Raw genomic sequence first — 70710 nt, 5'->3', positions numbered from 1 at the left:
GTTGGTGTATTTTGCTTAGACACAAAATGCATAAAGCGAGGTTCCAGAAGAGTGGTTCCCAAAAAACAATCCAAGACTAACATTATACCCATTTCCAAGGTATATACATCCATCAATAATTGACATTCCACCATAAACAGTAGCACCAGTCTCAAAGGACCAAACAATTTCACCACTCTTTGCATTAATTGCATAAATAGAACCCTTCCAATCTGGGGAGCCTGCAAAGACAATGTCATTAGCCACACTAACAGGTCCACTGGCAGTGGCATTGCTAGGGTTTCCAACTGACCATAGTATTGTGCCACTACTAGCATCCATTGCCACCCAACCCCCACTGGTTGTGGTCTTGTTCGAGGGTTTAAGAGTGAAATTTTTGGCATCAGAGTTTGCAATGTTGGTGTATACCATCTTTGTGTCGGTTGCTGCCCCCCAGTATCCGCCTCCTGCAATCCCACCTGGCCCAGCTTCCTACACAAATATACATACAAAATTACAAAATCAAATTAAAGGACGAATTTATTTATCACTCCACCTATATTATCATAATTAGTATACTCTCTAAAACATATTAGTACTAACAAAGGTGTTTGGTTTATATTTCATTATGTTCAATATCTTTTTTTAAAATATTATTTATAAAAAAAATTCTTTTTACATTTTTTATCATATAATCCTAAAAAAAAATTCAAAATAAAAATACAAACCAAATAAGCCTATAATGTGTGCTTACTTGCTATTTAGCTAATGATTTGGTGATGGATGAAGTTAATCGTTGGTTGATCTCTCTCACTTAAAAATTGATCGTAGCTTAATTAAAAATACGAGAATCTTAAAATTTGTTACCGTTGACCAAACAATGTTGCCGTTGTCCCGGTGCAAAGCCCAAGCAAAACCACTCTTTTGCACAGCAACAATAATATCTTCCTTTCTTCCCTTCACATCAATTGTTATCATCATCGGTGCTTCAGAAAAATCAGCATCTGGATTAGGACCTGGAGGACAATCAGGAGATGAAGATACATTGTTGCACGCCAAGAACCATACATCATACCCTCCCAATTGATGATACCACTTGATATCACCATTGTCCAAACCCAAAGCAAGAATCGAATTCGAGTGATTCTCCTCTTCAACGCACTCGTCCGGGTGCGTTGGCCGCGTTGTTAGGTTGTTCTGTTTCTCTTGACACCGGCGAACGCGCAAAGGCGCCGAGTACAAGTTCCCGGTGGCAATGTACACATGGTTCCTTGCCTCATCAATGGAAGGGCTGCTTCCCCACACGGCGGCTCCGGCGTACTCTCCTAGTTTTCCATGGTTATCCGGCAGCATGTAGGTTTGCCACAAGATGGCACCGGTGTGAATATCTAATTTTGAAAAGCTTCCCCGGAAAGTGCAACATTGTTCAGGACTTAATCCTTCTTCTAATGATGATGTACCTACATAAAAAGCCCTAGATGGAGACGCAAAGGTAAAAACTCGAGTGAAGCGTAAGTTGATAATGGAAAATCGGGGTAAAAAACTCAAATGAGCCAAGGAGAGCTCAAAATTACCTAATTAAGCCAAATGAAAAATCAATACGTGAATCAACCAGGACGAATTATTATATAATTCGAATCAATATGATTCGAATTTGATTTGCATGTAATTCGAATTGATATGATTCGAATTACTAGGAAGCCAACAACTGAATGAAGTTCGAAACAACTTGTTTCGAATTACACCAAGATAATTCGAATTAAGTTAATTCGAATTACTAGGAGAAGTGGCTATTAGAGGGGTTCGAATCAAGTTGATTCGAATTAGGTGAAATTGGAGTTGCATAGTAATTCGAATCAAGTTGATTCAAATTACAAGGGATTCGGCTATAAAAGGAGTTCGAGCCAACTTCATTCGAATCACTTTCTCATTCTCCAACCCCACCAAATCCCAGAGAAAAAGACCAACGTTCAGTACGAGTGCGACCAGAGCGGCTGTTTCTGTCGATGGGGGACGATCCGGGAAGGCTTTATCGTTTGGATGGAGTAGCTCATATCGCCGGTGTGATCAACGACGAGGTTAGTGGTTTATGTAAGCGGCTTATGATAACGGTATTTGTTAATGGTTTTTTATAATGGTTTATGTTACTGTTAGTGGTTTAGGATAGTGGTTTAGGAAAGTAGTGTAGGGTAGTGGTTTTTGTTGATGGTTTTTGTTAATGGTTTTGTTTTAGCGGTTTATTGTTAATGGTTTTTGTTAATGGTTTAGGAAAATAGTGTAGGCTAGTGGTTTTTGTTGATGGTTTTTGTTAATGGTTTTTGTTAATGGTTTTGTTTTAGCGGTTTATTGTTAGTGATTTTTGTTAATTGTTTAGAAAAATAGTGTAGGCTAGTGGTTTTTGTTGATGGTTTTTGTTAATGGTTTTTGTTAATGGTTTTGTTTTAGCGGTTTATTGTTAATGGTTTTTGTTAATGGTTTTTGTTAATGGTTTATTGTTGATGGTTTTTGTTAATGGTTTTTGTTAATGGTTTTGTTTTAGCGGTTTATTGTTAATGGTTTTTGTTAATGGTTTTTGTTAATTTAGTGGTTTGTGCATCTGTTCTAATTATGCGGTTTATGTACTGGCCAGCCTCGTCGTTGCATATCCAGTGTTAGGCGGCAACAGGGGATGCGTCTTGATGAGAGGTATGTCCCGTACTTGCAGATGGCGGGACTTTACTATCTTGCGAGACTGAACGACAGATGGTTCCGACTAGACGAGCCCCTAGTCAGCGCATTCGTGGAGAGGTGGCGGCCTGAGACGCACACCTTCCACATGCCGTTCGGAGAGTGCACTATCACGCTTCAGGACGTCGCATACCAGCTGGGGTTGCCAGTCGACGGAGACTATGTTAGTGGTTGCCTTACGGACTTCCACCTTTACATTGAGGGTGGGAGACCTGCTTGGCAGTGGTTCCATGAGTTGCTCGGTGTTTTACCTCCGGAGAACCAGGTGCAGAAATTCGCAGTCAACTGCACCTGGTTTCAGGAGACATTCGCAGAGTGTCCAGATGGGGCAGATGAAGAGACAGTTAGGCGATTTGCCCGGGCCTACATCATGATGTTATTGGGTACGCAGCTGTTTGCCGACAAGTCCGGCAATCGTATACACATCAGATGGCTACCGTATGTTGCTCGGCTTGAGGAGATGGGTCGCTACAGTTGGGCGTCGGCGGCACTAGCATGGCTGTACAGGTGCATGTGCCGAGTCGCCAACAGACATGTTGTGAAGTTAGCTGGACCATTACAGTTATTACAGTCGTGGATCTTCTGGAGGTTTCCCACACTCAGACCATCTGGGTATGATGAGATCAGCTGGCCCCTTGCCTCGAGGTACCGTTATTGTTTTGTACTAGATATTCTTCTTGTTATTATTTTGTAATTATGCCCTATATTCTTCTGTTTTCTTGTACGCAGATGGTCTGGTTACAACCCTGGGATTAGCAACAAGGGACCTCAGGTACAGATGGCTCGCATGAAGATCGACTTGTTACAGCCTCGGCAGGTAAGTAAGCAGAACTTTTGTGTATCTCAAGTCAGTGTTTCAGTTTATATCACTTAACTGAAAGTACAAACGATTTGATTTTGATTTTTTCAGTTCATATGGATGCCCTATAGCGCAGTCGACGTCATCCAGGTTGTCCATCCTGAGGTGTTGGAGCCTCGGCATACGATGTTGTGGCGATGCAGGACGTCCCTGATTTATTTTGCGGTTGTCGAGTGGCATCAGGTTGATAGAGTTTTACCTCAGTTTGGCGGCGTTCAGCCCATACCGTCTCCCGCCCTGAACATCGACTTCCTGATGTCGAAGGACGGGAGAGGAGGTGACCGTTGGTTCCCGGCACAGTACCCTGAGTGGCATCTTTACTGGCAGGAGCGTGCTGATTATATTCTACAGTTTGACATCGTGCCCGACCCTGGACCGTCACATGAGTTCTTGACATGGTGGTATCAGCACGGGAAGAGGTTTTTATCGCCGGAGATGTTATTGGGGGATCCGAGAGGTGTTCCTATTCCAGATGAGGCGACACAGAGGGGTGCAGGCCGACTTCCAGACATGGACCGGGTAGAGGATGTTCCTGACAGACGTCGCATTGAGAGGAGAGCACGAGTTGGGACACGTCGTAGCCAGCGTGAGTGGAACTGGGTAGATCAGGCTATGGATGCCGGAGACGACCCAGTTAGGGGTGGGGGGAGAGTTCGTGGTCGTGGAGGCAGGAGGAGGGTGGGTGCTGCTAGACAGGGTGCCCAGATGCCTGGGGGAGGTGATGTTGCGGGGGTTGATAGGGCGCATCAGGGCGGACATGATGGTGGGTCCCCTGGATCTGGTATGGGAGATCCCACGAGTCACACTGATGCTGGGCTTGGTGGTGGAGGTCTTGGAGATTACTTCATTAGTGTGACTCGTGGGATCTCCCATACCAGATCCAGGGGACCCACCATCATGTCCGCCCTGATGCGCCCTATCAACCCCCGCAACATCACCTCCCCCAGGCATCTGGGCACCCTGTCTAGCAGCACCCACCCTCCTCCTGCCTCCACGACCACGAACTCTCCCCCCACCCCTAACTGGGTCGTCTCCGGCATCCATAGCCTGATCTACCCAGTTCCACTCACGCTGGCTACGACGTGTCCCAACTCGTGCTCTCCTCTCAATGCGACGTCTGTCAGGAACATCCTCTACCCGGTCCATGTCTGGAAGTCGGCCTGCACCCCTCTGTGTCGCCTCATCTGGAATAGGAACACCTCTCGGATCCCCCAATAACATCTCCGGCGATAAAAACTTCTTCCCGTGCTGATACCACCATGTCAAGAACTCATGTGACGGTCCAGGGTCGGGCACGATGTCAAACTGTAGAATATAATCAGCACGCTCCTGCCAGTAAAGATGCCACTCAGGGTACTGTGCCGGGAACCAACGGTCACCTCCTCTCCCGTCCTTCGACATCAGGAAGTCGATGTTCAGGGTGGGAGACGGTATGGGCTGAACGCCGCCAAACTGAGGTAAAACTTTATCAACCTGATGCCACTCGACAACCGCAAAATAAATCAGGGACGTCCTGCATCGCCACAACATCGTATGCCGAGGCTCCAACACCTCAGGATGGACAACCTGGATGACGTCGACTGCGCTATAGGGCATCCATATGAACTGAAAAAATCAAAATCAAATCGTTTGTACTTTCAGTTAAGTGATATAAACTGAAACACTGACTTGAGATACACAAAAGTTCTGCTTACTTACCTGCCGAGGCTGTAACAAGTCGATCTTCATGCGAGCCATCTGTACCCGAGGTCCCTTGTTGCTAATCCCAGGGTTGTAACCAGACCATCTGCGTACAAGAAAACAGAAGAATATAGGGCATAATTACAAAATAATAACAAGAAGAATATCTAGTACAAAACAATAACGGTACCTCGAGGCAAGGGGCCAGCTGATCTCATCATACCCAGATGGTCTGAGTGTGGGAAACCTCCAGAAGATCCACGACTGTAATAACTGTAATGGGCCAGCTAACTTCACAACATGTCTGTTGGCGACTCGGCACATGCACCTGTACAGCCATGCTAGTGCCGCCGACGCCCAACTGTAGCGACCCATCTCCTCAAGCCGAGCAACATACGGTAGCCATCTGATGTGTATACGATTGCCGGACTTGTCGGCAAACAGCTGCGTACCCAATAACATCATGATGTAGGCCCGGGCAAATCGCCTAACTGTCTCTTCATCTGCCCCATCTGGACACTCTGCGAATGTCTCCTGAAACCAGGTGCAGTTGACTGCGAATTTCTGCACCTGGTTCTCCGGAGGTAAAACACCGAGCAACTCATGGAACCACTGCCAAGCAGGTCTCCCACCCTCAATGTAAAGGTGGAAGTCCGTAAGGCAACCACTAACATAGTCTCCGTCGACTGGCAACCCCAGCTGGTATGCGACGTCCTGAAGCGTGATAGTGCACTCTCCGAACGGCATGTGGAAGGTGTGCGTCTCAGGCCGCCACCTCTCCACGAATGCGCTGACTAGGGGCTCGTCTAGTCGGAACCATCTGTCGTTCAGTCTCGCAAGATGGTAAAGTCCCGCCATCTGCAAGTACGGGACATACCTCTCATCAAGACGCATCCCCTGTTGCCGCCTAACACTGGATATGCAACGACGAGGCTGGCCAGTACATAAACCACATAATTAGAACAGATGCACAAACCACTAAATTAACAAAAACCATTAACAAAAACCATTAACAATAAACCGCTAAAACAAAACCATTAACAAAAACCATTAACAAAAACCATCAACAATAAACCATTAACAAAAACCATTAACAAAAACCATTAACAATAAACTGCTAAAACAAAACCATTAACAAAAACCATTAACAAAAACCATCAACAAAAACCACTAGCCTACACTATTTTCCTAAACAATTAACAAAAACCACTAACAATAAACCGCTAAAACAAAACCATTAACAAAAACCATTAACAAAAACCATCAACAAAAACCACTAGCCTACACTATTTTCCTAAACCATTAACAAAAACCATTAACAATAAACCGCTAAAACAAAACCATTAACAAAAACCATTAACAAAAACCATCAACAAAAACCACTACCCTACACTACTTTCCTAAACCACTATCCTAAACCACTAACAGTAACATAAACCATTATAAAAAACCATTAACAAATACCGTTATCATAAGCCGCTTACATAAACCACTAACCTCGTCGTTGATCACACCGGCGATATGAGCTACTCCATCCAAACGATAAAGCCTTCTCGGATCGTCCCCCATCGACAGAAACAGCCGCTCTGGTCGCACTCGTACTGAACGTTGGTCTTTTTCTCTGGGATTTGGTGGGGTTGGAGAATGAGAAAGTGATTCGAATGAAGTTGGCTCGAACTCCTTTTATAGCCGAATCCCTTGTAATTCGAATCAACTTGATTCGAATTACTATGCAACTCCAATTTCACCTAATTCGAATCAACTTGATTCGAACCCCTCTAATAGCCACTTCTCCTAGTAATTCGAATTAACTTAATTCGAATTATCTTGGTGTAATTCGAAACAAGTTGTTTCGAACTTCATTCAGTTGTTGGCTTCCTAGTAATTCGAATCATATCAATTCGAATTACATGCAAATCAAATTCGAATCATATTGATTCGAATTATATAATAATTCGTCCTGGTTGATTCACGTATTGATTTTTCATTTGGCTTAATTAGGTAATTTTGAGCTCTCCTTGGCTCATTTGAGTTTTTTACCCTGGAAAATCGTTAGACAAAAAATTTAGTTAAATTAATTAAATTAATTGAAGATATAAAAATAATTTATATATTAAGTTTTTATGTATAATGGTAATTTAGTTAAGTTCTAAGAATTTAAAATTTTTAATTTAAAAAATAATAAAATAACATTTTAATTTTTTCAATCATAAAAATTTTGTTATTATATTATAAAATTATTTTTTAGAAAAATTTAAATTAATAAAAAATTATGTAAATAATTATATCCCTATAATATCATGTAAAGAACTTACGCCATGCTGCCACTTATGATGAAAAACACCTGACCTTTTTTTACACGAATGCATGCATAATAATTATTTGATTATCCATTTTTTTTAGCAGAATAAAAAAATTTAGTGAAAATTAGTTAGAATTTATTTTATTTAATATTTATTATTTCTGTAACAATTAATAAATATTAAATAAAATAAGTTTGGATGATTTTTTTTTGTTTTTCTAACTTTACCTTTTTTTTTATATAAAATCAAGTCAACTTTAATAATAAAACGAACAAAATATTCTGTGATGTAAAAATTAAAAAATGTTTAAAGATTATGAGACTCAATTCAATTGACCAAATAAACCCCTAAATAATTATATAGTGGGCCATTTTCATTGAGTGACATATACATATAGTACACTCAACACTCAACAGTGACGACTGACCACACAAAAATAAAGAATTATTTTCATACTTTTATATTTGTTACTAAATCATTCACGATTTATATATTAATGAATTGTGTAATTTTGCTAGAAAATCGTAACAACAAATAGTACGGTTCATGAATAAAAATAAAACTCATTACTCACAAAAAAAATATTATTTATTACAACTATTCACAAAAAAAAGTGTGGTAGTTTTTAATTTATTATTATTTTTCTTAAATTTTTAATAAAAGAATAAAATATTATTACAATTTATTTATTATTTTTCTTAACAATATGCTTTTAAGTTCTTAACAGTTATTCACACACAAAAAATTGTGGTAGTTTTTAATTTTTCATAAGAATTTTATTAACAGATGTGCTAAATAAGAACAAATAATAAGTATCCCAAGAAATAATAAATATATTGACGGAAAAAAGTAAATTTCTTAAATTTTTAAAGGTGAAAATTCAAGTGCGAAAATGTAAATATTTTTGAATAAATTTGTATTAATTTTTAACTATCAACTTTATATGTAAAATAATAAAAAAGTTGAAAACTTGTTTTGTTATATATGAAATCTTAGTTTTTCAATCAAAGCATCAAAATTGTTAATTATGGTCCAAGAAGGGATATATACAAACCTTTTATAGTAAGTTCCAGACATTGTCAAAACACTTGAGTCATGTCTATCCAACCTTGTTTGCCAAACTAACTCTCCTGTTAATCTCTTAAGAGCAATAACCACAGCAGGACCATAGATTCCAACAATCACAAATTCATCAGCTATGGTTGGTGTTGCCCTAGACACTGTCCAATTAACACCAGCAACCAACCCTGTTGGTTTTAATCCTGTTAGTTCTTGCAAGTTTTGCTTCCAAACAAGGCTTCCATCACATTCCCTTACTGCAAAGATTTCACCTTTCCATGATGGAAAGTAGAGAGTTCCATCAAAAATTGATGGGGTTGCAGTTATGTCTTTTCCTGCATAGAATTTCCATTTTAGTGTCAAGTTTGAAACGGTTTCAAGGTTGATTTTGTGTTCTTTGTTAGCATATCTTCTGTTGTATATGTCTCCACCATGGTTTATCCAATTTTGTTGCTCCTTTGTGGAAAGCTTAAACTGAAATCATTCAACATGGTAAACTCACTTTAATGGAGTAGTAGCTAGTACTATATGTATAAAAAATTAATTTTAAGTAAGTATATAGTATAATTAAGGATAACAAATTAAATTTGTTACATAGTATATATCCTTACATTAAGAGCTTTGGATGAAAATGAACTTGCTAGCAGGCAGAAAACAAACACACAGATTACAGAGCTGGCCATTTGCTTCGACGATACAATTCAATATGCAACTTAGATGTAATGGTGAAACTATTCAAGTGTTTCCACCTTTGCACATGTATCCTTATAGGAGGACCTAGATATATAGTAGCTATATAAACAAACAAAGTATCGTATGCTCTATTTTTCTAATTTGACTTTGGTTTTCGATAAAATTCTGAGAAAATTTGTACTACTCTCATTCTCTCAAGATCAGATTAGCAGGAATATAATAAAACTAGAAGTAATAAAACTAGAAGTGGACCTAGAATTAAAAAACAAAAGAAGCTATAATATATTAGTCACACATCTTCGCTTTTTAATATATATATTTGCTTTCATATATTGTTGTTGGAGCATTTGAAGAGTCATATCATATTATTATCATATATATAAGTATCATTATCACTATTTTAAATTGAAAATTGCATCGCTAATGTGCTATAGCTCAAATGGTATAATTTTCTCATACTCATCTAAGAGATTACAAGTTTGAGTTTTCTTCTGGATGCTGCCAAAATGTTTTCAAATTTTTTCTTTGACCCGTTTTAAAAAATACGTATAGTATATACATTATTAACTAAATAATTAAGTTTGATGAGGCAATTAAGTAATAAGTGGTGGCCAATTTGTGCAATAATTAAAGGCAGAGTACCATAAGATGGTTGCATTTATGTAGGTCAGGGTCTTATTTGGTGGATGTTACAATACTCCCTTAGTGTTTGGAGTTTTAAAATTTCATATAATTTTAACAAAAAAATACTATTAAAATTTAAAATTTAATTTACTTTGCATTGATTTAGGTTAACATTTAATGTATACTGATGAAATCAATAAACAATTAATACTTTTTTTTTGAAAAATTACAAACATATTAATTACAACTTATAAAATATATTTTTAATAAATAATAATTATAATTATTATAAGAAATTTAATATGCTCTATTAGTATATAAGTTATTTAATTAGTTAATAAAATCTAATTAATTAATAATTTTATATTTTATTTATTTTAATTATTTATTTAAAATTATAATTTATTTCATAAAATTTATTTAATATATTATCTGTTTTTGTTCATTGAAAATAATGAATTTGTTCACTGACAAACTTATTTCTATTTCTATATAATTTGAATCGTATTCGTATATTTTTATTTTTTTTTATTAATCTAATTTTATTCGCATATTTTAATTTTAAATTTTTAAAACTTTTTTATTTAAAATTTAGATAGATATAATTTAAATTAATAATTTAATTTAATAAAAATAAATATATTCGTATTATTTTTATTATCTTAACCAAAAAATATCTCTAACTATATTTTCTAGGTAAGATTTATTAATCTTTTCAGATATTATGTATTTATATATACACTTTAATATTATTAATTTGAAAGATTACATATATCTATCTCTTTTGTTGAACTATTTAAAAATCATGTTTAATCGTTTTAAAAATATAATACGAGAATATTTATTTAAAATAAGAGGAATATATTTATTTAAAATTTAAAAATTTTAAATAAATTTATTCATATTAATTTTAAAATAATATGAATATGTTTGTTTAAATAAAAAAAATTTAGAATAATAAGAGTATTATATCTTTTTAATTCTTTTAAATTTTTATTTTTATCATAATTTTATAATAATTTAATATCAATTTAAAAATAAAATAAATTTAAATTAAAACAAAAAATTTAACCCAAATAGAATTTAATGTTAATTCTTTTCTCTTTTCTTAATAATTAAATGATGATTCTTCTCTCTCTTCTTAATTAAAAAGTACTAAACGTTAACTTTTATTTAACTCTTTAAAAAGAGTTTTAATACTCCAAACCTTTTAGAAGTATTGAATCAGGCGCCGTCTTACTTTGCTTCTTCTGAGAACTTCTCTGCATCTTTTTCACTCTGCCTTTTGTGTGTAATGTTTTTGACACCAACTCATTTTCAATTCTCTCACAGAAATGGCGGTTGGATAATTTAGCAAACTTGCTGATTCTTCAAAAAGTTTGACAAAAAGTGTCTGAATAAATAATAAGCTATTTAATTTTTGCAATAAATATCAAAACCTTTGTTTAGGGCGATAACAAAAGGAAAGTATGAGAAGCCAATGAAATATTTATACAATATGTACAATGAAGGTTTATGGAGTATTAGAGATATAATCATTAGTGTTATCTTTTCCCATCAGCCGAAGCATTTGAGATGAGTGGTATTATGACATAGTATTAAAGCGCTAGATCCGAAAGATCAAGAATTTGATCCTTAGTGAACCCGAAAATTAGTTTAAGTTTTTGGGAAGATGTTTATTATCCCTAGTACTCGGATGGTTTTTCTAGATAGTATGGGAGATGTTCATCTTGTAACTCAATAGGCCATTGTACACATTGTACAAATAGTCCATTATCTCCCTAACATATCCATAACAAAATTCACCCCTGAACATTACATAACAGCATAGGCCAAAAAAAATCATAAAGAGAGACAGTTAACTAAGAAAGAACTTTGTTTCACTCTTCCATAAGAAAATCCCCATCTTCCTCCTCACTCAGATCAAGAGCAGCCATCACCTCGTCAAGCGGAACAGAAGGTTAGACTATTATTGCAAATGTGTATTCAAAGAGAGCTTCTTGGGCCAGTCTTCAATTAACGAATAATGCTTAATGGGCTTTGAGACGGGCTAAGTCAGACCCAAATTGTGAGAAATAACTTACCCACAAGATTTACCAAAAAAATTTAATACCAAAAACATGTTGACCAAAATAATTCATTGATCAATATGATTTAGTCACAAGTACACCACAATAAATGTTGGCTCTAGCTCTATATATATTGCACCCAAAGTTGAGTCCATGTTATTAATTAAGAAACACTACATAGTACATACCAAGTCCCCAATATGAGTTATTTTACTTTGACACAAAATGCATAAAGAGAAGTTCCAGAAGTGAAGTTGCCAAGATTCAATCCAATACCAACCTTATACCCATTACCGAAGTATATACATCCATCACTAATTGACATTCCACCAAAAAAGGTGGCACCAGTCTCATAAGACCAAACAATTTCACCCCTCTTTGCATCAATTGCATAAATAGGACCCTTCCTATTCGTGGAACCAGCAAACATAATGCCATTAGCCACACTAACAGGTCCACTAGCAGTGGCATTGCTTGGGTTTTCTACTGACCATAATATTGTGCCACTATTAGCATCCATTGCCACCCAACCACCACTAGTTGTGGTCTTGTTCGAGGGTTTAAGAGTGAAATTTTTGGCATCAGAGTTTGCAATGTTGGTGTACACTATATTTGTGTCGGTTGCTGCCCCCCAGTATCCACCTCCTGCAAGCCCACCTGGCCCAGCTTCCTGCTTACATTTTCCAAAATGCACCACACTCTTATTATTGGAATTTATATAGAAGATACATCAAGTTCACATATAACATAATACATATTTTTTTAACAAAATAATAATAATAATAATAATAAATATTTTTTTAGAATGCCTAATACTTATTAAAATCTTGATTTATCTATCTATTTTTTTTACCTATATATCTAAAATAATGATGGACTTAAAAAATAATTTTCTTATTAATATTAATTAATTTTTTGCAAGACTTAGTTACTTACTAAAGAGTAAAGAAGTGTTGAAGGAGAAAAATAATCAATTAATACCTCTAAAAGAACTAAAACCTTGAAAACAAATTGTTTCATTCAATATTTTTTATCATTATTATTCAAAGGAATATAATATTAGACTTTCCCTTGTTAGCTAATAAGAAGATATAAAATTCTATAAAATTATCATAAAAGGTAATTTAATGTACATCGCACGCAACGCAGGACTTATAAACTTAAAATAAGTCACAAGAAAATAATTCAAAAATTATTTGAAGAAATTTTTTTCTATAAAAATGTTAAATTTAAATTTGTTACCGTTGACCAAATGATGGTGCCGTTGTCCCGGTGCAAAGCCCAAGCAAAACCACTCTTTTGCACAGCAACAACAATATCTTCCTTTCTTCCCTTTACATGAATGGTGATCATCAATGGTGCCTCAGAAAAATCAGCATCTGGATTAGGACCTGGTGGACAATTAGGAGATGAAGATAAATTATTGCACGCAAGGAACCATACATCATACCCTCCCAATTGATGATACCACTTGATATCACCATTGTCCAAACCCAAAGCAAGAATCGAATTCGAGTGATTCTCCTCTTCAACACACTCGTCCGGGTGTGTTGGCCGTGTCGTAGTTAGGTTGTTCTGTTTCTCTTGACACTGTTCAACGCGCAAAGGCGCCGAGTACAAGTTTCCCGTGGCAATGTAAACATGGTTCCTTGCCTCGTCAATGGAAGGACTACTTCCCCACACGGCGGCTCCGGCGTACTCTCCTAGTTTTCCATGGTTATCCGGCAGCATGTAGGTTTGCCACAAGATGGCACCAGTGTGAATATCTAGCTTTGAAAAGCTTCCCCGAAATGTGCAACATTGTTCAATGCTTGTGAGTTCTTCCAGTGAAGATGTACCTACATAAAAAGCCCTATAGATATGAAGGTATAATAGTGTTAGATATACAAGCAGGCACACATTTACCGTTATTTTTATGTGAAGTTAATATTTGATGATGGTTAAATAATTTAGAGTAATAAATTTGACTAAATTGAAAATACCAAATGACACAAACGAAAAAAGATATAGCCCCTCTCTCTCTCTTAAAGGGAGTCACGATGCCTACATGAGGGTTGCCGCTGTCCCAGGGCTGCGGTGACCATCCCCTGCTTCCCTCTTTAACCTTCTTATCTTTTCTTTTCCTTCTCTTTTTCTCTTCCCTTACTATTTATCTATTATCTTCTTTATTTTTATAATTACATTTTTATTTTCCTTCTTCACCGGTCACATCACACCACTGCCACTTTCCCACGTCCAGACTTTCGTCACCATCCCTTCCTCTCTTCTCCCGCGCGCCCCTTCTTTCTGGTTTTGGCTTTTATTTTTGTTTCTGTTTTTTCTTTTAGATATCTGGATCTGATCCAGATTTATATTTCTAATAACTGCGTTATACTTAGTTCTCTCTTCGTTATGATATCTAAGATTCTTTTTATGGTATTTTAAAAAGAAAAACTATAGGTACCAATATATTATTTATTAATTTATTGTAAATAATAATTAATTATTATATTTTAAATTCATGTATAACGAGATACATCTAAAAAATATATATATAAAGATATTTTTATTAGATACAGTCATAAAAATATTTTTAGAGAAAATTTAGGGGCAAGTAGATTTTGTGGTTTTTAGTTATCAATTATGTTTTTAATGGTGTAGATTATATTTAATGGTGTAGAATCATTCAATTTCTTTTTAATGGTTAAGTGCTAGTCCTTATAATTCCTCATATTTTTATTAGACACATATATAAAGATAATCTATGAAATACAATCATAAATAAAAATTGGCAAAAATTAACAGAAATATTGTTGATAATGTAACAAAATTATTTTAAAAATGATATTATAAGTATGGGATAAAAATATAATAAAAGAAACTTTTTTTCCATGAATATTTTTAAATTTAAGAAACTTTTGGATCTATTCCAAAAAGAAAAAAAATATTTGTCTATGTTGTAAGTTTGCAACACTTTCTATGTAGTTTTAAAAATAATAGAGATTATAATTTATCATTTTTTTGTTTTTAACATTTTTTGTAATCAAATTATGTATTTACTCTCGTATCATAATTTAACATAAAACTTATTTTTTTTGTTTTTGTTTTAAATCTTATGTATTTTCTGCGATTTATAAGTACTATTCGGCTATTTTTTTTAATGAAAGATTTTTTTCTGTTAATTTTTTTTTTATTAAATTATCATCCAACTGTTTTTATTTATCAATAATTTTATACAAAAATAACTGTATATGTATACTAAAAAGAAAATTCAGTAAAATTTGAAAGAAGTTAAAGTTAACTAATGACAACTTTGTCTTAAACTCTTCCGTACGTAAAATCTATGACCTATGACGATAAAGGTGACGCACAAAACAAACAGCTCCCAAATACAAAATAGTGTTGGTCTCTAACCTTGTTATTTTTTAATGAATAATGCTACATAGTCAAAATATTATAAATAATAAATAAAGATATATAATTAATAATATTTGTATTTATAAGAGAGTATAAATTATTCTTTTAATTTAATTAACATAATTAATTTTTTAATAATTAATTATTTTTTTCATTTAATTATACTATAAAAGTTAATTTTAAATTTAATGTGAATCAAATTCTAAAAATTTCTCTCTTATTATTACTATATACATTTATAATTCTATAATTTTTTTCTCCCAAATAAAAATCTCAAATTCTTATATTTTTTATTTTTAAAAAATCTCAAATCACCTCAACACATTTAAAAAAAAAATAAAAACATCTTAAATTTGATCGATTTCTATTTATTGAAAATTATAAACATCCAAAATTATTAGTTTATGACTTGTAAAATAAAATAATAAATAAATTTATTGATTATAGATACCATGTATATAAAATATAAATATTATATGTATAAAAATATGGATATTAAATTAGAGAATTTAACAACTTCTGATATACAACTTATATTTTACATATAGACTAATATAAAATATAAACAAAAATTAAGAAATAAAATCTTAAAAATAATTATTAACTCGTCATATTAAAATCAATAAATAAAAATACATATAAATAGTAAATAAAAAATATTAAAATTATGACTCTTTGGTATACATATAAAATAATTTGAAATATATAACAAGACACATAGTTTAAAATTTAGTAATATATATGAAATTATGAATGTTATGAGTATGAAATTATGGATGTTATTAATATGAAATTTTGGATGTTATGTGTATCTTACCTAACTATGAATGTTATGTGTATGAACTTATAGATGTTATGAATAAATTTGCTAATTGAATAAATTAATTTAATTATTTGATATTTTTTTTAAATTTAATTATAGTAAAATTTGAAAATATATGTAAATCAAAATAAATTATTTCACTTTGAAAAATATGAAACAAATTTTTAAATTATCAATCATTTAAAACATTATACGTTAATTTAAATGTATAATATCTTCAAAAAAAAATTAAAACATTTTGAATCATAATTTATTAGTGGATATATGAAATAATTTAAAATATATAATTAAATATAGTTTAAAATTGAATAATATTAATTGTAAAAATATATTAATTATAAAAATTATGTATATAAATATATAAATGTTACATAATAAATAAAAAATATGCTTTTGTTATTATAATATAAATTAAAAATTATAAATATAAATTATGTATATTCATTTAATAAGAATATAAATTGATAAAGTATATATTTATAATATACTATTTAATATATACAATAAATATTGCAATAATTAAAAATAGTAGGCACGTGAAAGCATAATAATTAAATTTTATTCATCTAATTAAATAAAGTCAAAAATAAAAAGTTTTGGCTTATTTTAGTTCCTAACTTTTGTTACCAAATTTTTTCCTTTCTTAATATGCACATGCATATCAAATTTAAAGTCAACTTTAATAATGGAAGTATAAAATAATTTATGATGAAAATAAATAAAAAGATTGGTTGCGTAAAGTCCACGACGACACATTCAATTGACGAAAAACCCCTAAGCAATTATACAAGATTAATTGGCCATATTGATTGAGGGTGGCATATACAGAAATATTTAATAATTAAAAATTAATAAAAAAATCAAAAATTTTTATTTAATATTTATTAATTATTAATAAATATTAAATAAAATAAATTTGATCTATTTTTTTATCTCTTTAATATTATCGATAATATTATTATAGAATACTCAACAATGAAACAAAAATAAAGAATTTATTTCTTAATTTTGAAAAGTGCAAGAGAGCCTCACTAATTCACTATTCATTAGCTTAAAATGCTACAATTTCTTTAATTTCATCTTATTTTATTAAAAGTTTTTTATGTCTTTCTTATTTATCTAAAATTAGAACTGAGACTCGAATTCACAATTTTTAAGTGAATATAAAAAAATTATGTCATTTGAACTATAACTCATTAATAAAAGTCTTATGTGTCTTCTTTTTATTTTATTTAAAATTAGAAGTAAATTTTGAATCGACAACTTCTAAATAAATATTAAAAGACTATATCATTTGATTTATAGTTCGTGACAAAGTCTTATGTCTCTTATAGATATCTTCTTTAGATAATTTATAAATATATAAAATATTTCTCATTTCATAAACTAACTTTTAAAATTAAGTTAGACTTATTCTTAATTTTAATATGAAAGTAGCTCTAATTAACGATTTTTCTTTTCACACGTTACACCTTTTTATTTCAATACATTTGTCAACTTTTAAACAAATTTAACATTTTAAAATAAGTTTTCATTTCTAATATATTGAAATAAAATAACTAATTTTCTTAATAACATTCTTATTTTAATTATGATAATTAATAAGTAAATATATTCTTAGTTATTTATTTAGTGATAATTTTGTTTATTGATATAATATAACGTTATATATTATTAAATTAAACTATATTTGTTATTTTTCTTAATAAGAATGGAGTAGTTTTAAATTTTACAATAATCTTATTGATATTAGGAGTCCAATTTTTTTTTTTAAAAAGTTTCCCAAAAATATATAAATATTCATAGATAAAAAAAAACTTTTCAAACTTCTAATACATCTTATACGAATAAAACTCTTTTAAAGTGATTAAACTTTAATTTTCTTTTTACCTTACCCTCATCGTATATTTTGTTATATTTTACTAAATTGTTTAACGTAACACATGTTAACTATTATTTTTATAAGAAGATATATTTAGGTAAGTAATAATTATCTTTTTCTATATGATGTAATAAAAAGTTAAAATCCTATTATAAAAAAAAATAAAGATAAGAAAAAAATTCAGGTGCAACTATATATGAAATTAATAGTTAAAAATCGTTAGATGAGAATTTAATTAAATCTATCAAATCATTTAACGATTCTCAACAATTAATTTTGCATGAAGTTAGTTGCACTGAGTTTTCACCCAAAAAAAAAGTTTATATAAAAAATTTATACAAATTCTAAAAAGACTCTTGAAATTAAGAAGAGATATATATGTATACCAACCCTTTATAGTAAGTTCCGGACATGGTCAAAGTACTTGAATTATGACTATCCAACCTTGTCTGCCAAACTAACTCTCCAGTTAATCTCTTGAGAGCAATAACCACAGCAGGACCATAGATTCCAACAATCACAAATTCATCGGCTATAGTTGGTGTTGCTCTAGACACTGTCCAATTAACACCAGCAACCAACCCTGTTGGTGTTAACCCTGTCAGTTCTTGCAAGTTTTGCTTCCAAACAAGGCTTCCATCACTTGCTCTTACTGCAAAGATTTCACCATTCCATGATGGGAAATAGAGAATTCCATCAAAGATTGATGGGGTTGCAGTTATGTCTTTTCCTGCGTAGAATTTCCATTTTAGGCTTAAGCTTGAAACGGTTTCACGGCTGATTTTGTGTTCTTTGTCGGCATATCTTCTATTGTATATGTCTCCACCATGGTTTATCCAATTTTGTTGCTCCTTTGTGGAATAAAGCTTAAACTGAAATCACTCAACACTTGCAAACTCAGTTTAATAGAGTAGTAACTAGTAAGCATGAATACTCATAAAATTATATTCAATTCATAGAGAAGAATAAGTATAGAAAATTAGTTTTTAATTAGTTAATATTAATTAATTTTTTTAAAATTACAAAAATTTTCAAGTATTTAAAACTTAAGAATTATAATTTAAAATTTGATATTTAGGACTTAAAATTTGTCATTTAAATTTTTTTAAAAAAGTTAATTAATATTGACATAAAAGTTTGACTTTTTAGTTGAATTTTTATCTAATGGATAAGAACAAAAAATTTTCATAAATCGATGAGAATGAAAATTAATTTGAAGCAATTAAGTATATAGTACAGGGAAACAAATTAAAATTGTTACATAGTATATATCCTTACATTAAGAGCTTCGGATAATGAAGTTGCTAATAGGCAGAAAACAAACACGGAGATTACAAAGTTGGCCATTTGCTTCGATGATACCATTCAATATGCAAATAATGATGCAACTCAGATGTAACTGTGAAAGTATTCAAAGTGTTTTCCACCCTCTAATTTCCTCATATATCGTTATAGGACCTAGACATTCCTTCAATTGATACATCTAACTCATGCACCAAAGGCCTCCTTTTATAGGCTCCAAAAACAAGCACTATAGTGTAAGCTATCACCACCTATTGGAAGTGCCAAATTTCTTCCAAGTACGGTGCCTAATTTTCTTTTACGGTGAAAACTTAAGTGCAGTTAATTTTATATGAAGTTGATAGCTGAAAACCGTTAAATAATTTGACTAAATTTTTATTTAACAGTTCTCAATTATCAATTTTACGTGAAGTTGACTCCACCTGAATTTCAACTTTCTTTTATTTGATTAGTGTAATATTATAAAGAGGGTATGATATAAGAGTGTTGCGAGGAATAAATAGTTAAATAATAATTTTAATTAGATAGACCCTTTAGTACTCATTAGTTTTATATAGAATGATAAATTCGGTTAAGTTCTAAGAATTTAAAATTTTCAATGTATCGAAGGAATTAAAGTTAATAATTAATGACGTCTTTATCATAATATATGTAATAAAATCACTTTTTATTTAAATTTAAATTAATAAAATAAGACACATAAATAATTATATATTTAACATATCTCCTTCAAATATTTTTTTATATTTTGCTTGAATATTTATATAGATATTTTTTTCTTTTTATTTGGTATATACTATTTTTTTCTTTAAAAGATAATAAAAATAAAATTCTAATTTTTTAATCATATAAATTTTATTATTATATCATAAAATTATTTTTTTAAAAATTAAATTAATAAAAAATTATATAAATAATTATATCCCTATCAATATAATGTAAAGAATTTACGCCTTGCTGCCAATGATGAAAAATACATCACCTTTTTTTTACACGGATGCATGCATAATAATTATTTGATCATCCATATCTCTTTGTATATAAAATCAAAAGTCAACTTTAATAATAAAATGAGCAAAATATTCTGTGATATAAAAATTAAAGAATATGTTTGAAGATTATGAGACTCAATTTAATTGACCAAAATAGTGGGCCATTTTCATTCAGTGACATATATACATATAGAACACTCAACAGTGACAACTGACGACACAAAAATAAAGAATTCTTTTCGTACTTTTATAAGATACAAGAGTCTCATTAGTTTAAACTTTAAAGTGCTGCAATTTCTTTCATAGCATTTTATTACTCTTTTTATTTCAATATATTATTTATCATGTTTTAAACAAATTTAAATTTTAAAATAAATTTTCGTTTCTAATTACATATTGATTATTTTCAAAACACTCTTAATTTAGTTATGATAACTAAGTAACTATTAATCATATATTTATTTTTATTTTATTTTACAAGTATGATCGTATATATATATATATATATATATATATATATATATTTGAGAAATCAATTAGATAAGGATAATATTTTTCAACTTTTAGATTGCGAAAAATATAATAATTTTTTCTATTAATTCTGTCTAGAAATGCAACACATTATTAGGTAGGTGTCGAAATTTTTATATAGTTTTTACTTCTTTTGCATAAAATAAATCATGATTTTTTTTATTCGGATATTTTTACTTTATTAATTTAAACTTATTATTATTGTTTGATTTTTCATTATTATAAATTTATAAATATTATTTTTTATAGGAATATCATATATAACTTAAAATTTTATGATTCATTTTATTTTTATCAGATAATATTTGATGTGTTCGTTAATAAGTATGAAGTTATTTGTACATAAATAGTAATAGAGTATTGGATAATGCTTGCCTCTATTTATAAATCATGTTAGATTAGTGGATTTTATTTACAACTTTGATGAGTTTTCATGAGTTTGGAAACTCTAAATTAATATTAGTGATGATTAAATATTATTAATATGATTATCTGCATAATTATCAATTTGATATAGATTTATATGTGTTAATTTTTGCTGTACAGATTTTGATGTTGGGCCGAATAGAAAAGAAAATTGTTACAAGCTTAATCGTGTTAAAAATACATTCAACATTGATACAAAATTATTTTAATCCTTATGGCTGAATTGTTGTTATGTTATTTGGGTCAAAATTTGTGATACAAGCCTAATTGAAAATTCATGTCTCAAGACCAAAGTATTTGGTCCGAAACCAATATTAAAAGAAAGCAAGGAATGCTTCTAACGGATCCCATTTTTAATTTGGGATGGATTTCAAATTCAATTAACTTGCATTAGAAACATGAGAGAGATTTAACACTTGATTTGATGGACATCATCAATGCTACACGCTACCTAAAGCAAGAGAAGTGGGAAACTTAATTCACTTTATCACATTCATTAATTATTGTTCAATTTTCTCTTTCTTCACTCTCATCTCTCTTCTCCTACTTCGGTCACTTCACAGATAAAGCATGAAAGCTATGGTTAGCTACCGAAAGGAAGGAGAAACAAGCAACAAGACCATCGCAATGATGGCAAGAAAAAGAAAACAAAAAGTATGTTGTGACTGAGATCTTCACCAAAAAAGGTAAGATTTGGTGAAGTAAGCTCAAGCTCTCCATACCAAAAATAGAAAAGAAGATTTTGGTCAGAAGAAGAAGATCCTTGAGGGATGGCTTGTCTCAACTTTTGATCAACTACCACAGGAGGTAGCTACTGTAGTTACGTGGAGAATTTGCAGAAGTTTGAGCAGAAAAAACTGTCATGCATCAAGAAGCATCAAGGGGTAGGAGTCCTTCTTCGAGTGCAAGCAAGGAGGGATGGCTCGGATTGATGAAGCTTGGTGTAAAAGGAAAATACAGAGGTAATTGCATGTTGGTTAAAGTATTCAGTTTTCTCCCCTCTCTCTCTGGCTGAACCGATTTTTTTTGAAGAAGAAGAAGTTTAGCTTGATCCAAATGGTTTCAACCATGGAGGCTTCCCCCTATATAAATAAGGGAGAACAGTAAGGGCTTGAAGAAAGGAGTGAGAGTGCAAGACACAGTGTTCACATAGCTACCTAAGCTAACAAAAGTTCTTCTCCTTCAATGTATTCTGTTTTGTATTTTTCTATTTAATTTTGTCTGTCTTGAGTCTCATGAAAAAAGGCAAACAGTGAGATTTGTAAGAAAAAGCCATAGAGCGAAAAAAGGCAGAGAGCGCAAAATTAAAAGAAAAAGTCATAGATGTCCTTAGAGGTCCTTTGTACATCTGTGTTATATGTCATGATTCTGTGGGAATCCCCTTGCAAGTTAGGTTAGCACTTAGCAGTTGGAAGCTTGGCAGTGACCAAGTCAAGTTCATTCTTTGGGTTTAGATTCTGGACTTGTCCTGGATAGGAAGGGTAGTTCCTAGGGAGAATTGATGTTTGTAATCAAGGATGATTATAGTGAAATTCCATCATTATTGTGATGGAGACTGGATGTAGGCTGCATTGCACTTTGCAGCTGAACCAGGATATATCTTAGTGTAATTTTCTCTCTCTTCTACTCCATTTCTGATTCCGCTGCACAGGAGACAAAACTGAAAAATATCTCCTGGCTGGTCATAAGACAAAACGAAAAAATCTCGTGGCTGGACACGAGACAAAAATAAGAAATATCTTTTCAAGTGATCTGAAGGACAACAAAGGCTACTAATCCAAAAAGGGGCTAAGATTTAACCCCCTTTCTCTTAGCCACTGATAACCATCACAACTTTAAAAAATTTATTGGCCTAGCATAATTTATATGTATTTATATTTGCTACTGAATCATTCACGATTTATGTGTTTTTTGTAACATACAATATCCTAACTCGATTTATATATTGATGAAGAAAAATATTATTTATTTTTTTAAATTTAGTTTTTGGCATAGTTGTTAGAATTGAATCGATAATTTAACCGATCAGACTACTGGGTTATTGGTTTAATGGACGGGTCACTGGTTGAACCGATTGATCCGGCGGTCCTATATAAATAAAAATAAAAAATAATTAAAAATTAAAAATTAAAATTTAATATACACTACAACAATTTTGATCTATGGCAACATATATTCGAAACAATACTTAAAAAATGTTGTCTAAAATAATAAAAAGCAACTCTTAACATTTGTTGCAAAAAAATAAGACTATTGCAACTCTTTTAAATCAACATGTTATAAATGTTATTTTTTAGTTAATTAAAAAACATAACAAAAATGTTGCTTTAATAAATTAAATAGACAACATTTATTATATTCATATATTACATTTTATAAAAGTTGCTTTAAAATTTTTAATAAACATCAACTTATAAATGTTGTCTAAAATAAATTAATATTTTTTTTAAAATTATAAGCTTCTCTCCAGATATTTTAACAAAATATTTTTTCACTTTAACTAAAAAGAAGAAAAACAAAACCCCTTTTGCTCCACGGGCCTTCAATTCATCATCTTCTTCTCCTTTTACTGAAAGAAAGACTGAGACAAAACCCCAACCCTAACAAGCACAAAATCATCTTCATCTTCCTCTCTTCGATGATGGCAATAGAGGAGACATTGACGTGTGCCCTTCTTTGCTAATTCATCCTCATCTTCATCTTCTTCAGACATTGACGTGCTACTAAATCATCTTCTTCTTCGTCTTCTTCTCTTCGAGGATGGCAATGGAGGTCTTGACACGCGTTTGAGCTTTGATTCTCTCTGCTTGTAGTTCGAGATTCAATCTTCTCTGCTCGCAATCGAGATTCAATCCAATTTGTTCGCGTTTGATCTTCGATTGTCTCTGCTAGCAGTTCGAGCTTCCATCATTTCTGCTCGCTTGTTCATCACCGGGTACCTATGATTCTGCATATTCCTTTTTCTTTTTCATTTTGAATCCTAATTTTAATAATGTTGATGTTGCTATTATAGGGTTTTTGGTAATAATGTTGCTGTTTCGAGCTTGCCGTTCATATTTGTGTATATTTGTGTATTTTGTAACCAGATCTATAAAGTCTTTAGGTTTTGCTTGCCGTTCATCTATGATCTCTTCCAATTTGCCAGCGTTCTTCTGCTAGGGTTCATCACCGCTGATCATTGTTTTACAGGTACTCATGATTTTATCTCTGTTTTTCTTTTCTATTTTTGTGTTTTGAATCCTAATTTTTGGTTATATGAAATTTGTTGCTGTATGTGTGCATTAGTGTTGAAGCAACTCTACTGTCACTGTGTGCGTTTAATGGAATTGCATGTGTATTTTAAATCTTCTGGTTGAACTTAAACTTGTTTTTACATACATAGCTTTGTGCAGTACCATTCTATTTTGGTTCTTTTATTATGATTTTGAATTTTAGCTTATTTTCATTCTATGTACTCTGTAGAAATTGGGAAACAGGGTAAGTAGTGCTGATATTTTGAGATTAGCAATTGGGAAACAGGGAAAGTATTATATGCGAAACTAATTATTGTTTTTGGGTCAAGTGTGTGCATGTGGGTGTGGAGTTTGAGCATAGTTTTGTTTGTATATTTGGAGCTTCGAGTGAAGAGCAGAGAGCTACCAGCTTGCTTCTTCTCATACTGCTCCGTAGATCAAATGGCCTCTTTTTATACAACGGAATGGAATCACTTCCATCTTTTATGTAACTTTTGTATCTGGCTTAAATTCATGCAACATTGCAACATGAACCTGATTTGCCATTTGCTTTTAGGATTCAACTTTTTTTTTCTTACCATGCCCTCTGTAATTTTAGATGCAGCTGTGCTTTACCCTGCTCTCTGGGAATAATTTGAATTTTTCTTTTGCATGTTGACTGTGCTTGCTACCAAGTTGTAATTTGATGCCATAAATATGGACAAATCATTATGCTTATGTCATATGCAGTGTCTTGTTATGTTTTTTTTTATAGTGAAATTATCAAAGGATCCTAGAAACGACAGTCCTAGTTTTTATATATGTAATACAAGTTTCAAGCAAGATAGATACATTGAGACAGCATCTTTAAAGAAAGCAAGTTCTTTATTTGTTGTAACTCCTAACCCAAAGGACTTGGCATGATATTTAGAAATGAGATTTCTAGTAATATGAATTTACTGATATTTTATATAGGGTCTGGCAAAATGAATGTGTTGTTGTGCATCAGTTATTGAACTTGTTTAAATATTCTTGACTAAGCACTGTTGGGGTCATATTTGGTATAGCGTTATCACCACTGCTACTTTAATTTTTGGCATTTGTGTTTTAAGGTTGGTGATCCTGCACAGCTTCCAGCAGCTGTAATTTCAGATGTTGCTAAGAATCATGGGTAAACAATTCTTTTGATGATAAGCATATCTTCTAAGTAAATAAAACTATTCTTCTACTTAATACCCTACTTTTGTGCTATTTTCTGTTTCATGCTTTAAGATATGGCACAAGCTTATTTGAAAGATTGATGCAAGCTGGCTATCCAGTTAAAATGTTGAAGACCCAATACCGAATGCATCCTGAGGTTGGTTCATATTTTACTGGGAAAGTTAGTTTGTTATTTATTTCTGTTCATACTATGGTCATGCTTCAGATTTGGGATTCCTTTATTCCCTAGGCAGCCTCAGATTGAATTGCATAACACAACCAATAATAGTAACTTATCTTAATTAGTATCTTAATTATTCATTCTCTGGTTTTGTATCTTAATTCCTTTCCGGTGACCATGATTTTGTTGAGTCAAAATCAGGCCGGATGGTTAGTTGTATCCATTCTTGGAACTGCTAAGACCAATACTTGCATCATCACATGCTTTGTTTCCTTTTAATAGTAATTTAATTAGAAATTTAATTTATTACTTTCCTGGAAACTGCTAATCTACCTCCTCATCATCACTTTCATCACCCATCACCATCATCATCGCATGAGACCCCCATCTAATTGAACTCCAACTCCATTCATATCATTTTTATATATTTCTAGAATACAATACCCCAACACTAGTGTGAATGCTATAAGCTCTTACTTTTCTTTTCTTTTCATTTTGACTAAATTAAACTAAATAGAAATCTCTAGTCTACTAATTTTGGTCCTTTAATTTATCATGAAATTTATTTGCTACTTTCTTTTTAAGTTCTTTGGACATATTTAGCCCCCCAGTACTGTCTTTTGTCTTCCTTAAACCTGGCGTCACGAAGAAGCTAATTTTGTTAAGAAAGATAAATCAAAACCGAACACGTATACGTATATGCACCTACAAAATTATTTTGATTTTGTTGTGAAATAATATTTTTCTTTAGAATAGAATTCGAATTTTTTATGACAGGTCTCTATTTATTACTCCATAACAGCAACAGCAATGCAGATTTGCTAAAAGCCTGTGATGTTTATTTAGTTGATGATCTGATATATCTGTTTTGATGAGATAATTTAATGTAGATTATTTTGTATGGTTACTATGTGTGCGCACACGTAATGCCCTTACTTAGTCCCCACACTAACCCTATAGACAAATGTCCTCACTTAGCTGCTTTGTCGGCCTGTAGAGGGAATTTCATTCAACACAATTATTTGATGGATCATAACTTCCCAATATATATCTCATTTAATATATATATATATATAATATAATGCTTAGCAAATCGCAAAATATAAACTGAATTAGTACTATTCGTATGTTGGTGGAGTTTTCTTGAATTTGGCCACGATAACTATTACTTGATGCAGTAGAGTGAGTTACTACAAACCAGCTACATTACATGAGATATTAGAGGCATGTGTGATAAACTTTCCCGAAAAGGGAAAATATGTATGATTTAAGTAACGCATAAAATTTACATTAAGGGAAAATAATCAGATTGATTCCTTCACTCATACTTGAATATACGCAGCTGAATACTAAGTGCAAATTATTGCGGCATGACCTCGTAAGTCTATCTTATACTTATTTGCTTTTATATGTTTATGTTATTCTTTTGCACTTTTCTAAAATACTGATTGTTTAATTAAAAAATTAAAATATAAAAGCATTTTTATTTTAAAATATATCTTTTCAAAAGTAATTATTAATATTTCTTTTAGAATAATAAAAGAATTATGATTAGTTTGTATTTGGTTAACTTTTTAGAATAATAAAAGAATTATTAATATTTCTTTTAAAATATAAAAGCATTTTTTAATATTTCTTTTTATATATTTTATATTGAGCAACCGTGTATATATAGCAAGTTTCAGATTCTATTTTGATAAAAGAAAATTGTTTTTAGCTGGTGTTTAAGACCATAATCATTTTTAGTTTAATAGTAATATCACTATGAACAATTAGGTTTTCCCAGGACTCATCCAAGAACTGGATGAGTTTACCAAGACATAGCCAAGAGTTTAGAGATGGCGTCAATAGATTCTTGGACTATGCTTACTACTCCGTTGGAAATCCTCAAGGAGAGGAAATTCTATGTCCTTGTGCAAAATGTTGCAACTTCCTTTGGGGTCAAAGAGAGTCTATTTATAGCCATTTAATATGCTTTGGATTTGTCAAGGGCTATACACGATGGGTTAATCATGGGGAAAGTGTAATTGGTATGGATGTCGATACTGGTGATACCGGTGAGATTTATTCATGCGATGACATTGAAGGCTTGCTAGACGAAAGGTTTAGGAATGTGGCAGATGTTGAGGGAGAAAAAGAAGGTATGAACGAAGATGCAAAGAAGTTCTATAATTTGGTTGACGAGGCTAGCAAGGAACTATATCCTGGTTGCAAGGGATTTTCTACTTTATCTTTCACCATCCGACTATACTTGTTGAAGTGTCTACATGGATGGAGCAATGCCTCGTTCACTTCCCTCCTGGAGTTGTTGAAAGAGGCTATTCCTAACTTGAATCTCCCTTCTTCTTTCAACAAAGCCAAGGCTATGGTGAGAGATTTAGGTCTTGATTATAAAAAGATTGATGCATGCCCAAATGACTGCATGCTATATTGGAAAGAGCACGAAAATGAAACATGTTGCCATGAATGTGGAACTTCTCGTTGGATTGAGCCTGCGGTAGTTGAAGGTGACATATCTTCAAAGAAAGCTCACAACATTCCTGCAAAGACATTACGGCACTTTCCCCTAATTCCCAGGCTTCAAAGGCTATTCATGTGCTCAAAGACCGCTAAGAATATGAGTTGGCATCAGGAAGAGCGTAAAAAGGATGGAAAGCTAAGGCATCCTGCCGATGGTCAATTATGGAAAGATTTTGATAACCGACATTCAGAATTCGCCAAGAAACCTCGTAACTTGAGACTTGGTTTGGCGAGCGATGGATTCAATCCGTTTCGAACCATGAGTACAAATTGATCTAAAACAAAATTGTCTTAATTTACAGTATTATTTTAAGTCAGATTGTCCTGTATAAAACTTAAAAAGTATTGTTATAGTATGTAATATGTATATATCTTGATTTTAGAGCCTTCAAAGTCAATTTCTCCTGGAGGAGGATTCTTCTTGAAAGCTAATATAATTTATAAATAACTAATTAAGTAGATTTAAAACATACATGATCATGTTTTGTGGGGTCCATAATTAAAATATACATGTGAATTGCTTATGCTTTAATTTATTTAGATATAGCAGGCGAGAAGTCAAAGATACAAATGTGTAGGCATTAATTTAAGACAGCTTGCTTTTTTAGGTTTGAAATTAATCAAATCATCCTTTAATTTCTATCATCTATTTATATTTAATGGGTAGCTGATATGGACATGACTGGTAAACAGAGCTCTCAGCCATCAACTTGAATAAAATGTGTGTTTCTAAAATACATATTATTAAGTGAATACAATTTTTGTGAAAAGGACATAAAATCTAAGTTTTAACTTTTAATATGTTCATTATATCATTATTAAAAGTATTAAAAGTTCTCCAATGAAGTTCTCATCTCAGAAACTTTCATTAATGCTGCATCCCTACTCTTATTTGCTTCCATTAACTCCCTCTTGAGTGTCTCAATTGAAACTATTCACATGTCCTTAAGAACTTGAGAAACTTTCTCAGATTCAATTCTGTTTGGGGAACTCATAATCACATTCTTGCTATGCTTCTTCTTGAACCGAGGAAATAGCCATGACATAACACCTTTACTTTTAGGCTGTTTTGGAAAGAAGCATGAGAATCAGTGAGTGGAACAAGCTAAAATTGTTATGTTTTTTTTAATAGGATAAACTTAAGAGCCACCAAGAAGCTGGAGACACTTCCGAGAAAGCATTTACTGCCGTATTTGGCAAAGAACAACCAGGAAGAGTTCGATGTTATGGGAGGACAATCACAAAAACATCTCTGCAGAAAGAACGGGAGATTGCTAAAATTAAGCAACAACATGCAGAGACTATAAGTTCAATGAAAACTGAACTTCATGAGACAAAAGATAGAGTCCAAAGTTTGGAGGATCTTGTGAAGCTTCTCTTGCAACAGAGTTCTCTTGGCACAAATATTGATGAAGCACTATCTTTATTACGAGCCAAGGAATCAACACATGATATAAATAGTAAGCAATGTTCGAATGGCAACGATCGTCCTTCCTCATCAACTCGTGATCCAAAGTGATGACCAGGTATAACAAAAAAATTTGCAGTAATTTTTGTGATTTATCATTTATTGGGAATGGACTATCAACATTTTTGGCCTTTGCTTTCTCTGTCTTCTGCCGTCTTACTTCATGGTGGCTTCTGCAATACACTCTTGCTATTTTTAATCATCTTTTTTTCTTTTTCCTTTTTAATTACTTATTTTTGTAGCGTTGTGCTATTGTGAGGAAGAAAATTTTTTCCTCATTGCTGAAATAATGTGGCTATGTTGGAGAGTGATGCATGTTGTCACTGCAACAGACTCTAGTAACTGCTGTTTCATTCGCAGGAATGACAGAAATTGTCAAGGGAGTTGTTTCATTTCTTTATCTTTTCATTTTCCCCCCTTCAAATTTATGTTTCAGTCATTTTTATCTTTTCATTGCATTTCTCTTTCTCAGTTTACTCAGGTACTTCATCAAACACATACCATGCATCATTTTCCATTATTGCACCTTTTATGTTTCAATTTTTTTTTAAATGCAACGTTAACTAAACCCCAATTCATTTAAATGCAGCAGTTATTGGACTCAGTGGAGGCAAGAGGATTTTGAGTTCATCATACCACACACTATCAGATTGTTCCAACAAAGTCAAGTATAGATATAAAATATGCAAATAGATTGACATTATTTTGATAAATATTAATTACTATTTTGTTATGACAATTATTGTTAGACAAGAATTTTATTATTTTGTTGAGAATTATTGATGAACATATATTAGAAATACTAATTGAACTTTTTAATATCTATTTTAATTAGAATTTTATTTTTAGTTATTTTGTCTCTTTTATAATTATTTTTTATTGTGTACAAATTTATTTATTAATTAAAATAATTACACATGTATGAACAAAAAATTTTATTGTAAATTTTATTTTTTTATATTTTTATTACAAAAATAATTTTTATTTTTATCAAAAAGGCAACCCTTTTATTAGTTGCATATTTTGAATATTAGACAACACTTGTATAGGTTGCATATCCAAAAGAAAAGGCAATATTTTAAAGGGTTGCATATTCAAAACTAATAGGCAACACTTCAAAGGATTGCAAATTCTAACTTATAAGCAACACATAAAAGAGTTGTATTTTATTGCAAATAGACAACACTTCAAAGGATTGCAAATTTCAACTTATAAGCAACACATAAAAGAGTTGCATTTTATTGCAAATAGGCAACACTTTTTAGTAGTGACCAAAATATGAGAGAAGAGACAACACTGCAAAAGTGTTGTCTCAAACACACCTTTGAAGTGTTGTTGTTTTTCAACCAAAGGCAACACTTGGTAAGTGTTGCTCTCAAAAGCGTTGCTTTTGAAACAAAAAAGTGTTGCCTTGATCTAAGGCAACGGCTGCATATGCAACGCCGACAAAAAACGTTGCCTTAGGCCCAAAAGTGTTGCCATTGATCAAAAGCAACTTTTTGTCAGCTTTTAGGCAACACTTTTTAAATGTTGCCTCAACCTGAAAATGTTGTAGTGATACATATTTTCACTAATATTTTAAGAATATCTAGCTATTCTAAAATAATATGAAATAGGAACAATAAGTATTTTGTTAATTTTACTCTATCATAAAAAATTTTATTTTATTTTTATATTAAAATAACTATTATTTTTAAATTTTAATAATTTATTAATTAGTTTATATCTATTATTATACTATTATATACTACAAATATTTATTAAAAAATAATATTAATAGATATTATATAATTATGAAAAAAAAATAAGTGAGTTTATAATTATTGTTAAATAAAAATATAATTAATTTAAGAATGAACGAGTTTATAACTTAAATTAAAATTTATTAAATAAAAATAAACTATTTGATAAAATATCTATATGTATTATAATTTTCATATATATTAAGAAGAAGCATGATAGTGTGGTGATTGTGAAGGAAATGTCTCTTATATTGAGGATGATAGCATGGTGATTGTGAAGGAAATGTCTCTTATTGAAGATGAGTTCAAAGGTTTGAACCTTACCTCAAATATTTTTAAAATATTTTAAATTCTAAATGGTTTGATTGGATCGGTCTTTATTAAATTTGACCAATTTTATCAGTTTACTCCAAATTTGATCGGTTTATTTTGATTTTTTATCTTACGATTCAAATATTAGATCAAACTAATATAAGATTCGATTCTCCAATTTTTCGGTCGAACCAACTAATCCAATTCAATTTTAATAACTATAATTTTTTATAAACTTTTTTAAAAATTTATTATTATTTAATTAATTTAAATACATTTTATAAGTTTGCTAGAAAATCGTAACAACAAATAGTACGATTCCTGAATAAAGAATAAAACTCATTACTCTTGTAGCGCTTTATATAAATTGTGACAAATGACATATATGTAATGAAATTTTTAGTTTGGCACAATCTGATAAATATAAAATTTTTTATTTTATTTAATGAAAATAATCTTATTACAATTTATTTATTATTTTTCTTAATATGCTTTTAAGTTCTTAACAATTATTAACAAAAAAAATACGTGGTAGTACTTAATTTTTCATAAGAATTCTATTAACAAATGTGCTAAATAAGAACAAATAATAAATATCCTACGAAATAATAAATATATTCACAGAAAAAAGTATTTTTTTAAAAAATTTTAATGGTGAAAATTTAAGTGCAAAGATGTAAATATTTTTAAATAAATTTTTATTATATGTAAACGATTACACGTGAATTTTTATCATTTTTAATACAATAAAAAAATTGAAAACTTCTTTTGTTCTATGAAATCTTACCCGGTGTACAGCATTACGCACTAATTACCAAATTTTTTTTTCAATCAAAGCATCAAAATTGTTAATTATGGTCTCAGAAGGAATATATACAAACCTTTTATAGTAAGTTCCAGATATTGTCAAAACACTTGAGTCATGGCTATCCAATCTTGTTTGCCAAACTAACTCTCCCGTTAATCTCTTAAGAGCAATAACCACAGAAGGACCATAGATTCCAACAATCACAAATTCATCAGCTGTGGTTGGTGTTGTCCTAGATACGGTCCAATTAACACCAGCAACCAGCTCTGTTAAATTTTGTTCATATTTTATCCCAAAAATATTAAATTAGACTCAAAAAAATAAAAAGTCATCTAAAAAAGTGGCATCTTTTACTTATTTGAAATATCTTTTCTTTATCTAAAAAAGAGATTTTAATAAATTTTCAAAAATAAGGACACGGTCATCTACCATCAAAGATATAGCTATTTTAAAAAAGCAATTATCTTTCTACTATAAATATACTAACAACTTTAAGTGCTCAATCTACTAAAAATTTGTCTAAAGTATTTGCTAACTTAAGTATCGAAGTCTCTTGCAGGTACCACCCCTCATCTTCTCACGAAAAACTCGGACGGCGACATCTTGACACCAGCACAAGTTGGACGTTGCCTCTGTAGGAGTTTGGACCTCACGTTCAAGCCCAAATCACTATTTCAAGTAACCCCAGAACATTGACGCCGTTGCGGGAGACCTGAAAGACTACACCTACGTATGACGGACAACCAGTATGAAGACGGTCATACGACATTTGAGTCGGAACTAGAGCCCCATAACGACGACCTGATGCTTGCATTACCTCCACTCCGAGAGAGAGAGAGAGAGAGAGAGAGAGAGAGAGAGAGAGAGAGAGAGAGAGAGAGAGAGAGAGAGAGAGAGAGAGAGAGAGAGAGAGAGAGAGAGAGAGAGAGAGAGAGAGAGAGAATGCCCCCATGGAGAGGGAACATCAGGAAACCATCATCCACGACAAATTCATTCGAAAGTTTGCCCACCTGAAGACGAAGAACCTCCCCATCCGATGGAGATATTAGGGCTGGTTTACGGCCATCGTGGCCGATTGGAACAACTTGAACAAGAGGCTGAATGACAACGGAAAACAGAGAGAGAATTATGAAAAGAAGTACGATGACAAAAAGAGCCGGAAGAAAAGCTCTCAAAGTTAGAAGCCAACCTTCGAAGACAGAAAAATCGGGTAGATCGGGAGAAAAGCTCTCTTGAGGAGAAGATCCGTTTGTTGAAGAGATCATGCGAGCCATGGTTTCCAGAAATTTCAAGACCCCTGACATGGATCTCAACTGTTTGTTACAAATGACTTACACACTCAAACTCTAACTCTCACCCCTATATATTTATAGCCATCCACCTCCTTATTGGATGATTATGATTAAATCTAATCAATGGTCCAAATTGATTATTTAGAACCTTTACTACAAATATCTATCCTATCGCATTTCTCTAAATACTTCTAAATTATTTCATACTATTCTTCATGTTTCTGTATACATTCACATATTTTTAGGATACTCTGAGAATCTTTTAGGATATTTCGGGACCTTTTAGGATATTGTAGAACGTTTCGGAACTATCTAGAACATTCTCAAACACTCCAAAAAATTATACAAATAACGTTACATTTAACCTTCTAAAATTTACCGTGACAATCAGACAAATTTTGGCTACTGCTAAAATGTTTTCAAATTTTTTCTTTGACCCGTTTTAAAAAATACGTATAGTATATAAATTATTAACTAAATAATTAAGTTTGATGAGGCAATTAAGTAATAAGTGGTGGCCAATTTGTACAATAATTAAAGGCAGAGTGCCATAAGATGGTTGCATTTATGTAGGTCAGGGTCTTACTTTGCTTCTTGTGAGAACTTCTCTGCATCTTTTTCACTCTGCCTTTTGTGTGTGGTGTTTTTGACCCTAAGTCATTTTTCATATCATTCAGAGAAATGGCGGTTGGATAATTTAGCAAAGTTGCCGATTCTTCTAAAAGTTTGACAAAAAGTGTCTTAATAAAATAATAAGCTATTTCATTTTTGCAATAAATATCAAAACCTTTGTTTTGGGTGATAACAAAATTCACCCTGAAAGTCATAAAGAGAGAAAGTTAACTTAAAAGAAAGAACTTTGTTTCACCCTTCCATAAGAAAATCCCCATCTTCCTCCTCACTCAGATCAAGAGCAGCCATCACCTCATCAAGCGGAACAGAAGGTGCCTCTTCGCCTTCTGTTACTGATAGGTTGAACCACAGTTCAGGATTTTCTTTATAACCCCTTAAGAACTCTTCATAATCCTTGTTCTTCTTGTCGTTTTCAATTTCACCCTTATCATCAACCTCCATGGGAAGTGACTTGAGCTTCCACAACTGAGGCTTCAAGCGCTTCTTCCCACTCTTCTCTTCATAACTCTTATTCACTAAAATTGCTTCAGGAAGGACAAGTCCTTTGGACTTGTACTTGTCCAATTCAATGTCATTAGTGTTAGCAGCATACAGATCATAACCAAGAGCATAATCACCAGGCCTTAAAAGATTTCCCAAATGAGTCTTTATGGAAAATATGGTGTCATTCTTACCAAAATCCGATATGCGAGCAACTTGAGCCTCGGCCAGAACATACTTTCTGCCATCAATAGTTGCTTCAGCCGAATTGATAACATCCAAATCCAGCACAATGTACTTAACCAACTGCCGGCTAGTGAGTAAAGACTTGAAGGATGCTCTCCAGTACTGATCAGCATCCAAGAAACAATGCCTCAATGTATATGGATCAAGCAAAACAATGTTGTTGGTAACCTTGGTGCAAATCGCAAGGGGACCAAAATTTCCCATACCAGCAGCAACTTTCTGAGGAAGACATATCAAATCTTCACGACAAATTGGAGCGATTTCAACAGAGAAAGTGTATTTGTAATTGTAGTTGTTACTCTTAGGATCATGAGACACAAGTTGCTTATCGCCACGGCTGCCCAATCTCACAGGAGAAACTTTCCCCAAAAACTCAACAAACTTAGCACCATGGCTCCAACTAGAGAAAAAGAAATCAATTCCATTATCCACCTCTTTGATCTTTTTAGCCCTACCAGCAGCATCATGCTTCAGAATCACCTGCTCCAAGTAAAAGAAAGTTCGCCTATGCGAAACGTGTTGCCTAAGTTGCACAGCTGCAACCCATTGATCAGGGTTACCCTGCACCCTGGAGCAAGATTCACACATTTGCTCCCTTTGAACATATTCAACAACATAAGATTGCTCAAGTATTACTCCATTGATAATCTCCTTCTGAACCTTTAGCTTGACTTTAATCCTTTTCGAATGAGGCTCGGTCCAGATAAACTCAGCATGCACCATCCTCACCTTATTCGAATTCAGATCCTTCTGCAGCTTCTTCAAGCAGAAGGCTAGGAGCTCCTTGGATTCTAATTGGATTTTGATCCAATTTCTTGGTGGCTGTAGGTAGCTATCACATTCAGGGCAATGCTTGAGCTCGAAATGCTTTCGAAGGCCTTCGGTAATGTTGTGTTCCGAGCTCAAGCAATTCACACACATGTTTGCAGCATTTAGCTGCATTCGGATTCCACATTTGCAGCACAAAATAATCATAATGAAGCAAATAGAAATTTATTCCCTTCTGTTAATAAAAACAAAAGAAAGAAAACGCATCAGCATGCAATGCAATAGGTACACATAGAATTGCAGTTGTGAATATTTCTAAGAAGAAAGTTTCAAAATTTTGTATGCGATGAATGCATTGGAAACACAGAATTTTTAGTTTACCAATCAAAACTTGAATCGGAGATTGGAGAATACTTCTAATGTGATGATCAAAGTTTTTTTTTTTTATTAAAAGAAAACAAAAACGAGTATTAGTGTATTCCATTCGTAATATCATGCATGTGTGAAAACTAACTAAGAAGCTAATAAAACGAAGAGAAGACGAATCCTTATTTATTCAATTATGGACTTATTAAAGAAAAGAGCGAACTTGGAAGAGGAACGTACTGTGTAGAAGAAGACGAAGGTGAAGGGTGTGGTAACAGGAGCAAAACTCTCAGACTGTATAACATGTTGAGGGTGGTTCAATGTGAATAGACTATGGGCTTTGATCCCAAAAACATATATGGGCTTTAGGCCCAAAAGGTGCATAAGGGTTTTTGGTAAAAAAAATCAGGTCAATTTCAAAGTTGTAATTTCTATGTCCCAAAAAAAAAAAGAAAGTTATAATTTGTAATTCATAGATATCAGAACCAGTCATTAAGTTTAATTTTAAAAAAATAATTCTGACATTACCGATTATATTTCCTAATTCTATCGCCACAACAGTAAATTAAACATTTAATTAAATATTATTTAAAATTTGATTTTAAAGAATTGCTTATGATTATGAAAATATTTAAAATGTTATTAACTGTAGGTACTTCCAACCAAAACCCCAACTCTTCTGACTCACCAGGGAACGTCTCTCTCTCACTCAATTCTCAGACAAACTCTCTTCACTAGCGTCTCTCTCAGTCTCACTCGAGTCTTCTCAGTCACGCTCGCAGGGTCTCGTCGTTCGTCTCGTCTCGTCGGCGGCAACAGAAGCAACTCGTGGACCGTGGACGTTTGGTGAATCCCTGCATCATCTCTTCCCCTGTTTTGTCTTTTCCAGGTTTTCATTCTCCCTGTATTTTGAGATGTTGTTGAATTGCTAATCAATTAATTTGCCTTGTTGCTGTAAATCATGAATGAACTAAGATTTGCTGAATTTGTTGCATTTGTTGCTGAAAACCTCACTGAGCTAATTTTTTGGTTGATGAAAATCATCATTGAGTTGAATTTGTTGCTGTAAATCATCTTTGGAGCTAAATTTTTTGTTGCTGAAAATTATCATGGTTGAATTTGTTGTTAAAAATTATCAATGAGTTGAATTTGTTGCAGTATTCGTACATAGACAGTATTGGTCAAGCTCCGAATATGTATGATGAAGGTATAGATGCCGACTTTGAGATCACTCCTTGGACTAGTTTCATTTATTGTGTAATGTCTGACAGTGGGTTTTCTAATTACATATCTCTTTTGTCTTTTACATCATACAACCTTTTTGCTGTTTCTTCAATAGGGCTGACGTGGGGACACAAGAACCATCTAGATAAATATGTTATAAGCGGTCATTGCACTGAATGAGTTAGAGATAGCTCATTCTCTATCCTCTACTTCACTCTCTTTATTCTGCTTCATATACCCGCTTTCTTTGCTGAGAATACACTGATATCTTTTTCTACGCAAAGTCTAAGGTTGTTTTTCCCAGATTATGTGATATTATGTAGCTTTTTCTTTATCATATCACACTATACAAGATACTAAATCTAATTTGTTTGATAACATTTATGTGTTAACACCAGTTTCTTTCATCGACAACTGTTTTGATACCACTATTATCCAATTTTATATATATCTTTGTTTTATCAGGTCAAAGTTATCACTGATTTGGCCTATGAGCTTTTGATTGTGCAGAATATATATATTTTTGTCATGTATATTGAGTTTATCTATATTGGTATATGCTTTATGCATTGTATCTCAGGTTAAAGCTATTAGGACAAAAGCAAAACTTGGTTTGTATTATATTATCTCTAAAATTTTGAACTTGCACGCACTCTTATGGGTCAATCGTTTTTTCGTTACAAGAAACTTTCAGGGGTGATGTTCCTTTTTACTTTCCTATCTTATGTTAAATATTTTCTACTGTGTACTGAAAAAGAAATTAATTTGCCTATAATGCTTATCTCAAAAGCATCTTTCAAATTCTACTTATCATCTTTCCCTGTAAATCCTAAATGATTTCCTTGCATTCTAACCATTCGACCTGAATTCATTGTGTAGTATGTTATAATTTGTGGGAGATGATATGGGTCTTTAGTGTTTCTTCTATCCAGTTTCGGTTTGTATTTCTCCACTTTAAATTCTTGTTCTTTCCTCTTCTTATGATGGTTTTGGTATCTATTATTTCTATCTGCCTCCAATCCATTTTTGCCTTGATTTCTACATGCAAAAGGTTTCTTCTCTATCAAAAAGATCATTGAGCTTTTTATTTAATGTTTGCTCCACCTATAACTAAGTTAATTAAACAAAAATAAAATTTTATCTTCAAAATGAACTAAGGGTTCGACATCAAAAAAGAAAATTAAACTAAGGGCTTTTAAGATATTTTTTTAGGCCTTTAATTCTTTATCAAGGAATAGACAAAAAATAAAAAGACAGCGCTAAGCTAAGCCCCTAACTTGTGACCCATACGATACAAAAACCCCTAAGGTCAACAACAAACAATCGGGTATCAGTAACTACCAGACCTATCACACAAGACAAGAATGAGGGAAAGCGCCAGTACCATTTGTTGATCCATCTACTCTAATACATAGCACCTTCACTTGAATAAGTTTCATTCCTACAACACTCAAAAACAGTGGAGAAAACACCATGCATTACTTTAAGTTTAGATATACATGATTTTCTGCTAGGCGCTTAGAGCATACCAGGTGTTTGATGAAATGCTTTATAGAAGATTCCTACACTGTCTTTCAAAATTTCAATTAATCACTACATCTATGAAACTACATGTGCTGTTGCATGCATTGCCCGCTAGTCAGGGATGCGGTTCTTCTGTTTCGTACTCATGTTTGTTTAATTCTGTTTTACTTGGTGAAAAGTTCTTGGAATTTTGTGATTTTAATATGTTCTGTTCTCTTTGCGTAGTCGTGCATTAAATGCTGCCAAAGCCTTTGTTTTATGAATTATGATAGTGATACCCTTCTCCTTTTCTTCTTTGACACCAACCAGGCTAAGCAGAAACAGGCAGACAGAAGCTTAAAATGTGCTTTCAATGACAACCTTGTGTCCTGCTTGATTGGTTGCTTTACAGTAAAGTAATCAAAATGCTGTATCTCCAAACTAATGTCCTTCCTAGATGCCCTTCTCCTTTTTGTAACACAAAAATGGATGCTTGTTTGCGTCCATTATCATCAGTTAATGTTCAGAATTCTAGTTTAGAATCTAGTCATGCCATTACTCGTTTGGGATTCTTGTTTCATTCCCCTGTATCTACCCATTGCACATGGAAGCAATTATCTTGCTATGCTTCAGGAGAATCTCCTTCAAATACTGAATATGATTGTGAACCTAAACCTGGCTCTAACAAAAGTGCTAGGCCTAAGGCTAAACCTGGCTCTAACAAAAGTGCTAGGCCTAAGGCAAGAACACAGTCCTCAAAAGATGTGGCATCTGGCAATGGTAAAATAGGTTCTGCTGATGCCTTCCCTTCAACAATTCCAAGGAAGCCAAGGCGTGGTCGTAGAAGTGAAGCAATGGCAGTGGAAGATTACATACGTGGTTCGCTTGAACGCACATTTGAAACAATTCGGCAGCAAAAATCAGATGTTTTGGAGGATCCGGAAAACATAATGAAGGATAGAGTCCGTGGCAATTCTGAATCCAAAAGTAGTGATGATGATGACGATGATGGTGAAGAGGAGGTGAAGAAGGACAATGAAGAAGAGGAAGATGACGAAGATGACGACGACAGGGTAAAGAATATGGTGATTGAGGAAGAAAGTGAAAACTGGCCAGTGGATGCAGATGTTGGGTGGGGAATCAGAGCTTCTGAGTATTTTGAGCAGCATCCAATCAAGAATGTTGTTGGAGAAGATGGTTATGAAATCGACTGGGAAGGAGAGACTGAAGATTACTGGGTTCAAGAGATCAACTGTTTGGAGTGGGAGAATTTCGCTTTCCATCCCAGCCCATTAATTGTCCTTGTATTTGAACGCTATAACAGGTAAACTCCCCTATTCTAAATGATATAGTGTATTTTCATCACTAATAAAAAAAAAGCATGAAAACCAGCCTTTGGTGTTTGAAATTGTTATTCCAGAGCAAGCGATAACTGGAAACTTTTGAAGGAGCTGGAGGAAGCAATCAAAGTATATTGGAACGCCAAAAATCGGTTACCTCCTCGGGTATAGTCAATCTTTTCTCTTATATAGCTAAGCCACAAACTTGCTAGAAGCCTTAAACAGCAGTTCATATAACGCCTTGAATTTTCTGTTTATAGGCTGTTAAGATTGACATTAACATCGAGAGAGACATGGCTTATGCCCTAAAAGTTAAAGAATGTCCTCAAATTTTATTTTTGCGGGGACACAGAGTAGTGTACAGGGAGAAAGGTGAGATCGCTGCTCTTTCTATTCACCTTTTAAACAGAGAAATATTTGTACATTCATTTTACCTTGTACATTGAAGAGATTTATACCTCATTCCATGTATGATGCACGAACGGATACAAATAACATATCTCTCCGAATATATTAGGTCACATACTCACATAGTATTTGTTTGGTTGGCTTCCAAGACAGCATTCTCGTTGTTTTAGGTTTTTCTTTTCATAATGAAACACTGCTCCTGATGCCATTGCAGAACTGAGAAGTGCTGATGAGCTGGTTCAGATGATTGCATTTTTCTATTACAATGCAAAGAAGCCTGCCTGGATTGACGACAAGGCCTTGCCACGTTTTCGTTTTTAATCAAATCTCAGGAATGCCATGTAGTCCTTGTCAACTTGAAGGTTGTATTGTCGTTGTTGTGATACAACCAAATCTGCAGCAATATTTTGTTTCACTGTGATCTTGTATTAAGGAGAAGTAATTAACTAAGGTGAGTTTGTGTCTATATTTTCCAATCGATCAAAATTAGAGCTGTTTTTTCATAAGGTGTAATCAAATTTGGGTTATGTTATATAATTATATAGATGTTTTCATAATATTAAACATACTAGTTTGCATTGACTATTTCACTTAAACCAGAGTGTTTCTCACTGCATTGTTTTCTTTCTGTATAGGGTTTACTGTTACTCTCACAATACACTAGTACCCCTTTTTTCATGCCATATGGATATATTGGGAAATTATATGAAATATTTAGGGTAATTTACACTAATAAACTGAATGCGGTATAAAATTACGCAGATGTCCTAAATCAATTTTCGTTACACGTCTTTCCTAAAATATCTCTATGTAAATCGAATCAATTGTATTCGATTTAGCTATAATAGTAGTAAATCGAATTAACTAGATTCGTTTTACTGTATATATGCTGCAGAAGTAGTAAATCGAATTAACTACATAAATCGAATCTAGTTAATTCAATTTATTATCTATTTTTACAGGATTCAATTTATTATCTATTTTTACAGACTATGGCCCGCCCCGGATTTTATAAATCGCCGGGTCACATGTTTTCATCAAAACCGGGCAGGTCAGTTTTGTTGGTGTTAATATTATCATATTCTATTTGGAATTTACATCCTGAGAAGCAACATAAAATGTATGGGAAGCATTTTGTTCTTGATGGTGAACTTGTAAGCCATATTTCAGATCTGATAAGTCATGAATAACAATCTAAGCATAAGTTGCAGAACATATTTTAACTTATTTATCTATTTGTGTGCTAATTTGAGTTTTATAGCTTCCTTATCTATCGATTTTGTTGAGCAGTAGTCTCATAAAATTTACTCTATTGATATATAGGCTGATATGACCAAAGATGAAAGAAATCTTCTCATGAACTTGAAGAATATCTTCAAGGATTCAACGAGGAGGTTTATGTAGATATTGGACGCATTTGTTCTTCTTAGGTTTATGAATATTTTGATTACTTGCTGCTAATTAGTACACATTTAGTTTTACTTATTTTCAATTTTATTTTCTGAAAAGTTATGGAAACATTCCTAGTTTCCTTTATTTATTTAGTTATGCTTATGTTATGCATTTGTTCCATCTGTTTTGAATATATTTGTCAACTTCAAAAGTTTAAAATTTCACATTCATATACAATTATGAATTAATCATATCGTTCCAATATATACAAGCCGTGCATCACTTGGTACTTAACTAGTTCTGTTATAAAAGTCAACACCATTATTTTAGATAGGTTTATGCAAATCTCATATTATTATTAATAAATTAAGTTGGATTTGTATTGTTAAATTTCACGCCACTTATCAAATTTTGGTGTCCATTTGATGTCTTAAAAAGTTAAAATACATCCTTTTTGTTAGAAATAACCATTGATTAATAAAATGATAAATAGTCATGTTACGCATCTATGTAATTTTGCATCCAAATTCATTCAAGTTGGTCCAACACTAAAAAAATCTAATACCATTAAATGAAACGTGAAATATACGTGTCCAACTCATACGACTTATTCAACGCTTTTTCTCTTTTTCTTCTCACATTCGTTTACGCACGGAGAGTCTTCTTCTTCGTATTCCACTTCCTCCTCATTCTCCTCCTTCTTTTTCGCGTTCCTTCTTCTTCACGTGTTTTCTCCTTATCGTCATTTTTTTGTTGATGTTGTTGTTGTATTTTTTGTCTTTTCTTCCTCTCTGGTGAAGAACAACCAAACAGTGCCTAGTCATAAGGATGAGTGTGTTGAGGCTGATAACCACTCGGATTCAATCCTAGCCCTTGATTTGGACTCAGGGGAGATCAAATGGCATCATCAATTGGGAGGGTATGATGTGTGGTTTGCATCATGCAACAATCTATCAACACCAAATTGTCCTCCAGGTCCAAACCCGGATGCTGATTTTGGAGAGGCACCAATGATGATCACTATCAATGTCAATGGTTCTAAACATGATGTTGTTGTTGCTGCTCAAAAAAGTGGATTTGTTTGGGATCTAGACCGTGATAATGGCAATATCCTCTGGTTCACGGTAATATAATATAATGCTTTATTTAAATTAACAATTATTTTAAAACAAGTGAATTATATACATAGTTTAGGAAGAATTTTAAGTGTATTAGGTAGATCGGTGTTCTAATAATTTTAACTCTTAATTTTAATTATAAAAAATATATAATATATATTGATTAAAATTAATAATTAAAATTATTAGAACATTTTAGGTACATTTAAAAACTTTTTCATAATTTATTTTAATTAATTTATTTATCATGTATTTTAAAAGCATATGTTAAGATTATAAATTTAAATTTTTTATTAAAAATATAAAAAATTTAAATTTTTAATATATTTATTTTGTATATATTAAATAAAAATATTTAAAAATTTTTATTAATAATAAATTTATCATGTACTCTAAAAAACACTAGACCCTATTCAAATTAAGTTATATCAGCATCAACCAAAATTGACAATACTAGAGGTCATCTCATACAATCATATAAAGGCCCATTAGATTTGAAAAAATATTTTTTATTTTTATTTTTAATATTTTATACTTTTAAAATTTCTATAAAAAAAACATAAAATTAATATATAAAATTTTATTTTGTATTTTTTTTTATAAAAAAATGAAAATTCAAATGAAACCGACTTTAAAATTAAATTGCTTTTGGATATCGCAAATATTTAACGAATAACTTTTGTCCAACTACTATGGATAAACATATGTTGGAGTATTTTTAGATACATGGTAAAGTAAATTATACCTAAACATACTTATTTATAATAGCTCTACGAGTTATACACAAATTAATTGTTCATATAGTATTGGTGTTTGAATATTTTGTCTCTAATATCTTCTATCTTTTAGTATGTAAAGGAGATTTTTTGGGGGGAGGGGGGAATTTGGTGGAAAAAAAAATTCTTTTTCTAAAATACCGTTATTATATATACCTATAAAAGAATATATTTTTGTTATTTCAAATACTTGAACCAAAAACTTCTTGATTAAAATATAAATATTTACCATTTAAACCAATCTCATATTTATTATTATTAAATATATTATTTTATAAAAAAAAAAGTAAATTAATAGACATACCATTGCCTATTAATAATACGTCGGTAGAATTAGAAATACAAAGATAGTAAATATAAAATTTCATTTGGTCGTAAAAAAATATAAAATTCATAAATTTGTTATATTTTTTAAAATAAGAACATAGAAATTTATTTATTTATTTTTTTGTATTTAGCAAGCAGGACCAGGTGGATCAGGAGAAGGAGGAACATGGGGAGCAGCCACTGATAAATTAAGGGTTTACACTTTACACCAACAACCCCAACACAGATCGCAAAAACTTCACTCTTGTCCCATCCAATGAAATTACGACAAGTGGCGGATGGTTGGCACTTAATGCTTAGTGATGGCGAAATCCTATGGGCCGTGGCTGATCCAAGTAACATAAATAATCCCATAAGTGGGCCTGTGAGCGTTGCCAATGATGTCATGTTTGCAGCATCAACAAGCCCAAAAGGCCCAATATATGCTATTGATGCAAAGAGTGGAGAAATCTTATGGTCTTATGAGAATGGTTATGTTGGTGTGGTTGGTGGTGTCTCAACTAGTGATGGTTGCATTTATGTTGGTCAGGGACTTAGCTTATTTACTTTCTATAAAGGTTATAACAAAACTGCTGCAACTTCACTCTTTGCTTTCTGTGTCTAAAAGTGCCTAAAAGTGTAGGAGACATTATGGCTGTGTTTAAAAAATTAGAAAAGTATAGGTAACTAATAATAATTAGGGTTAAGTATTTTTTTCGTCCTTAAAGTTTAAGGTAAAAATTAAATTTGTCTCTAATCTTTTTTTGTTATTAAAATCATTCTCAACGTTACAAAACGTTATAAAATCATCTTTTTTTTATTTTATTTTACCAAATTACCCTTAAAAATTAATAAAAATAATATTAAAAAATAAAAATAAAATCCCACCCCGATGTCTTTTCACTCTTCCTTCTCCATCCCCTTCTTTCTACTATTTGTGCTCTCATGGACCCCTCACCGTCGCCACCGCCATCTCATCTTCTTCACCCTTTACCACAGAGACTACTTAACAACCACCCGCTTCCCCCACTCTCTATCGTCCACAACTCAACTATTGCCATTAACTTCCAATAACTCATCTCTTCTTCTTCTTCGTCTTCTTTAGATACTCTCAGCTTTCAGAACATGCTGCAGCAAGCACCACCTCCAAAGGAGAAATGGGTCCAAAGAAGAAGTGATGGTCAAGGAGAAGCTCTCTACACTGACGTTGCAGAAAACACACTACTCACAAATACTGCCGCCAAAGTTGAATTTGGAGAAGAAAATTGGGGTTCTGGAAGAGTTGAGAGAGAAGATTCAAGAGAAGGAAAAGGAAGTTTTGGAATTAGGGCAAAAGATTAAGGAAAAGGATGTTTTGGAATTGGCAACTGGTTCTATTGTTATTGCAGCTGCTGCTGTGTCTTTTATGTTTATTAAGAGCCCGTTTGGGAACGCACAAAAGTTACTTTTTTTGACTTTTGAATTATGAAAAGTTACGATAAGTGTGTTTGACACTATTTTTAAGAAGAGCTTTTAACTTCTCGAAAAGTTAATTCATAACTTTTGGAAGAAGTAGAAATAGATGACTTTCTCCTTTTTGATAAGTCATTTTATCACTTCCGTAAAAAAAAAATGATTTCAAAACAAAAAAATTTACTTTCGTTCTTGATTCCATGGAAAAATGTTTTCTGTTTTTGCTGGAAATACTGGCCCTCCACCACCATTTTCACGCAAGGTTCCATCTTCTAGAAGCACTGGTCTTCCACCATCATCCTCACACGCAATATATCCATCTACTGAAAGTGTTGGCCTTTCACCACCATTTTCACGTAATAATTCATCTGCTGGAAGTATTGACCCTTCACCACCATCTTCTGTTCCATCTGAACCAGCATATATTCCTTCCAAGTATTTTTTTTTATCATTTTATCATTCTATTTTTATTATTAAATTTGTATTGAATATTTTGTATGCTATGAAATCTCAGTTTTAATTTTATTTTTTTATATGTGATTTTATTTTTATACAACTTGCTATTATTTTTATAATTAGTTTTATAATTTTCTTTTTTTTTATGTTCTTCCCCAACAAATTCATGAAAGTGGCAAGTCCGGAAGAAAATTTAAAACTGATTGGAATGAACGAAATATTGTTATATTCATGAAAATATGTAAAGAAGAGATGGTGGCTCGAAATAGACCTGGAACACATTTTAACAAAGTTGGTTAGGCAAATTTAAAAATAAAATTCTTGAAAGAGACTGGTTTAAATTATGAGTCTAAACAATTTAAAAAAATTTAATATCCATTCTCTTATGTCAAAAAAATTGTATTTTTTGAGTTATTTATTCAAACGCTACAACTTTAAAATAAGTACTTCTATAGTTAAAAATCCAAACACAAAATAACTTATTTATAAGCTACTATTAATAAAAGTCCTTATATTTTAAGCTCCTTTTTCAAAAGAACTTATTTAAGTTATTTACCCAAACTGGGCCTAAGCCTATGAATTTTGATTTCTTGTTGAAAAGTTAGAATATTTGTTGATTGTTAGCACTTTCTTCTAAAGAATTAAAACAGAATTTTGTGTATTGAGTTTGCTCACTGCTTGATTTTTATAATAAATTTAATTTGATAACTAATTTTTTGATGTTAAATATTGTGTTATGATTTTTTTTTCTGTTGTAAATTTTTCTTTTAGGGTGAGGATTTTTTTCTTTTAATTTTTGTTTAAGGGTAAAATTGTCCAAAAAATACTTTTTATAGATAAAAGAATAATTTTATAACGTTTTGTAATGTTGAGGATGATTTTAATAACAAAAATAGATCAGAAACAAATTTGATTTTCACCCCCAAACCTTAGAAACGAAAAAGATACTTAACCCTAATAATTAAATTAAATGTAGCATATATGGTGAAATTGCATATGGATAGATATATTCATCAATGTTTAAAACAATTTACTAGCTACTATATATGTTATTGAATATATCAATAATTTATCTCTTCACAAATAATTTTTGTTTAAAAAAAGACCTTTTAATGCAAATATTTACAGAAAAACTAATTTTTATAAGTATAACATTAGGGGATAATACTTTTCCAGCTCTACTTATCTATACGATTCATGATTATTTGTTAATAAATGCATAACAAGTATAACTCATTGTGGAAAACGTAGCATTGATCATTACTCTCTCTCAATCAATAATCAATAAGTAAACAGATATTGAGTAGAATTTTTACAAACTTCAAAAGATGCAAATATATTTATCTGTCCTCATTTTTATGTTCATTATTATGTATATTTTTTATAGCTAGAGATGAGCCTGCCAACCCTTAAACAAAGTTAGCTTGTAATTAAGTGAAAAAAATGTATAATAACCAAACATTATATTGTCATTATAGCGAAAGAAAGAAAAGATAGAGGGGAAACTCGAAGTCAATATAAGATTAATTTTTTGAGGAGGTCTTTTTTGCACGTTTTAATTTAATTTTGTCAGTATTATATAAAGAGATATGCAACCAATAAATTGTTGGACAAGAAATAAGTAATTTGGCCTATATGGTAAAATACTTGGCGAGAACACAACTAATAGTTTTGAAAAGTACACTTGTTGAGAGAAGAATAATTTTTAACTGTTTAATCTCTTCATAATTGTGAAAGGAATGTCTTTTATAATTTTGGATAATCAATTAATTAAAAAAAATAAAGAAATATAATAGGATGATTCATATGATTATGAATCGTCTAACGAACGTAGATAGGATAGGATGAGATTAGGTAAATGGTGAGTTTAAGGGTCTGTTTGGAAACTCCAAAAGCTACCCTTTTTTTTTAGTTTTTGATTTATAAAAAGTTACATCGTTCTGGATTCTAATGGTCCCATTAAAAAACATGTTTTTAGAGTTTTTTTAACAATTACTACATAGTCCTTGAACTAATTTTAATTACAAATTAATTCTATATATTTTATTTAATTATAAACACTGTTTTTTATTTTATAAATTATTATTTTATCAATTATCTATTATATTTATTAATAATCAAATACAAAAACAACAACCAATTATATCCTCTATTGATCCTAATAAAGTTTTTTGCCATTCCAATCGATTAAAATATTAAATTTGATTTCGTGACGTTCGTCCATGCCTTCCAAATCGTGTTTTCTTGAAATTCAATCGATTGGTTTATCAACTCAATCGATTGAATTACAGTGTATCACAAAACAATCGATTGAAAGTGATAAGGTAAAATGGTTTTCACTTAAACCAATCGATTGTTTATACTTTCCAATCGAATGAATGCCCAAAAATAATTGATTGTTTTTGTTATTCAATCAATTGAATTCACGAAAACAATATGAATTTGCCAAATACAATCGATTGGAAAGTGATGACATTGAAGTTTTAGCCAAATTCAATCGATTGGTAATGTAATCCAATCGATTGGAAGGTGATGAAGTTAAATTTTTTACCAACTTCAATCGATTGGTAATGCTACCCAATTAAAAGTAAATAATATTTAAACTTTTTTGTTTAACAAAATTAAAATAAAGCACAAAAATAAGAATAAATTTGTATAGGAGTACATTCATTATGTTATAATTTTAATAATTAATGTAAATTTTAAAAAATTAAATAAATTTATATTTATTTTGATTACATTCAAAAGTGAATTACATGTATTCTTATATTCAAGAAATATACTTAACTTCTTTTATAATAAGTAAGTTTTTCAATAATTTAATTTATTAAAAAAATCTCATCTTTTTATTTATCCTACAAAATAAAAATTCATATTAATAGTTTTGAATAAGACAATTAAAATGAAATATAAAAATAAAGCTTGAATAAAAAAATACAAAGTTTTCAATCTAAAAATATAAAATAGTTAAAAAATAAAAAATTATTTAAATATAATTTTTCAAGATACTCTATAACTTAGATGAATAAATATTATTTTTAAAATGAATCATGATATATTGATACAAAACTTATTGTGTGTAATTTTTTTTAAAAATTAATAAACCTTTCTCGTTAATAACAATATTGGAACTTAAATTTGAACGCTAATTGATATTATATATTGTGTAGGTACTTAGAGTATATTAGAAAAGTACGTTAATAATTTGAAGAGAAAATTTATTAGTATAAATTTATTTTTTTTTTAAATTAATCTTTATTGAACTATTCTACTTTTATTCCTTCAAAACATATCTTAATAAAAATATTTGTAACAATAATTTACATCCAATAAGAATATCTTAACCAGCAATTACATCATTCTGTCATGGGTTAATGCAAAATTTACAGAACGTGAGTACGTGATTGAGTATGTTGTTTTAGATTATAAACATAGGGGTAAAATAGGAAAAAAATATTCGACACCAAACCCTCTGTATTCCTAATATAAATTGTTATAGATAAGTATAGTTTCTTAAAATTTTAGGGTGTCCAGGCCACTACTTGCCCCCTCTAAGTCCATCCCTGATTACTAGCTAATTAATTAATAATAAAAAATAATAACATCTATTTACTTTTTAGTATTTCTCAATTTTTGTGAATTAATAAAAGATAAAAAAATATTTTTTCCCTACACAATCAATTTCACGAATAAAGTATCGAAACGAATAATTGCAAAATTAGACTGGCCTCGATTTTGTAATCAAAACAATGGTTTATTTTTTGAATACTACAATGAAAAACTTGATTGGACCTTTGCTGATTACTGCAATGCAACGGTGATTAACGATGAAGAAATAGTGAATATTAAATAGATGGATAAAAAAATTAAAAAAAATTGGATATTGAGTAGATGGATGTTCCAAAGAAAAAGAATTAAATTTTTTTATAATTAAAGAAAATGATACACGATTTCAATGGTGGGATTGAATAATTAGTGATGGATTATTCACCAATTTATAAAGTTAATATTAAAGAAAAGATAAGATTAGTTTATCTACATCAAAATAAAACAGCAAAAATTGAATATAGAATTTTAAAGATAAGATAGATGAATAATAAAATAATTTCTAAAAAGATAACAAGATTGAAATAGGCGCAGGACACATTTCAATCGATTAGGTAGCATTACCAATCGATTGAAATTGGCAAAAAATTCAACTTCATCACCTTCCAATCGATTGGATTACATTACCAATCGATTGAATTTGGCTAAAACTTCAATGTCATTACTTTCCAATGGATTGTATTTAGCAAATTCATGTTGTTTTCGTGAATTCAATCGATTGAGTAACAAAAACAATCGATTGTTTTTGGGCATTCATTCGATTGGAAAGTATAAACAATCAATTGGCTTAAGTGAAAACCATTCTACCTTACAACTTTCAATCGATTGTTTTGTGATACACTGTAATTCAATCGATTGAGTTACAATTCAATCGATTGTTTTGATAAACCAATCGATTGAATTTCAAGGAAACACGATTTGGAAACCATGGACGAACGTCACGAGATCAAATTTAATATTTTAATCGATTGGAATGGCCAAAAGCTTTATTAGGATCAATAGAGGATATAATTGGTTGTTGTTTTTGTATTTGATTATTAATAAATATAATAGATAATTGATAAAATAATAATTTATAAAATAAAAAACAGTTTTTATAATTAAATAAAATATATGGGATTAATTTGTAATTAAAATTAGTTCAAGGACTATGTAGCAATTGTTAAAAAAACTCTAAAAACATATTTTTTAATGGGACCATTAAGTGGTCCAAAGATTCGAGGACCACCGAATCTTGAGCCAAGTTACATTAATAGTGTTTGGTACAATTTTTTAGATAAATTTTTAACTTTTCTAAAAGTTATTTAAGAGTTTTTGAAGAAATTAAAATTTGTAACTTCTCTTATTTTCAAAAGTTATTTTATCACTTTTATTTAATACACAATTTTAAAACAAAGACTTCTATAATAACTTTTCAAACACAAAATAAAAACTCTGAAGAAGCATAGAAACTAGAAAAAACATATTCCAATAGAAGAATTGAAGAAACATAGAAAGTGGATTATATATTTTTGGCACAAGAGAATCCCATAGGAAAACATATTTTTTAAAAAAAAAATGTTAAAAGAAATGCTAGAAGACTATCATAATTTATTATTTTTGACTATTAATTAGTCATCAATATTTAAAAATATGAAATAAAATATATTATTAAATTATTAAACTAAATGAATTAGACTAAAAATTGAGTTGATGACTAACTGATGACAAAAAAAATAAATTCTAATGACCACTTAATATTTTTCTAAAGTTAAATCTAAAGTCAAAAGATTGGCACCCAAATAAAGTACTAAAAAATTTATTTAAGGTCCTCCGATCCATTGGTCTTGATCAAGGCAAAGATGATCAATTTTATTTACATGTATGAGCCTCTTGAAAATTAGTTTCCTTAATATATTCATTTCATCTTGGTAAGGTTCAGTTGCATGCATGGCGGTACCTAAGTTAAGCACGTACTTGGTTTTGTGTTTGTTCTTGCTTTGTGTTCATGCAGCATTAGTCTCTTCAAACTCAGATGTATGATACTTCCTCCTATCTCTCTCATGCTCTTTATACAATTTACTATTTCAAATGAAAAAAAAAATTTAAGATTCACCAATATAGCTTGTGACACGATTATTTTCTATTTGCATAACTCGTGTGATGACCAAAATTTTAATTTAGTTTAGTTTTTATTTTATGACTTTTCTATAAAATAACACGGAAAGACACATGATAAGCTATCAAATAGCTGATGGATGAGTTGTTTTTTGAATTTCTTAAAAATAATTTCTATTTTATAAATTGTGAAAATGTAATTTTCCTATTGATTTCTTGATTTTAGTGGCTACATTCACATACAGGACTGGTTGAACCATGGCGGAGATTTGTTCAACAGAAGATATGCCAACAAAGAAGATAAGATAAGTCCTAAAACAGCATCAAAACTAAGTTTGAAGTGGAAATTCTATGCAGGAAAAGATATATCAGCAACACCAGCAATATATGATGATACAATTTATTTTCCATGTTGGAATGGTAACATATATGCAGTGAAAAAAGATGATGGAAAACTTGTTTGGAAGCAAAGCTTGAATGAATTGACAGGTTTGAAAGCAACTGGCTTTGTCATGAATGTGAATACCACAGTGTCAAGATCAACTCCTACAATAGCTGGTAATGGTTTATTGATAGTTGGAATGTTTGGCCCTGCTATTGTTCTTGGTCTAAACAGAAAAAATGGTAAGCTTGTGTGGTTAACCTATTTGGATCATCATCCTGCGGCACTTATCACCATGTCTGGAACATATTACAAAGGGTTAGTATATTTATGAATTAAAATTAAAATTCTGTCCTTTAAAATTCATATGTACTCTACTTTTTTTCTTTTGAAAGTAATTGTAGTGTCACTTAACTTTTAAATTAAAAATCTTAAGGTTTTATCATATAATATTATAGAAAAAATTTCAAGTGAAGTCTTTACCATAATTATGTGAAATAGAGGTTACTATGTGGCAACATCTTCACTGGAAGAATTTACAACCATTCAGAAATGCTGCATATTTCGAGGAAGCATGGTGAAACTGAATGCCTTCTCTGGTAAAATCATATGGCAAACCTACATGTTGCCGGATAACAATGGCAAGTTAGGAGAGTATGCTGGAGCAGCCATATGGGGGAGCAGCCCCTCCATTGATGCTCAAAGAAACAATGTCTACATTGCCACAGGGAACCTCTACTCTGCGCCGGCACGAATACTTGAGTGCCAAGAAAGGCAGGGCAACATAACAGAGCCTACTGATCCTGATGAGTGCACTGAACCTGAGAACCACTCTAATTCAATCTTGGCCCTTGATTTGGACAATGGGAAGATCAAATGGTACCGGCAGCTAGGAGGGTATGATGTATGGTTTTTTGAATGCCGTAATCCTGCAACTCCTGGCTGTCCTCCTTCTGGTCCTAACCCTGATGCTGATTTTGGTGAGGCACCAATGATGTTGACTGCATATGTCAATGGACGAAAGAAAGATCTTGTTGTTGCTGTTCAAAAAAGTGGCTTTGCATGGGCTTTGGATCGCAACAATGGCAACCTCATTTGGTTTACGGTAATTTATGATAGTTTTATCTTTATCATACAGGGATTCATGTCAATATTTTGTGGTAAAACCTAGTCTTAGAATTGATGAGTTTAACCATCTAGTGAAACTCTTAAAATCTCCCAAAAGGGTATCTAAGAAAGACAGGATAGGAGATAGGAAAAAAGAAAATTGAGATTGAGATTATCATGTTACTATAGAGCTAGTTACATGAATGGTTTTGGTTATTACTCGTGAAATTATTTTCATATGAAGATGATAGTTAAGAATCGTTAGATGACAATTTAGTCAGACATGTCAAATCATCTAACATTTCTCATTTATCATCTTTAAATAAAGATGTTTTCATGTGAGTGATCATGATTTTTGCACATAATTTCTACAAACAATTCCGGACAACTATATGAATCAACTGAAAATGTATATAGATGTTATGTTTAAGATTATGTCATATAAGTTATAACTGAAGATGTTTTGAATATGAGATTTGTTAAACTGTATGAGCCACACCAGAATATTGATTAACTTACTGAACATTTATGCAGATTTTCTATACTAAGTTTACATATAGTGTAGAGTATTAACTAATCAATACAAATATAACATATTGATGCTTTTTCCCCTTTTGCAGGAAGCTGGCCCAGGTGGAACAATAGGAGGTGGAATATGGGGTGCGGCGACTGACGAAAAGAGAGTTTACACCAACATTGCGAACTCTGATGACAAAAATTTCACTCTTGCACCATCAAACATAACTACAACTAGTGGTGGTTGGGTGGCAATGGATGCAAGTAATGGGAAAATTCTGTGGTCTACTGCTAATCCTAGTAACAGCTCTTCCATTGGACCTGTTAGTGTTGCAAATGATGTGGTCTTTGCTGGATCAGTAGACAAACAGGGATCAATATATGCAATGAATGCAAATAATGGGAAGATTTTGTGGTCCTATAAAACTGGAGCAAGTGTCTATGGAGGCATGTCCATTAGCAAAGGTTGCATATATGTAGGTCATGGTTTTAATGTTAATCTAGCGTTTGGCCGCTTGTCGGGCGGAACCTTTCTGTTTGCATTTTGTGTGAAGCATGATTATACTAAATGATCAATAGTTAAAATGAAGATAAAAATTATATTATGTACTGTACTATGACTAATGGACACTAAATAAGTTACTAATAAAATGAGCAACAGAAGCAAGTTATATGATAGAATGGCAAGTTGTATTTTGTAGCATTTCTTTTTATGTCTTGCATATGGATTGTTTACTAATATAAGACTCAATAAGTATGTGAATCCCTTCATTTTAAAGTGTATATATTGCTTTGACTAAATTTGTACACAAATAGCAAATCAGTACTCGAAAGATGGAGAAGGAAACTCACCACTGTGGTATACTTACACCTTTTCCTTGTGGCGCTGGCGAAAGGAAGAACACTTGGAATCTTTTGACTGCAGCAAGACATGAAGCTGTGGATGAAACACAGGGTTAGGGAAGGATTGTGGACCTCAGAAAGCACCTCTGTCCCGTTTTCGCTAAAATGAATGTTGATGGCTGTTCACACTAGTATGCTTTTAATGTTATCAGCACAGCTTATGACAAATTGATAGATGAAGACATAAGGAATGAGAAGCTAATGCAGAAGAACATTTTGTAATGTAAGTATGTAACTATCAGTGGGGAAATACTACAAACACCTATAAGGCAAGGTGAAAACAAGGTTGAAAATGAATCAAGAAGAGAACTGGCAATTACTCAGTTATTTTTACCATCCTCCTATTGCTATTGGCGTCTTTTGCTAACTATTAATATAATACTCTGAAGCTTCAACGGAGAAAAAACCCAAAGCTTTTGCAATGTGGATGCTTGTACTGAATTTGTATTATTTTGAATAAGATTTTAATCCATTGAGAATTTTATTAACCTCTGAAGTACATACGACATTATTATTTCTTGATTAGTCTCGGTTATAATTTTTTTCCCCATAACATTCTCTAACTCGACGGATTAATTCGTTGCAGATCTGAATTCTATTTAAAAGTTTGTTATTAGCTAATAAACATGTACAATAGGAGATTTAAACCTTATATTTGTTTAACAACGAGTGAACTGACCACCAAACTAAATTGGCCTCAGTTTTAATTTTATGTATGTTAACAATAAAATCAACAAAGAAAAAAAAAACAAGACAAAAATGACAAAGATGTAAGAGATGCTGATTTTTTTTCATAAAAAAAATAAATAAAAATTAATTAAATACCTAAAATCTGATATTAAATGATACGGAATGAAACTCAAAATAAGATGGAAAATAAAAAAGGAACTTCTTTATCTCAGTTTAATTTTCAAACACTTAAGAGAATCACTCTACCTCGCCTATTCACAAGTGATATGAAAATGACATTTTTTATATTCAATTTTTTAAAATGGGTTTTATATTTGCTTCAATTAAAAAAAAAAGGTAAAATATAATTTTTTGTTTTAAAAATTTAGTAAAAGTCTTAAAAATACTCCTTAATTTTATTTTGTTTCAATTTTGTTACAGAAATTTTTAATTTGCATCAAATATACCTTGGTTGCTAATTTTTCAAAAAACTTAAGAGAAGTTCAATAATAATTTCATAAAAATAACCCTCAACACAAGCAAAATAAGCATAATTTTTATGTATTATTGTTAGATTAGTCTTTAAATTTATTGAAAATTTAGCTGTCGGAGTATATTTGATGCAAATCCAAAATTTTTGGAACAAAATTAAACAAACTAAAATTTTAAAATATTTTTAAAATTTTTGATAAAGAATAATTTTTTTTTTACTTTATCCAAAAAAATTTGGCCCACACAACAATTTCAACCCGTCAGTCTTCACTCCCCACCCCCCATCTCCAGAAAAAAACGTGATGAAAGCGTTTTTATTTTAAAAGGATTTTGTTTTTGGGCTGCATCACATGCACACACCCAAGAGTATATTTGTTAAAGAAGCCCAGCCCAATTGAGCCCATATAGCAAAACGGCGTCGTAATGAAGCAAACCACAAACACACCAGAATTCAGCGGCGTTCTGCTGCTATGGTCTTTCTCTTTCACCTCTCTTGCTTCTGATTCAGTGACTGAAACCCCGAAATGGGTTACCTGAGCAAAACTTCAAGGACCCTAAGGCAATCAAATTACCTCTCTTTATTACGAAATTCAACCTTTTTCCCATTCAACTCATTAAGCAGCACCACCTTTCATCACCAACAGCGTGCACTCTTGTGTTCTCAGTCGCGGCAACAAAACATTAAGGATAAGAGCGCCATAGATTTGAGCCAGTACCCTCCCGAACTCATTCGAAATTTCTCAATCATTGCGCATGTTGATCATGGCAAGTCTACCCTCGCTGATCGACTCCTTGAACTCACTGCTACCATTAAAAAGGGACATGGCCAGCCCCAATATCTTGATAAGTTGCAGGTACTAGAAAAAAGAAAAAAAAAATAACTTTTTTAGATTTAGCTTTGCTTTTTATGCTGTTAGTATGTTATATATGAAGCCAATGTTGCCCGGTAGTGTGACTATTTTCAATTTGATAAGTGTAATGGGGGATTTTCTAAGTTGTTTAAATTTGTGATTTTTTTAAATAATGTGTATTTGGTTTTTTGCAGTGTTACGTGAAATGGGTGTTATTCAAAGTTGTGATTTTTTTTTAATTTATTTTTTAGTGGAGTATCAATGTAAGCTAAGTAGTCATTAATTAAAAGTGCTATTATTTGAAGAATGTGTAGGGTTGAACTAGGAAGTGGAATGAGTTTATTGAAAAAAAATGGAAGTTTTGTAATTTTGGTGGAAGATGTTGTAGGTCTTGATTATTTTTTCGGTATAATCATTCATTGGAGTTTGAAATGTCTTAGGTGGAGAGAGAAAGGGGAATCACAGTTAAAGCACAGACAGCAACAATGTTCTATAAGCACAGGACAAATGGTGATGATCATAGTGAGGGAAAGGATTCACCTAGTTTTTTGCTGAATCTTATTGACACTCCCGGTCATGTGGATTTTAGCTATGAGGTGTCAAGGTCACTAGCAGCTTGTCAAGGCGTACTTTTGGTTGTTGATGCCGCGCAAGGAGTCCAAGCACAAACTGTTGCTAATTTCTACCTTGCTTTTGAGGCCAACCTGACAATTGTACCTGTAATAAACAAGATTGACCAGCCAACTGCTGATCCTGATCGCGTTAAAGCACAATTGAAATCAATGTTTGATCTTGACCCTAGTGATGCATTGCTAACATCTGCTAAAACTGGAAAGGGTCTTGAACAAGTCCTTCCAGCTGTTATAGAGCGCATCCCTCCTCCTCCTGGAAAGAGTGATAGTTCTCTGCGTATGCTTTTGCTTGATTCATACTATGATGAATACAAGGGGGTAATATGCCATGTTGCTGTTGTTGATGGTATACTACGCAAGGGGGATAAGATTTCATCTGCTGCTACTGGTCAGTCATATGAAGCTTTGGATATTGGTATCATGCATCCTGAGCTTACACCTACTGGAATCTTGCTTACTGGTCAAGTTGGTTATGTTGTAAGTGGCATGCGTTCAACAAAAGAAGCCCGTGTTGGAGATACAATTTACCATACTCGAAACACTGTAGAGCCTCTCCCAGGTATGATTGCTATCCTTTGTCTCTCCAGCCATTAATTTGTGATCTCTTTGCAGGGTGGAAACCAGAAAATTACTTGTTTTCTATTGTTCATTCAAGATATTTCATTGTGAGAGCCATGCATGTATGATATTCTTATAGTCCTTTACTGCATCGCATTTCGATTATCCTGAGCCTTGTAGACTTCATTCTCATTTGTTACTTTCATAGTTAATGAACTTACGGAGAGTAGCCTGAGTTCACTGCTTTGCTTGACCATTATTCATTTTCTAAGTAGCCAAACAATCAAGCTGATGTGATATTCTATTTAGTGTAGTTTCTTCATAGTTCTCAGTATAATAATATTATTAAATATAATATCCATGGGATCATATCTTTGTCTTAAATGTCTTGTTCGAATTGACATTTGATAATTTTAAACTGTAGGATTTAAACCAGCAAAACATATGGTTTTCTCTGGTCTTTATCCAGCAGATGGATCTGATTTTGAAGCACTCAACCATGCAATAGAGAGGCTGACATGTAATGATGCCAGTGTCTCTATTACTAAAGAAACTAGCACAGCTCTAGGTTTGGGTTTCAGGTCTGACATCTACTACTAAAAGAGTGGGGGTGGGAATTCAGTTATGTTGAATTTTGAAACATAGCTAGCTAGCAACATGAAGAGTACTTTCTAATGTATCTTTTTGTATTTCATTAGGTGTGGATTTCTGGGTTTACTTCACATGGATGTTTTTCATCAACGGCTTGAACAGGTGACGTATTCCTATGTGGAAAGCAAATGATTAGTTTAAGCTGAATGCTTATGTTTTACAAAATTTCATTCCTTCAAAGTTCTTAAAATCTATTTATGATTCATATACATTTTTAATATTATTTGTGTTAGAAGTTGGAATCATCAAGAGTTTTATATGTGCATAAATTTTATAAACTTGATAAATTAATATAAATGTTATATTTGTGTAAGCAGGAGTATGGAGCTCATGTTATCTCAACTGTTCCTACTGTGCCTTATATATTTGAATATTCTGATGGAAGGTAGATAACAAAGTTGTGTGTCTCTGATTATGTTTCACTATGATATACTAATATTTAAGGTGTGCTTTCCAGCAAATTAGAAGTTCAGAATCCTGCTACGTTACCCTCTAATCCCAAGCAACGAGTGACAGCATGTTGGGAACCTACAGTATTAGCTACTATAATCATTCCTAGTGAGTAAGCTCTTTTACAACCCTAAGTATAATTTTTGGTGCTTTTGGAGATAATATTATTTATTTTAATTTGTTGGTGATTTAAGGTATGTGGGACCAGTTATCACCCTTTGCTCGGAGCGGAGGGGTCAGCAGTTGGAGTACTCATTCATTGACAGGTACAATTTTTTGCCATGGTTGCATTTCATTGTTATATCAATCCATGAATACATAACGTGAAGTGATTTGCCAAGGATATTAGCTCAAGTCACAAGCTTTTCCTGCGACAAAAGTTGGTACTAGTTTCTAGGGGGTATCCAAGAGCTGGGTTGGGGTGGGTTAAAGAAGATTTTTCTAAGTTTATTTAGTTAGTGGGTTGGGATGGGTGTTGCAATTTCTTTTCTTTCATCCTAACCCACCGAACCCCTTTAGTAGTGGGTTGATTTGGGTGGAATCTATGGCTTTGATATCTTTAATATATATATATATATATATATATATATATATATATATATATACACACACACACACAAAAACCTTTCATAACTAATAAAAATATTAAACCCACCAACCAACCAACATGATTTTTCAAACCCAAACCAACTCATGATTTGCTGGTTGGATTATTGGGCCAAAACCCCATGGGTTTGTAAATTAGCCCGAACCGTTGGACACCCCTAGTCCCCTACTAATTTCAACGTTTTGGTGTGTATTACTTTCAATGAACACACTTATGAGTTATGATTGATAATGATCGCTTGAGTTTCACTTCCACAGTCAACGGGCATTCATGAAGTATCGCATGCCTTTGAGAGAAATTGTTGTCGACTTCTATAATGAATTGAAGAGCATAACATCAGGCTATGCATCATTTGATTATGAGGATGCAGAGTAAGTACCCTTGACCCTATTCGTTCCCTATAACCGTGTTCAGGATCGATGTGACATGCCTACTCCTACTTGCTTGAGACATTAAGGCATCCCTGTACACGGGTCAAATTGTATAAGAAAATAAATTTGTATATTTCAAGTGCATATTTTATAATACGTTTAACTTGCACAATTACAGTTATCAGCAATCTGATCTGGTGAAACTCGATATCCTCTTAAATGGACAACCTGTTGATGCGATGTCAACTATTGTTCATAACATGAAAGCATATCGCGTTGGGCGTGAACTAGTAGAGAAATTGAAGAAAGTCATTGACAGGTCTTTTAATATAAAAATAAGTTTATTTGCATCACACTTTGTTAGTTCAACTTAATCACAAATTTCTCTAAAATTTGAGCAGGCAAATGTTTGAGATAACGATACAAGCTGCCATTGCTTCAAAGATTATAGCAAGAGAGACGTAAGATTCTGTTTGAAGTATTATTATGATAATGTGTACTTTTGGATTGCCATAAACCATGTAGCTTTTGATATGAAATTGTTAATCTTGATCAAAGTCTTAATTTAATTATCTTCGCCATTTTATTTCCTATAGCATTTATGTTGATGGCTTAAGTCATTTGTTCTGTGATGCTAAAATACTATACCTTTGTTGTAGGATTTCTGCGATGAGGAAGAATGTTCTTGCAAAGTGTTACGGTGGCGATGTTACTCGAAAGCGAAAGCTGTTGGAAAAGCAAAAGGAAGGAAAGAAGCGAATGAAACGCATTGGCTCCGTTGATATACCGCAGGAAGCATTCCATGAATTATTGAAGGTTTCATAGTAGACGTGTTGGAAGATGGTTGCTTATTCAATAGTGGTAATGACCTCTTTTTTACCTATGTTTTCTATGATTATTTTTCTTTTCAAAACTGGATGAACCTTGCAACATGAGGCTACACCATAACCATTGTGTCAACAAAATAAGAAAATTGGTTATTAAACACCTTAATTATGGATGAAGTTAATTTAAGTTCCATGATAGTCATTCCCATAGTAATGTTATTAACCGAATTTTTGTTAGGTAGGATTTATAATATGCTGGCTTCACAAATTCGATGCTAAGGATAGTGCTAGGGACAGAGATGATAAAGGCAATTTACGTGGAATGGCTCCTTTGTAGCTTCTAGCTTTTCTAATTGGAGGTTTCTTCAAGGTTTTGTAACACTTTTAGCTATTATTTTGTTGCTGATATACATGTTACGTGCTCAACAAGCATCAATTTCTTGTTAACATTGTCTATTACTCAAGTCCAAGGATAAAAGGATAGAAATTTATTTACAAGTTAACAATAAATAATGAGTTCCATGTATATTTTAATGATAATCTTATCATTGATTTTTTCATTGTAATCTTAAATCCTAAACTCTTAATTCTTAATTACTACAATAATGCATGTTAAAATAGGAATATTCGTAACTTAACATATATGGAAGACTTATACCTTTACAGTTACAGTTTACTGCAAATACGGTGATAAAGTAAAAGTAGTTACAAAAAGGGCATGGAATAACCATGTGCATGATGGTTACAACATTATATTTGGTTCCTTCTTTTTGTTCTAAGTCTACTCTTGTGAGTCATATTGTTTGCGACTTTAACTATTAGGAGTTTAGTTATACTGTTCGCGACTCTAGTCATATTGAACCTTGTCTAGTCGTCAGACCGTGGTTAAGAGGACAAGAGAGTTAATGATTTGTGTTGGTTTCTATCTTCTGAACTTAATTGTTGATGTGATCAACTATGGAAGCATGTCTCCAGCACCAGAACTTGAGGACAACAATCTTTTGAAGTACCCTTCTATGAATCCTTTGTTACTTTGATTGAAGGGAATGGAAGATCCCAATTGAGTTGAAGGTATAAGAATCTCTGACCCTTCTTGGTTGTTGCAACTTGTTGAATATCCTTGTTGCCCCACAATAGATGAAACTGCAGCAGCTATCACAGAATGAAGACTTGGATCTCTTTTCATTGCTTTTGTTATTGTTTCTGCTAAAAAAGCATCCTTTGGAGGATGAAGAGTTCGGTTCCTCATGCACTCTTCATAAAAATGCTTACCCCAACTTGAAGAGTTTCTCAACATAACTGGCCTTATTATGTGTGTTTTCTCCTCAAAAGGAATAGGCATTGTGAAAGGGTTAACAGAAGAAGTGTTTGAAGGTAATAAAGTGTTTGAAGCAGAAAAAGTGAGGTCTAAAGTTACATTATTGTTTGGTAGGAAGACATTTTTTGTTGCTCTTGATTGATCAAACTGCTGACCAAGACATACACCAGTAACACCACTGTGTAGTGTTGACACATTTTTAAAAAATGAAGAATTGTGACACTCTGAAGAACCTGAAATAAGCATGGAAGCTGCAGCAGAAGTGGTGGAAGCTATAGCTGATGCTGAAAATGGAAGTGGGTGGTTATGTGTTCCTTCGTATGTTGTGATCAAGATGGACAAGTCTTCAGCACATCTTTGCACCTGAAAAAAATCATTTCCATGAAATTTGGTTAATCCTACTCCATATATGTGCCTCCAAAAAACTTCAATTGGACACACAACTTCAATTGTGAAATTGAAGAGTTTGAATACTAAAGTAGAAGCCACACCAAAATCCAAGGGTGCGCCTAGTTTGCATTTTCTTTTTCAGAAATTTCATTTTTGGTGTTTTCTGTTTTTAGGATTTTATGAAAGAAAAAAAATAGTAAAATTTTGTTTTCTGTTTTCTTCTGTTTTTTTTTGTTTTCCATAAAATTATGAAAACAGAAAATACTGAAAATGAAAACGCATAACTAAACACATCCTTGGAGTGATAAAGTATATATCAACAAGGTAAAATTATTTCGATATCAAAATTAGTTTTTGCGGCGGACGTACCTGTTTCCTAACCGGACATGCGGGCGCAACCGTGCAACGATAGTATGCTCGTGGACATGGATTTCCTTTTGCTATTTTCTGTCCATATTTTCTCCATTGGCATCCATCATTCATCTGTTTGAAAAGCATACCACTTTCTAAATTAGAACAAGAAAAAGGAATGCAAAAAGAATATATATTAATTGATACTAACCGTAGGAGAATCACATCTAGCTCTAACAGAAACTCTGGCTCTCTTAGCAGGCATTTGATCTGAACTTCCATCATTTGAACTATTCTTCACTTTCACTTGATGTTTCTGTTTTATTGATGACAAAGTTTCTTCTGCTGATTCCTTTGGCAACACATATTTAGAGTCTAATCCAAGAGTTAAACATGGTTTTTCAAACTCTTCATTTTCTTTATTAACCTTGATTTTGGAGTTGTTTCCAATTCTTGCAACATCTTTGTTATGCTTACTTGGATTCCTTCCAAGGCAAAGTGAAACAAGTTCATGCTCCTCTTCAGTTTCATCACCAATTGTGTTTGTAGCTGAATCACTCACAACTTCTTTGAATGCTTTTTTTGTAAGGATATCAAAGAATTGGAGTTGAAGAGAGTGATAATTCTCTTCTACTCTTTCTGTGATCATCTTCAACCTTCCATTTTCTTCTTTCACCTCCCCCTAGATTTCATAAAATCATATAATTTTTTTTTCTTAAAAAATGAATTCAATATACAAAGAAACTCAATTTCTAATTTTCATTGTCAATTAAGTTGAAAAGCCATTTTTTTAAGGTATATATAGTAGTTTAATTAGCACAAAATTTAAGGAAAGTTTGTTCTTGCTAATAATTCATTTAAAGCTATGATGATTCAATATAATCTCTTGCACTGAATCTTGATCATAAATACAGATATAAGACATAAATTATTTGAAAGAAACTAGTGTTGGAATCAACATACCTTTGTAGCAGAATCTTCAAAACTAATGGAACTAACTCTCTTCTCTTCCATTATTGTGATGTCTCTAGTAGTAGACCTCTCTTCCAATTTCACATAATAACCTTACTATATATATATATATATAATTATAATGCCATTGATGCAACATACATACACTACCCTCTTTTATGGCATAAACAAATAATTCTGTAGCTCATCTATCTACCTCCCATTACTCGGCCATACCCTTATTGTCAACACCTATTGCTAAATTAATTTTTGGGATATTTTTTAATGTTATTATTATATAGTTTAATTAATGATATAATGTCAGGAATCTAAACTCATTAATGAGCTGAAGTTGACAGGGAGAAGAAAATTCATGAATTTTGGCAAACAAGTTGTACATTCCTTAGTACTATAGTCTATATAGACTGTAGTGTTGTAATTTGATTCTTTGTAACATACATCACATGGCTATATGTACGTAGTCAACAATCTTGATCCATTGAGATATATATATATATATATATATATATATATATATATATATATATATTTTGAAGAGAACTTATCTCCAAAGTAGAAAAAGAAAAAGAAGAAGTATATTTTCTGTGAATATATTTTGATTCAATATATTAATATAATATCTAGATATATCTCGTATTGATTTTATATTTATTTAGTTTAATATTAGATTAATTTTATTATATTTAGATTATGTCATTGACTTATAAGTAGATACTAATTGTTCAATCTCACATGATATTTGAATATTTATCAAATTTACTTTTGAATTATTATCTTAAATTCTAACATTACCATGATATATCAACTATGATACATGTATTTTACACTTAGATAAATTATTTTTTTTTTTTTTAACATAGACAAGTTTATCATGCATATAGGAGTAGTCTAATATGTTCTATCTCAATTTATCCATTACATATATCTATTATTATTATTATAAAAAATATTAAATAAATAAATTATTTTTATAATTAAATTCAACTATATTTTTTTCTACTTTTTATGCATCTTTTTTTTCTTCTACTAAAATACCCTCACCACGCAGCATCACTTATTATTAAATAAGCTAGAATGACTCTCAATGGGATCAGCATCTTATTTATAAATAAATCAACATGAATATCATTTTAAAAATAACCACATTATTAGGGAATAAAAATATCCACTTCTAATGTGACCTTAAACTTTCGTTGTGCTGTGCTGTCCACTGCCATTGACCCGCTTTCCATGTGAATAATAATGCAACATCTAGTAGACAATTAAAATAAGAAAATGAAAAAAGATAAATATAAGTTTAAATTTAAAATAAAAATAAGAAAAAATAATTAGTCACTTAATATTTCTTATTATTAAAATACGCCATAAGTGTTTGCATTTACATGTACAAGTTTATTATAAAATTGGTATTAGTTATTATGTTATGTTGTGTTGTTGCATTTAACATATACATGCGTGCAGTCTGATACTTTAATATTATAATAATGTTATTAATAAAATAAACCACAGCTCCAAGATATGGTTATAATATATAGAATTATAGATAGATATGATCATGGTGAAGACTTTTATACAATGTGCACGACGATCATTTATATTAACTTCAGTTTTAATTTTCTTTTGTTTATATGAATTATAAGTTTATAATAATACTTCAAATGATATCACTATAAATTATAAAGTCTATATATAGTTAGTTAAAAGCGCAAATTAAAATGTCCATATGAGAGTCTGAATGATAAATTGAGAGTCTAAATGATAAATCAACTTTTCACAACTTGAAAATTATTAATAATGTTTGCTAACATATAAAGTATTGAATTTATTATCAATATCACCTTCCAAATGATTGTTGCTGGATTAATTAATATAGCATATGATATGATATGATGAAGTCAATATGTTAATAAAAAATTATATATCCATGAACCATGCATGGTGTAAATGTAATAAGATATATTTATTCGTGTCATTTGGCCATTAAGTAATTCGAGTTTTTAAGTAAGGTTTGGTTAGAACTTAGAATAAAATAAAATAAATTTAGATTCCACTCCTCAATTTCACTACCATAATTATTGGAAGCTCGCGGTCAAATAAAAAGCTATGATTGACAAGCACGTTAGCCCCTAAATAACCACACACACACACATATATAATATATATGTGCCTCTTGGAGCCTTTTAGATTTTTGTATTACTCTAATAATAATAACTTTATTTTTTGATGAATCAACAAACTTTTTCATTTTGTGATTTTAATTAAATAATAAAAGTATTTCTTTTAAAAATTTAAATCGATAGAAAAAAATCTAGATACATAAATAATTGTATTTCTAACTAACATATTCTCTTATGTAATAGTCTATTTTAAGTTTGTAAAAATTTTTATATAAACTTTTTTTATGTTTGTTCCATATATATTTAAAAAATATTTTTTTAAAGTCAATAAAGGCCAAATTCTAGATTTTTAGATTATGAAAATTTTAATATAATATTATAAAATTATTTAAAAAAAAAAATTAAATCAATAAAAAGATACATATAAATAATTATATCCTATGATGCATGGACACTGACACGGACACGAGACATGATACGACAAGAGACATGCTGATACGTGAATTTTAAAATTATATAAGATACGGGGACACACATACATATAAAATATAAAGTATTTTTTTAGATAAACCATAATGATATTTTGATATTTTATTGATATTAAAATATAAATTAATTTTTTAATTATTTTTAGTGTCTTATTTTAATTATATTAAATATTTAAAATATTTTTTATTTTAATAAATAATAATACATATTATATCTAAATTTATTTTATGAATATATGTTAACAATAAGACTGGATATGCTGACACGTGATGGTATTTAAGTGTGTTCAAGTGTGTCTAGAAAAATTTTTTTCCTTTTTATTAAAATACAGTTAGACACAACAAACATGCTTATCAGATAAATGTCGATAAATATTATATTCAAAATATATTCGATATATAGATACAGCAACTCAGCGAAGTATCTATGCTTGGTAGATTATATCTCTCGGCGTTGTCATCAAGGAAAAAGAACTTGAAGTCTTGAATATCATGCTTGCAAAATAGGAAAATTTTAGTAATTAAATTACAAAGCCCGAGAGTTATTCAAACACAACAGAAACATGCATAGTTATAATGAAGGGTTAGCGTATATTTTATGTTTAGCTAATCCCTGTGATTGAAGATAGACTTTAGTAATCTCGATGGTACTGCAATAATAATTAAGTTAATTACATAATCAATAAATATTCAACTTATAACAACAAGAATATTTATTAATTAAGCTAATAATTTATAGTATATCTGAAGAGACTTTGAAGGGATCTATCATGATATCATCTATGAATATAATAATAATATACATATAATTTGAATGGTTGTTAAATTGCGTCACCTTAGAGTCATAGATAATTGGTTGGACAAGCGACTTTTACATGCAAGTTGAGCTTCTTTTAGGGAATTAGGTCAACGTTTAGATATGCTTAGCTTATAATTTTATTTGAATAATTGAATGGACATGTGATTTGAGGTGTAACCGTGTCCTCGTTTATTTTTGCATTATACAAAGTTTGAACTTTGGTGAAATAAATAGTCATGAATGTTAAGGAAAGCTTATTTTCTTTATAAAATTTCATGATTTTTGATAGAAAAAATATAGGGATCGATCAACTTTAATTTTAAGTAGTGAATCAAGTTTTTTATTATAGAATGACCTTTTTAAACCTTCATTATTTTTTGAGAATTTAGAATTTAATTAAAAAATAAAATTAAAAAAACAGCTGATTTTAGTTGAAAATTTTTTATTTTTTAGTTGAACTCTTTTCTAATAATGTATTGAAAAGGTTTTTATGTTTTTATTGAATTTTGTTTTTCTTTAACCAGAAGATAAATTAAACATTATTTAGTATAACTATATTCAGTTTTCTTATTCTCTCTTGGCGTGGCTTTTAAAATATGAATTTTCTCGGTGCACTATTTTACAAAATTATTGTTGAATAATCTATTAGGGAGGAAATTATTACACTAAAAAACCAAAATTTATCTATCACACTTGTCCATATAACAAATAGCTTCATCTAAATCAACATATAAAAAAATATTCAAGCTAAGAAAAATGAATACGATGAAAAATCAAGCAACAAAAGTTTTTGAGAGAAACAGAAAATCAGGAATAGAGAGAAAAAGAGAGTAATATTGATTGAGTATATGGTTTGTATATGCTATTAAGTGTGTTATATAGAGAGAATAATGTACTACTATTTTATAACTAAAATTTGGTGACAAAAAACTAAAATAAAAAAACTATTAAATAGTAGCTTAATTTAAATGAGTCAATTTTTGTTTCTTGGATACTGAGCTGTTATTATTCTTTACATTCTCCCTCAAATTGAGAGAAGGCTTTAAAGCCAGGTTCAGTTTGTCACAAAATTTGAAAAACAGAATGATTGAGAGAGCTTTAGTGAAGATATTAACTACTTGGTCTACTGAAAGATTGGGGACAAATAGCTTTTCAACAGTCACTTGATCTCTTACAAAATAAAGGTCTAGTTCAAAGTGTTTGGATTTGCTATGCAAGATAAGATTGGCTGCAAACATGCAAACACTTTGATTATCATAATAAATGGTAGGAGGAATTGGTATTGCTATGAATAACTCTTTTAACAGGTTTTGAAGCCAAGCAAGTTCAGATTGTGCTGCAGCTAATGTTCGAAATTCTGCTTCTGTGATAGATCGACTGATTACATGCTATTTGTTACTTTTTCATGCTATCATATTATTGTCTAAATAAACACAATAGCCAGTAATTAATTTTCGATCATCACAATCTGCTCCCCAATCAGCATCAGCAAAGGAGAGAAGTCTAAAGTTAGTACAACTGTTAAACACTAAGTCTTGATCAACTGTATCTTTTATGTATCTGAGGATTTGTTTGATAGCTCTCCAATGATTGATAGTTGGGTTATGCATATATTGGCAGACCTTACTCACTGAACATGTGAGATCTGATCTTGTAAGAGTCAAGTATTCTAATGCTCTAACTATGGACCTATGCAACTTGGAATCATCAAATGGGTCAGAATCATGTAAACTTAGTTTTGAAGAGGATACCATTAGGGTTGGCATTGCATTAACCATTAACATGTTAGTACGGGTTAAAAGATTAATAATATACTTTCTGTGTGTTAAAATAAGTTGCTGATTATTAATAAATGTAGCTTCTAAGCTAAGAAAATAATTAAATTGACCAAGATCTTTGAGAGAGAAAATAGAGTTTAGTTTGTCAATGAAAAACTGTAACTCTTGAGGATTATTCCATGTTAATAAGATGTCATTAACATAAGCACATAGTAGAGTAATAGAGTTTGATGTATGTCTTACAAATAATGAGAAATCTATTTTAGTATTGTAAGAATAAAATTATTGCAAGGTGGCCCATAAAGTTAGAAACCAAGATCTTGGTGCTTGTTTGAGGCTATATATGACTTTTTTAAGGGTACAAATTAGTTGAGTGTTAGATGCTGAGAAACCTTGAGGTTATTCCATCAGGACTGTTTCATGCAATTATCCATTGAAAAATACATTGTCAAAATAAAATTAGCGCATTTTCCAATCCTTGGATAATGCTAAAGAAATCACAACACTAATAGTTTGTGGCTTAATCACAGGAGAAAATATTTGATCAAAATCCACTTCTTCTCTTTGAAGAAAGCTTTTTGTCACTAACCTGGTTTTATATCTAATTGGGTGGCCTTGTGGATTCTTTTTGACAGCAAATATTCATTTACTACCGATGATAGTAGCATTTGAGGGTGACAATACTTATTCCCAAGTTTTGCATCTGGTTAAAAATGTATATTCAGATTCCATTGCTATTCTCCAATGTTGATGTCGAAGAGCTTGTTGTACAGTTTTAGGTGGATGATAAAGAAAAGAGGGATCCTCTTTAGAGTCTAACAAGTAAGTGAGATTAGCAGACGGACTAGAGTGTGTGAATTTTGATCTTGTAGTTATTGGATGTGAATTAAATTTCGGTGGTGTACGAGGAGGTGAGGGGGGAGGGGAGGAAAAAGGGAGTTGAATTTCAATGTTAAAGATAGGGATCTGTCTAGAAGATAAAGTGTAAGATTGTTGTGAGGTTGATGGTGTATTTGCAGCTAGTGTAATGGGAGGAATGAGATGAGTAGGTGCTGGTATAGAAGATGTAAGAGGTGAAGATGAGATAGATGATTCTGATTGAAAGCTTGGAACAGCAATAAATTGGTGATTAGAGAAAATATCTCTAAAAGATTCAAGAGTAGAATTAGTAATAGTTTTAGTAAAATGAGTTAAGTATCAAAACTTGCTTTCGTAAAAAATAACATTACG

The 70710-nt window shown here is 31.5% G+C and overlaps 9 protein-coding genes and 1 pseudogene across 13 annotated transcripts in view; 5 read left to right on the top strand and 5 right to left on the bottom strand.

Annotated features, from left to right (window-relative positions):
- LOC130976631 (uncharacterized) overlaps positions 1–9485 on the bottom strand; it is a 9898-nt gene extending 413 nt beyond the window's left edge. Inside the window, exons 1-4 of the mRNA XM_057901544.1 lie at positions 9219–9485; positions 8603–9081; positions 847–1453; positions 1–471 (exon numbers count right to left, since the gene is read on the bottom strand). The exon at positions 1–471 is cut by the window's left edge and continues 413 nt beyond it. Of these exons, the coding sequence (XP_057757527.1) occupies positions 16–471; positions 847–1453; positions 8603–9081; positions 9219–9290 (1614 nt within the window). The 5' untranslated portion in view covers positions 9291–9485 and the 3' untranslated portion in view covers positions 1–15. The remainder of the gene's footprint in view (positions 472–846; positions 1454–8602; positions 9082–9218) is intronic.
- Positions 5272–7150, bottom strand: LOC130976632 (protein MAIN-LIKE 1-like). The gene is made up of 2 exons (XM_057901545.1): positions 6743–7150; positions 5272–6178 (listed from the first exon to the last, which is right to left on the bottom strand). Exons 1-2 carry the CDS (start codon positions 6812–6814, stop codon positions 5387–5389), a joined length of 864 nt encoding a protein of 287 aa, XP_057757528.1. The 5' UTR covers positions 6815–7150; the 3' UTR covers positions 5272–5386.
- A 2639-nt stretch (positions 9486–12124) lies between the features above and the next one.
- On the bottom strand, positions 12125–19614 carry LOC130976273 (uncharacterized). The gene is made up of 4 exons (XM_057901092.1): positions 19373–19614; positions 18485–18966; positions 13236–13845; positions 12125–12663 (listed from the first exon to the last, which is right to left on the bottom strand). The coding sequence occupies exons 1-4, from the start codon at positions 19457–19459 to the stop codon at positions 12199–12201; spliced, it is 1644 nt and encodes a 547-aa protein (XP_057757075.1). The 5' UTR covers positions 19460–19614; the 3' UTR covers positions 12125–12198.
- Positions 19615–34944: 15330 nt separating this feature from the next.
- LOC130975807 (uncharacterized) lies at positions 34945–36414 on the bottom strand. Its single transcript, XM_057900540.1, has one exon. The coding sequence runs from the start codon at positions 36412–36414 to the stop codon at positions 34945–34947; it is 1470 nt and encodes a 489-aa protein (XP_057756523.1).
- Positions 36415–37225: 811 nt separating this feature from the next.
- Positions 37226–42638, top strand: LOC130976798 (thioredoxin-like fold domain-containing protein MRL7, chloroplastic). Of its 4 annotated transcripts, XR_009084770.1 has the most exons (8): positions 37244–37462; positions 37732–37780; positions 39631–40624; positions 40721–40805; positions 40901–41012; positions 41263–41499; positions 42038–42099; positions 42372–42638. XR_009084770.1 is itself a non-coding variant. In XM_057901724.1 (6 exons), the coding sequence occupies exons 3-6, from the start codon at positions 39726–39728 to the stop codon at positions 41367–41369; spliced, it is 1203 nt and encodes a 400-aa protein (XP_057757707.1). In that variant the 5' UTR covers positions 37244–37462; positions 37732–37780; positions 39631–39725; the 3' UTR covers positions 41370–42010. The 4 variants fall into 4 exon arrangements, 1 of the variants encoding a protein (XP_057757707.1); XR_009084768.1 differs by lacking the exon at positions 42038–42099; XR_009084769.1 differs by lacking the exons at positions 37732–37780; positions 42038–42099 and having other exon boundaries at positions 37226–37462.
- An 812-nt stretch (positions 42639–43450) lies between these two features.
- Positions 43451–45265, top strand: LOC130975806 (uncharacterized; annotated as a pseudogene).
- A 1035-nt stretch (positions 45266–46300) lies between these two features.
- LOC130975804 (uncharacterized) lies at positions 46301–53536 on the top strand. Its single transcript, XM_057900539.1, has 4 exons — positions 46301–46527; positions 52478–52951; positions 53135–53412; positions 53505–53536. Exons 1-4 carry the CDS (start codon positions 46301–46303, stop codon positions 53534–53536), a joined length of 1011 nt encoding a protein of 336 aa, XP_057756522.1.
- An 88-nt stretch (positions 53537–53624) lies between these two features.
- LOC130975803 (uncharacterized) lies at positions 53625–54828 on the top strand. Its single transcript, XM_057900538.1, has 2 exons — positions 53625–53738; positions 54361–54828. The coding sequence occupies exons 1-2, from the start codon at positions 53625–53627 to the stop codon at positions 54826–54828; spliced, it is 582 nt and encodes a 193-aa protein (XP_057756521.1).
- A 1955-nt stretch (positions 54829–56783) lies between these two features.
- Positions 56784–61888, top strand: LOC130974393 (translation factor GUF1 homolog, mitochondrial). 2 transcript variants are annotated; one of them, XM_057899267.1, is made up of 12 exons: positions 56784–57174; positions 57612–58362; positions 58786–58942; positions 59060–59114; positions 59330–59397; positions 59470–59574; positions 59657–59728; positions 60327–60440; positions 60619–60759; positions 60842–60901; positions 61100–61301; positions 61510–61888. In XM_057899267.1, the coding sequence occupies exons 1-11, from the start codon at positions 56845–56847 to the stop codon at positions 61263–61265; spliced, it is 2019 nt and encodes a 672-aa protein (XP_057755250.1). In that variant the 5' UTR covers positions 56784–56844; the 3' UTR covers positions 61266–61301; positions 61510–61888. The 2 variants fall into 2 exon arrangements, with proteins under 2 accessions (XP_057755250.1, XP_057755251.1); XM_057899268.1 differs by having other exon boundaries at positions 61506–61888.
- A 25-nt stretch (positions 61889–61913) lies between these two features.
- On the bottom strand, positions 61914–64400 carry LOC130974394 (probable WRKY transcription factor 72). The gene is made up of 4 exons (XM_057899269.1): positions 64290–64400; positions 63538–64008; positions 63345–63458; positions 61914–62948 (listed from the first exon to the last, which is right to left on the bottom strand). Exons 1-4 carry the CDS (start codon positions 64338–64340, stop codon positions 62223–62225), a joined length of 1362 nt encoding a protein of 453 aa, XP_057755252.1. The 5' UTR covers positions 64341–64400; the 3' UTR covers positions 61914–62222.
- Between the last annotated feature and the right edge of the window lie 6310 nt (positions 64401–70710).

The sequence above is a fragment of the Arachis stenosperma genome, chromosome 4, assembly GCF_014773155.1.
Source record: "Arachis stenosperma cultivar V10309 chromosome 4, arast.V10309.gnm1.PFL2, whole genome shotgun sequence".
Lineage (NCBI taxonomy): Eukaryota > Viridiplantae > Streptophyta > Magnoliopsida > Fabales > Fabaceae > Arachis > Arachis stenosperma.
The sequence above is the reverse complement of the archived record's forward strand: the minus strand, read 5'-3'. Positions and strand labels throughout refer to the sequence as shown.

Bases quoted from the DNA above. Each gene is read 5' to 3' on its own strand.
- LOC130976632 (XM_057901545.1), bottom strand. From the start codon at position 6,814: ATGGGGGACGATCCGAGAAGGCTTTATCGTTTGGATGGAGTAGCTCAT. The intron at 6,179-6,742 runs GTTAGTGGTTTA...TGTACTGGCCAG, and splicing joins CCGGTGTGATCAACGACGAG to CCTCGTCGTTGCATATCCAG.
- LOC130976798 (XM_057901724.1), top strand. From the start codon at position 39,726: ATGCTGTATCTCCAAACTAATGTCCTTCCTAGATGCCCTTCTCCTTTT. The intron at 40,625-40,720 runs GTAAACTCCCCT...TTGTTATTCCAG, and splicing joins GTATTTGAACGCTATAACAG to AGCAAGCGATAACTGGAAAC. The intron at 40,806-40,900 runs GTATAGTCAATC...TTCTGTTTATAG, and splicing joins AAAATCGGTTACCTCCTCGG to GCTGTTAAGATTGACATTAA.
- LOC130975807 (XM_057900540.1), bottom strand. From the start codon at position 36,414: ATGATTATTTTGTGCTGCAAATGTGGAATCCGAATGCAGCTAAATGCT.
- LOC130976273 (XM_057901092.1), bottom strand. From the start codon at position 19,459: ATGGTATCATCGAAGCAAATGGCCAACTTTGTAATCTCCGTGTTTGTT. The intron at 18,967-19,372 runs GTAAGGATATAT...GAGTGATTTCAG, and splicing joins CATTATCCGAAGCTCTTAAT to TTTAAGCTTTATTCCACAAA. The intron at 12,664-13,235 runs GTAACAAATTTA...AAATGTAAGCAG, and splicing joins GCACCATCATTTGGTCAACG to GAAGCTGGGCCAGGTGGGCT.
- LOC130974394 (XM_057899269.1), bottom strand. From the start codon at position 64,340: ATGGAAGAGAAGAGAGTTAGTTCCATTAGTTTTGAAGATTCTGCTACA. The intron at 64,009-64,289 runs GTATGTTGATTC...TATGAAATCTAG, and splicing joins TTGAAGATTCTGCTACAAAG to GGGGAGGTGAAAGAAGAAAA. The intron at 62,949-63,344 runs GTACGTCCGCCG...GATTTTTTTCAG, and splicing joins CATGTCCGGTTAGGAAACAG to GTGCAAAGATGTGCTGAAGA.
- LOC130975804 (XM_057900539.1), top strand. From the start codon at position 46,301: ATGTTTTCTGTTTTTGCTGGAAATACTGGCCCTCCACCACCATTTTCA. The intron at 46,528-52,477 runs GTATTTTTTTTT...TCTTGATTTTAG, and splicing joins CCAGCATATATTCCTTCCAA to TGGCTACATTCACATACAGG. The intron at 53,413-53,504 runs GCAACATAACAG...GACAATGGGAAG, and splicing joins TGAGTGCCAAGAAAGGCAGG to ATCAAATGGTACCGGCAGCT.
- LOC130975803 (XM_057900538.1), top strand. From the start codon at position 53,625: ATGATGTTGACTGCATATGTCAATGGACGAAAGAAAGATCTTGTTGTT. The intron at 53,739-54,360 runs GTAATTTATGAT...CCCCTTTTGCAG, and splicing joins GCAACCTCATTTGGTTTACG to GAAGCTGGCCCAGGTGGAAC.
- LOC130974393 (XM_057899267.1), top strand. From the start codon at position 56,845: ATGGGTTACCTGAGCAAAACTTCAAGGACCCTAAGGCAATCAAATTAC. The intron at 60,760-60,841 runs GTCTTTTAATAT...AAATTTGAGCAG, and splicing joins TTGAAGAAAGTCATTGACAG to GCAAATGTTTGAGATAACGA. The intron at 60,902-61,099 runs GTAAGATTCTGT...CCTTTGTTGTAG, and splicing joins AAGATTATAGCAAGAGAGAC to GATTTCTGCGATGAGGAAGA.